Source organism: Oryzias latipes, chromosome 21, assembly GCF_053564925.1.
Source record: "Oryzias latipes strain Hd-rR chromosome 21, Olatipes_Hd-rR_3.1".
Classification (NCBI taxonomy): domain Eukaryota; kingdom Metazoa; phylum Chordata; class Actinopteri; order Beloniformes; family Adrianichthyidae; genus Oryzias; species Oryzias latipes.
The window spans coordinates 25,053,245-25,123,909 of record NC_136257.1 but is presented as its reverse complement, the minus strand read 5'-3'; the positions used below and the strand labels follow the sequence as shown (position 1 = coordinate 25,123,909).

General features: G+C 38.4%; 7 protein-coding genes and 1 non-coding gene across 15 annotated transcripts; 1 reads left to right on the top strand and 7 right to left on the bottom strand.

The window, feature by feature from the left end:
* Positions 1 to 12,124: 12,124 nt before the first annotated feature.
* Positions 12,125 to 29,400, bottom strand: hoxd3a (homeobox D3a). 7 transcript variants are annotated; one of them, XM_011489800.4, is made up of 4 exons: positions 29,192 to 29,400; positions 15,829 to 15,888; positions 13,879 to 14,428; positions 12,125 to 13,789 (listed from the first exon to the last, which is right to left on the bottom strand). In XM_011489800.4, the coding sequence occupies exons 3-4, from the start codon at positions 14,324 to 14,326 to the stop codon at positions 13,038 to 13,040; spliced, it is 1,200 nt and encodes a 399-aa protein (XP_011488102.1). In that variant the 5' UTR covers positions 14,327 to 14,428; positions 15,829 to 15,888; positions 29,192 to 29,400; the 3' UTR covers positions 12,125 to 13,037. The 7 variants fall into 7 exon arrangements, with proteins under 7 accessions (XP_011488102.1, XP_078795764.1, XP_011488104.1 ...); XM_078939638.1 differs by lacking the exon at positions 29,192 to 29,400 and adding an exon at positions 26,528 to 29,121; XM_011489802.4 differs by lacking the exon at positions 29,192 to 29,400 and adding an exon at positions 19,344 to 19,928.
* On the bottom strand, positions 20,927 to 26,516 carry hoxd4a (homeobox D4a). Its single transcript, XM_078939639.1, has 2 exons — positions 23,072 to 26,516; positions 20,927 to 22,698 (listed from the first exon to the last, which is right to left on the bottom strand). The coding sequence occupies exons 1-2, from the start codon at positions 23,538 to 23,540 to the stop codon at positions 22,397 to 22,399; spliced, it is 771 nt and encodes a 256-aa protein (XP_078795765.1). The 5' UTR covers positions 23,541 to 26,516; the 3' UTR covers positions 20,927 to 22,396.
* On the bottom strand, positions 24,368 to 24,475 carry mir10b (microRNA mir-10b). Its single transcript, NR_107199.1, has one exon. It is a non-coding gene; the product is annotated as a microRNA mir-10b (primary transcript).
* A 4,532-nt stretch (positions 29,401 to 33,932) lies between the features above and the next one.
* hoxd9a (homeobox D9a) lies at positions 33,933 to 35,230 on the bottom strand (the record flags this gene model as incomplete). Its single annotated transcript, NM_001201491.1, is given in 2 exon segments — positions 33,933 to 34,239; positions 34,638 to 35,230. Coding segments are annotated over 2 exon segments (816 nt in total). The 5' UTR covers positions 35,209 to 35,230.
* A 1,319-nt stretch (positions 35,231 to 36,549) lies between these two features.
* On the bottom strand, positions 36,550 to 38,574 carry hoxd10a (homeobox D10a). Its single transcript, XM_004081767.5, has 2 exons — positions 37,749 to 38,574; positions 36,550 to 37,188 (listed from the first exon to the last, which is right to left on the bottom strand). The coding sequence occupies exons 1-2, from the start codon at positions 38,482 to 38,484 to the stop codon at positions 36,914 to 36,916; spliced, it is 1,011 nt and encodes a 336-aa protein (XP_004081815.1). The 5' UTR covers positions 38,485 to 38,574; the 3' UTR covers positions 36,550 to 36,913.
* Positions 38,575 to 39,741: 1,167 nt separating this feature from the next.
* Positions 39,742 to 43,241, bottom strand: hoxd11a (homeobox D11a). The gene is made up of 2 exons (XM_011489797.4): positions 42,311 to 43,241; positions 39,742 to 41,757 (listed from the first exon to the last, which is right to left on the bottom strand). Exons 1-2 carry the CDS (start codon positions 42,900 to 42,902, stop codon positions 41,522 to 41,524), a joined length of 828 nt encoding a protein of 275 aa, XP_011488099.2. The 5' UTR covers positions 42,903 to 43,241; the 3' UTR covers positions 39,742 to 41,521.
* evx2 (even-skipped homeobox 2) lies at positions 39,747 to 61,291 on the top strand. 2 transcript variants are annotated; one of them, XM_078939633.1, is made up of 6 exons: positions 39,747 to 41,262; positions 52,035 to 52,105; positions 56,574 to 56,656; positions 56,740 to 58,372; positions 58,621 to 58,859; positions 59,238 to 61,291. In XM_078939633.1, the coding sequence occupies exons 4-6, from the start codon at positions 57,979 to 57,981 to the stop codon at positions 59,850 to 59,852; spliced, it is 1,248 nt and encodes a 415-aa protein (XP_078795759.1). In that variant the 5' UTR covers positions 39,747 to 41,262; positions 52,035 to 52,105; positions 56,574 to 56,656; positions 56,740 to 57,978; the 3' UTR covers positions 59,853 to 61,291. The 2 variants fall into 2 exon arrangements, with proteins under 2 accessions (XP_078795759.1, XP_023806912.1); XM_023951144.2 differs by lacking the exon at positions 56,574 to 56,656.
* hoxd12a (homeobox D12a) lies at positions 45,828 to 48,375 on the bottom strand. Its single transcript, XM_004081928.5, has 2 exons — positions 47,475 to 48,375; positions 45,828 to 47,146 (listed from the first exon to the last, which is right to left on the bottom strand). Exons 1-2 carry the CDS (start codon positions 48,001 to 48,003, stop codon positions 46,905 to 46,907), a joined length of 771 nt encoding a protein of 256 aa, XP_004081976.1. The 5' UTR covers positions 48,004 to 48,375; the 3' UTR covers positions 45,828 to 46,904.
* Positions 61,292 to 70,665: the final 9,374 nt, after the last annotated feature.

The following is a 70,665-nucleotide window of genomic DNA, read 5'->3' as shown; positions in this document are numbered from 1 at the left end:
TGTTGCAGTTTACCCCTCTTTGTTTTGCTCCTTTATTCATTCTTTGACATTTATCGTTACACATACATTTTGATCAAAATTTCCTCCTAAAACTCTTGACTTGCTCCTGTCGTTTTTTCTCAGACAAAAACAATGCTCACACAAGCATCAGATGGTCAGATTGATAAATAAGGATGACAATTGTGTTGATAGTAGCAATCTGTATGAAACACAGGCCAGAGCAACAAGGAAACCTTTTTTATTTGATGCATGGACCCCGCTGCTGTGCCTAGTTCACAGAAAGTTCATCTGCGGAGCAGGCTCTGTCGAGGTCCTTTTGAATAGATTCCCTCTGCTATCTCTCTGGCATGCTGGGTATAATGGATGAGGTGCAAGACTGCAACAAAAAGCACATCTGCATCCACACGATAAAGTGTTTCACAAAGGAGACACAGGGCTTCTTTGAACCTTCTCTCCAACACATGGTGCTCATAAACAACTGCAGACCACAAGTTACCAAAATGTTATTCTTACAGACAACTGGAAATGTTTGCAGTTAACAAACTAGGACAAATTTGTCCAGCTGAACGATTCTCATAAAGACCAAACATTATTTTTTTTCAACTGACCACAATTCTGTCTCATTAGAGGCTATACCAATAATAATATTTCACCACAGCAATAAAATAATGGTTTGCCCATCAGTATAAACCGTTCCGAGGTCTGTCTTCCTTTTGTCTATTATTGAGCACATGTCATTGCTCTAGGTAGGCAGTATTGTGTAATTGACTTGCTGGCCCTGAGGCAACTGGAGATGTTAGGCATCTCAGCGGTCACACCTCAGTGCCTCACAGTTGGCAAGGCTAGGCTTGCAACAAATCACCTTCCCCTGACAGCAATGCTCACTTCTGCTGTTTGCTACTCAATGGAACTGCAACAAAAAAAGGAAACTGTGTTCAGAATCAAAGGTCATTGCATCTAAAAAATGAACGTGTGTCAAAATTTAGGCTAAATCTCTTTATAAATACAGGAACAAGTTGGTTCTAATCCAAGAGCATGCAATGTATGGAAGCATTTTTTAACCTTAACAGTTGCTTGGAATGCTCAGCACCACCAAATGGGAAGGTCTGACAGAGGGAAATGTATTGTGTGAGCAATTGAAAGCGTGAGAAACACAGGAGGACTCACACAGGCAAAAGCAAAATGATTGCAGAACCTAAGCCTTGTTGCCTCCAGCCTGTTCATCAAAATCACAGCTGCCTGTGCATGAACATATACGTTTACTCAGTCTTTACAACCTGTAAACCAGCTAAAATTGCAACAATTGTCAAGGGACTGCATATTAATCATCATTTAAAAAAAAGAACTCGGAGTGATTCATTCAAAATCAGACTGGGACAGATAAATACTGGGAATACAGCAAAATTACAGTTGCATCCTTCCTGGGAACACATGTATTCAGATTATGCTTGTGGTCAGAGTGCATCCCAAAATCCTCCTGTCTGATTTTTCCCCATCTATCATTATTCACTTTGGCAAACACAATGCCATTGGTTCCCAGAAGAATTATGTGGCTGCACTGCAGAAGACAAACAATTTACTGGCACTTTGCCTCACTGAACAGCACTGTCAGCCTGCCAGCTACCATCCATTTAAAACAATACAAGCTTTAGTCACTAAGCTGCACATTTCTTGGACACACAATAACTCATGATATTCAAGGAACGATTTAATTTATGCCAGACACTTAAAATAACAGATGCAATCAAACATGGGAAATGTTTACTCTCATCATGTAGGCATTTGATTTTATTTTGATAATTGATAAGCATAGATAAACAGTTCACAAATCAAATGAGTATGTGTAGGCGGGGTTTGGAAGCAAATAATCTCCTCCTGAACCACTGCAATAAAATACTTTGTAAAAAGGGAGAGTGGCAAAGATTCTTCTTTTTTGCAATAACTTGCTCTCCTGCCAAAGTGTAAATTAAGTGGGGAGCTAGTGCAGTGTGCCAAAGCAGGAATGTGGGCCTGAGGCAGAGCGGAGCAGCGGGGAAAGCTCCAGGGGAGCGGAAGGCCACATTATGCTTGAGCAGGGCCAGAGAGCTCTGTCTGACAGCCCTGCGCCCTCAGCGGACACTCCAGGACCACTGCCACCTTATTCTCTGGACATTTACATTATTCAAAGATAAATGCATTGTCAATTTTGTCTCCCAACACTAGATATGTGTGCCGCTTCACTCCTCCAGCAGCCAAAGGTGGGCTCACCTCCGCCCGCTGGAAGACACACAACAAATGAAATCAAATGTCTTTCTGGATGGTGCCGAATTACTTAACCCTGCAAGCTGCCACTGTGCTCCAGGACCCTTGATTGTAATACAGAGGCACAGACAAAGAGAAAAACACAGAAGAAAAAAGGCATTTTTCCGTTGAGATCCTTTAAAATGCAACTTGGTTTGAAAAACTAATAGTTGTAAAAGTGAGAATTACATAGTATAAAAATATAATTTTCCCCAAGGCCACTAAAATCAAATATATGTGATTTATTTTTTCTTTAACAGAGTTCAGCGCACATGTGTTGCAGCTGGAGAATGTTCTACACTTGCTTTTGTATGAAAATGGCTCCTATTCACTTGAAGCAGATGCAGGTCACAAAACAAATCCACAAACGTATTTATTTTTGGACAAATGTCCATTTTCACGTATGTTTAGCATTGGTAACCTACAAAAAAAAGTTTATGCAAATCAAGATATGTTTCATGAGCATAAATCAGTTTTTCAGGGTCTGCATTTCCCATGATTTAGTCCAGACAAATTGTTTTAACGTGTTTAAGTTAAATTTCATTTGACATCATTTAAATTTCATTTAACATCAAAAAATCCAGTTGAAGCATTAAGCCGAACCAGAAACCTTTCTTCATGAATAGTACAGAATTCTGATATTTTTTCTAAAGAAAGATGATGAAGCTGCTAACATAAGCCATTATTCTGATCTTATTCTAAGCTCACAAGTAATACACATAGTCCCTTGTCTGATTCACTTCACCAGAACTAAGTCACATGGATTTAGTACATAGTGGATTTTGCATCGACTAAACAACTCCCAGATGTTTAGTCCTGGGTCTGTTTGTGAGCCTAAATAAATATCCAAAATGAAGGACAGTGTACATTTCCAACAAACACCTCCACTTTGGTCTCATCTCTTCATTGTTTCTTTATTTTTGTGGTCCGTTCAAGTAAAGTTGAGAGAATCTTCATTGCTCTCTGTTCCTGTGGCCACCCATCCAAAAAGGCCACACGCGTTTAGCATCATTTCAACTGTCCTGTCAAAAAGGGTCTCAGATGTGGCTCTTGAATTGCACAGGTTTTCCCATGGTTAGTTTCCTGGAGTTTTCCCTTTCAGAAATGCTGAATACAGTTTTGAATGTGTTCCAGTTTCAAAATATTTCTACTTTGAGGTGATTACTCTGCATTTTGCAACTTTTCATGCATTGTTGCTGAGCAACAACTTGATCTCTGTTAATTTGTTCGAATTTGCTTTTGGTTAAATGACTTCCCCTCTTAAATTCTAACTTGTGGTTAATCTAAACTTGTTTTGAAAAAAAAAAACATAAAATGAAAAGAAACAGCAACTTTGCAAACACCTATGAGTAAACGGAAAAGGGCCACGAATTCCAGTCTTAAAATAGTTGAAATCTGTGACAGATCATTCTAAAACCACCAATCTGTGATTCATTACTTATAGGCATGGATTATGATGGTGATGAACTAAAACGCAAACTAAATACATATGAAAATAAGCAAAATTGAGAGTGATAAGCAAGGCAGACTGGACAAGTGGTAATCCAAATTACAAAATCTGACAAAGAGCAATTTGGACCATGGAGTAATATATACATGGGTGCAATCAAGAAACAGGAAGCAGTTCTGTTGATTGCAGTTGCACACATGAGCAAGAGGGCAGGTCAGGCCCATGGCACCAAACTAAATCCAGAAACTTACACTGTACAAACACAATCATGATTAATAATACTTAAAATACTTTTTTTAATGTAAGAAAGTCAACTTAAAGACCCACAACAATTAAAAAAATGTTTTTTCATGTTTTTAATATAGTCTAGTTGTTCCTTTCTGGTGGAAAACATGTATAAAGAAAAATCAGCTTGAAATTGCACCTATGAGTGTTTCTGTATTCAAATTGTTGTCAGTTGGTAGCAGACGAAAACATGCAGTTGGAAAAAGAGCTTATTTGTTACACAGAAAATAGGCCACAAGCTTCCTGCTCCGCTCCATTCTGACATTCACTTGCAAAATATTTAATCTCTGTACGCCTTTGTTTTCCTCATCTGAGCTGACATCTGGCTCAAAGATACGGCTGGATTGTTCCAAAATTTCTAACCATTTTTTATGTTAGCTTGGAGTTGTGAGGGGCTGTAATCTTGTAGGAGAGCATATTAACAGAGAGCTGTCAGCAAAGGGGGATGGAGTTGCTCTGCCCCGACGGCCCGCATCCCACAACTCAGAGGCAAATTTCAAATGAACTACTTCAGCTCTGCAGAAACTGTCCATATTTTTGGCAAAAAATGTCACAATGATTACAAGACCATTGAAAGGCTTAAAATAGATCAAAGAATGATTGAAGTGGGTCCTGAAAGTACTGATCATTTTACGCTCTGCGATGTGATGGAAAAATATATATTTTACATTGCTTGAAATTAAAGCACAGAGATAAAAAAATTGGTGAATAACCTATACAGTGGGGGCAAAAGTATTTGGTCAGTTCTCCCACTTAAAAAGATGAGGGAAGCTTGTAATTTTTATTATAGGTATACCTCAACTGTGAGAGACAAAATGAGAAAAGAAAATCCAGAAAATCACATTGTCTGATTTTTAAAGAATTCATTTGTAGCTAATCTTCTCCAGCTTTTCTAACTTCTTCTGTAAGAGGATCCTCTGTCCTCCACTCGTAACCTGTATTATTGGCACTTGTTTGGACTTGTTATCTATATAAAAGACACCTGTTCACAACCTCAAACAGTCACACTCCAAACTCCACTATGACCAAGACCAAAGAGCTGTCTAAGGACACCAGAAACAAAATTGTTGACCTGCACCAGGTTGGGAAGAGTGAATCTGCAATAGGTAAGCAGCTTGGTGTGAAGACATCAACTGTGGGAGCAAATATTAGGAAATGGGAGACATACAAGACCACTGAAAATTTCCCTCCATCTGGGGCTCCCCATAAGATCTCCCCACGTGGGATCAAAACGATCACCAGATCGGTGATCAGTTCGGTGAACCACCATAATTTATTTGTAAATTATGTTGCATAATTTCCAAATAAATTCTTTAAAATTCAGACCCTGCGATTTTCTGTATTTTTTATTTTTACTTTGTCTCTTTTAGATGAGGTATACATATGATAAAAATTACAGGCGTCTCTCATCTTTTTAAGAGGGAGACTTTGCACAGTTGGTGACTGACTAAATACTTTTTTGCCCCACTGTATTTGACCTTATGAGATCAAAGATTAATTGTCATGGAGGTTTTGTTTTTTAAAACCAAATAGTTTGTATTAATGTGCATTTTCTTAGTATAGGTAAAAACTTATCACAAAAGTAAAGTGATTTTTGTACACATTTTGTTTTAGGAACTATTTCCGTAACTGTGAGGCTTTCCAAATGATCTTTTTTCCTTTTTTTTCTTTTCTTGGTTCTGTCTTAGGCCATTGTTACATCATGTTCCATTTGATAATTTAGTTCTTGCCACAAGCTGGATCTTTTGTGTTTTGGATCCTTCTCCACCCATTGATGACAGTGACAGCACATATAGAGAAAGGCAGAGCTGTAGTTGTTTGCACAATTATCACAAAATAGGTTGATTTTTCGACTCACATCTCCACAGATGTTCATGGTGTTTAAATGTACAGAACCATTTTGCCACTATCATTGGCTTTTGTTGGACAGGGCTGTCCCTAATGAGCACAAATTTGAGAATTGTAGATAAAATATAGCAAAAAAATGTATATTATGTGCTATCAGCTTTAAGTGTGTAAACCCTGAGGCGATGTTGTCACAGTAGGTCAGAATTGCCCAACTCTTATTATTGAGATTTACCACACTCCTTGTTTCCCAGTTGGTTCAGGATGAGTTGTGTAGCCATTCAAAACTTGCAATTATCCTCCGCTTTTAGGGCAGGAATAGCAATGAAAACATCTGATTAAAGCAAACCGATACCAGTCAATTTGTACTGTGCTCAAGTAACTTTGATCACCGGAGTCGAGCTGCAGCTGGCATGAAGGGTGCAACTTAGAGGGTTCTGTTGCATAAAAGAATCTGGTGTGATGAGACCCTGCAGCCAGCTGTTCCTCCTGTGCTTCCAGCCAATGATCTAAAATCTGTGGTCCAGCATCACGGTGATCTGATGGTTCAATAATGGGCAGCAGTATGTCCTGATCATCTGTACAAAAAAAAGACTGCAGTTATTTGACTGACTGACTGCAACAACAGAACTCACATACACAGACAGAGCAGAGGGCAGCCCTCTGACTGGAGGAAATCCATGGGTTGAACCTAATCCTTTTGAATATAGGATTCTTATAAATAAACGCAAATTGGGGCACACTACTGATTTGACTATCAGGAACCTCTGCTGCAGAACTTCACCAATGAATAGTCCAAACATTTCTCAGCATTATCAGTTTTTTAAAGAGACTTCTTTGCAATGTATAATATTTGTTGCATGAAATATGAGTAAAAGTCACACAATTTTTATAAAAGAGAATTTACAAATACTCTAAGATTACTGTGTTGTAACATCCTTTTCACACATATTATAGAATGCTTGAATAGGTATACCTCAACCTATTAAAGATGCCCCGTGATGGAGGACATGCATATAAAGAAAACTAAGCTTGGAATTACATTTGAGTACTTCTTTATTCAAATCGTTGTGAATCAGGAGCAGACGAAAAAAAATATCTTTGGAAAAAGATCATACTTGTGATGTCAAAAATGGCTCCAATATTGCTCGCCATTTTTGCTGCACTGGTAATACTAGATTGGGATTGTGAGGGCGGGAGATAGTGGGAGAACACATAAACAGATAGATGATTGGAAGGGGGCAGGTTTACTTTGCTGCTACAGTTTCACCAAAAACTTGGAGGTAAACGTCTGCCAATCTGTAGAAACTGTCCTAGAAGATGTAACTTTTTTTATTTTTTATTTTGCCTAAAACTGCTTAATCATAATTAAAAGACTACTGAGAACGCTTTTACAACATGTCAAAAGATGATTGGTATGGAAATTTACATCGGGATCATCGTTAGTCACTGTCAAAATCCTAATTCAAACTTTCTGTCAAAATCACTGGTAAGTATTGTCACATCTGTGGGAACAGGAGGACCTCCAACAGAGCAAAACTGTTTCACTAGGTGTGAAGTGTACTGTTGTGTGTGGAGTGCTGAAACTTTCTTGGCTGAATTTGTTAACTTTAATACTGAAACTTATGAATACAGTTATTCATTCAATAATGCATCTCTCATATCTAAAAGTTGCAGACTATTCTGCTGAAATAATGTGTCTGGCATTACAAATGAAAACCACACAGGATCATTCTTTATCCAGCAGACAGATTAAATTCCAAACCCTGTTACTGTAATAGGCACACTTGTAGCTTGCCATGAATTAGACCTTTAATTATATTAGGTACTATTTTAAACAAAATAACACATTTCTTATGATCCATAGGTGTAATTTATAGCAAAGCCAAGTTCATTTTCTTGGGCAATCAATTTCGTGGTGTAGCAGAGGGCTAATACAATTACGTAAAGCGATGAGACCTGAGTATCACAGTCAGCACAGAAGGTTTTTTTTCCGAGATAAATGAAGATGCAATTTATTCACTCATAATTTCATTCAGAAAATACGGTGGAGGAAATCCATATGAGCATCAGAAAAGAGCTGGAGCACTGATACTTTCTGATATAGACTAGCAGAGCATTGAAGTCAAAGCTTGAGTAATGTATGAATTACCTCAGGTTTCCTCACATCACTGAGTCATCTTTCAAACAAGGAAGGAGGAGAGGAGCCTTTTGGCCAAGCCCTCTAAATCATACCCAGAGGAGTGAGTCATTTATTATAGTTATAATTATATCAATATTACTAACACATAAGAGCTGCGATAAATCCTTGCACACCAGTTACCGTGACAACACATGTGATCCCTGCAGGAGGATTCCTAAGCTGCTGCTGTTCTTACCAGAGTGGTTGTACACTTCTCTCATTTAATGTGTTTTATGAATCAACAAGAAAAACACATTCAAGAGACTGGAGAGGAAAACCCACACATTCAGACTCGTGATTTTCTAATCACTTTTGATCTCGAGCATGCTTCTAGAGAACTCTAAACGTCTTTTGTTTTTTGAAATTTGTTTGAGTTACCTTTACCAGCGAAAGGAAATATGTGTTTTCTTGATTCTTTTTGTTGCTTTTGGGACCTTCATGTGTGGCAGAGTGAGAACAAACTCTTCAGTCTTACATCACCAATGTCATCCTCATCAGGTCATTTTGTGCCATGATGAAGAATGTATAATGTACTGCAAGAAGATCAACCTTCACTGTGTCATACAACCTCTGAACAGAAAGACTTAAAATCTCTCAAAATGCCTCAAAGAAGGGAGAAAGGATAAAAAATGAACAAGAGAAGAGAAAAACTCATAAAGCCAAACTACAATTAGAAAAAAATGCAAATAATTATAAAATTGGCTAAAATATAAAATAAGATGGATAAAAGGAAAAAAATTCAGTTATATAGTTTGTATTAAATGTTGGAAATACTTACTCGTGTTTGTATAAAAAAAATCTAATTTGAAGTGTAAAAATGACAAAGTACCATCATGAGATGCAAAGCAATCTCTATTGTTAAAATACTTATGAAAAACAGACTAGAATGAGATTTAAGGAATATTATTTTTAAAGTGTAAACTGAAATGAAAGGTTTGAGAGTATTGGGTGCTTTGGTACTTTTGTGTCTGTTTCAGTGATTTGGTTTTCAGCAGAACAAATTGGGTCACAGTTGTGAACATGAGCATTTAAGATGTACTGTAATCTGGTTGCTTAGGATCAAATGGGATGTAGATGTCATGTGTCCTGCAGTAGTTTTCAAGTCAAAATAGCAGCACTGGTTTCAAATGGACACAGATGCCTTCCTTATTGACAAAGTTCCTGCTGGCCATTCGGCCACACACAGCATGGTGAATGCCTAATGATAACACAGGCGGGGGAATGAAGAATGCGTGGCAGTGGTGTGGTCTGACAGTCTCATCCTCTGTCACTGTTAATGGATGCTCAGGGGGTGTAAAATCAGTTTCAGAGCCAAAGAAATCAAATGTGTTATCAAAATAATGCTTTTCTTTATTTACATATTTTATGTAATAATTCACAAGTGCAGTATGTTAAAAAAATAATCACATGAAATGAAATATAACACTTTGAGGGGAAAAAAAAATAATTTTATTAACACACGTTTGCTTAAAACACAAATCAATCAGTTAAAGTCACTGGCATGTTTTATGTTGTAACATAGAAAGTTCAGCAGTAAATCATTGTGCTTTTCTTACATAAAACAAATAGAAAAATGTGCTCATGAAAAAAAACAAATTTTTCTGTGGTTAGAGCAAGCATTTTGAACAAAGAAAAACAAGAAATGAAATTCATTTAGGAACAAACTTTAAGACTTCTCTTAACATGCTGTGAACAACAGTAATGAATCTTCTAACACTCCCAGTCTTCATTTTCTGCATCCAACATCAAAATTAAATTGTACAAAACATATACATTTATAAAATAGTCTTTGCTAAAGAGTTTTTTGAAAATAACTTTTTAGATGGAAGTCCTCATATGTCCAGTCAGTTTCTTAGGCTCCTTCTCCAGAACTTCATAATCCACTTGTGTAACAATTGAAAAAGGCGAAATTTGGCTGTTTCTGTCGGGTTTTCTAATGTAAAAAAATAAATAAAAAAGACTGATGCGTCCAAACGCGTCCCCCTCCCATCGTGATAAGTTCCCCCAGCGCCGACGTCCAACCTTCCTCGAGAGCTGACCTGAAATGACCGACATCTGTGGCGTGAAAATCCAACCATCATGAGAGACGGCATTTCTGAGTTTCACGTTCAAAAATGACAACAACGTAAGTCTCCTGCCGCGGGGCTCTGCGTCCGTCACTAACATTTATTCAAGCAACGTGCATTAAAAGATGTAAATAAAATAAATTGAAAGAGAAAGGAGAACCGAAGTGTAAGGCTGTTTGCAGTCAGGAAAGTTAAAAGCCATCTTATTAATAGGTGGACGTCAGCAGGACTTCTTCTCCACATGTAAATATTACCCTCCACGGAGGGGGCGTGGTCTGATGGGTTGTATCCAACCAGGAAGGCTGCAGCGTCTGTGATGTCATGACTAGGCTTTTATATCTCACTTTTTTTTCTTTATTCATTTTTATGTGATGTATTGACCAAACAACAAAAATAATCAGTCCTGGGTTTGTAAGCAGTAAGTGGAAAACCAAAAAAGTAGCACTACAGAAAGCTGACCTTTCCCTTTTCTGTTGACCAAACCCTCTAGGTTTTTTGCGCATATCTGTCATGTTAAACACTACATCTTGAAATACATTTTTTTTTCTTTTTTTATCGTCTTTTCGGGTTTAAATCTTCAGTTATTTGTGCATTTTTATTGTTTACAGTCTTCTTTTCTTTAGACAAATCTAAGTTCTGAATTAGCTTTGTAAATAAATACCACTTTTACTATAGTAAGACCTATTTGTGCATCCGCTTTCATTGTTAATACTGAGTATAGGCTTTAATTTTGAAAGGGTTTTCACATTCATTTTATCATTATTTTTTTACTTTTTATCATTAAATTCTTTTTGCTGCACCGAGGCTTGATCGTTTCAGTGCAAAAACCCAATGAAGTAGTCAAAGAAAAGTTAAAAATAAAATAAAACTTGTTGTCTACCAGAACTGTTAAAAATGCTCACATGCACTGAACACAATTTTTGTATCCTATTACAAAATCCTAATATATATATATATATATATATATATATATATATATATATATATATATATATATATATATATATATATATATATATATATATATATATATATATATATATATATATATATATATATATATATATATATATATATATATAAATTAACATTCTTATAAATAAAAGCTTTCACAAGAGCCGGACTTCATGTGCAGCTTTCTGAACAGAGGCTCTTGAGAGATCACTCTGAATTTGATGCTGCGAGGATTTAAAGCCAAACATAATTCCTCTGACAACAGTTTCATTTGGCTTCATCCTCTCTTAAATTCGGGGATCTATCATCTGGCAAAATGCGACTATGGAAGCCTCGAGTTTTCTTTCTTTCTTTCTTTCAGCTCTGCCCCCCACCATTAAAGATTGGCCTGCGCGCGGTTAGAAATGTGTTTCTTGGATTTGGAATGCAAATGCTTTGTTCACGAGGAGGAGGGATCAGCGAGGAGCCTGAAAGCGACGAGTTTTTGATTAATGAGCTTTGAAATGGCTCTCCAGGAGCAATAAAAGATGAACTGCTCTTTCTCCCCCCTTTTTCTCTCGCAAGCAAAGAAACGCACACACATCTTTGCATCTTTTCCAAAGTCAAACGTTTATTCTTTAATATTTTTTGGACTATGTTTTTTGGCATTTTGGCACATCTTTAGGGTCAATATTGAAAATGTTATCTTTTAATATAAATATTTTCCTGTCCGTGTGTGCTAATGATGTGGCCAATAAACAAACACATGTCAAATATAGACTCCCTTCCGTCATACAAATAAAACATCAATACAATCCAGAGCCTTTTATTCCCCTGAACTGCACTTTGCATTGGAAGCATAGAGCCGTCTGATGAGTTTTAGATATCTTGGTGTCTAATTATTGATCGCCTGTGCCTGTTTGGACAGTACAGTAAGGCTGCGAGTCAATAAGCTTCTGCTTGACCAAACAGATGCAGCAGCAGCTGAACAAGGAAGCATAATAACGAGAAGCTGCAGGCTGAGCAGAGGAAACGGGAGGAAGCAAACCTCCTCTTGCTTTCTAAAAAAATGCAACAAAAATACAAGTTTGAGCACTTTATTTACAAAATGTTATACACAATAAAATATAACATTTCGATATTATTAGAGTTTCATAATTTATAGAACTGAATAAAAATGATGGAAGACCAATAAAAAAAATAGCAATGGATACACAAGAATGACATGCTGGTGTGTACAATATTTGATACTTGGATAGTCTACGTTTCGCCTAGGGGTTGACATAAGTGGACATCCAGTGAGGTTTATACACTATAATATGCCCCGTTGGTACCAGACTTACTTTTTTTTCAATTAATCATTGCGACTCGTAGCATTTTTCCAAAACCCTGTTTTGCCAACATTTGGAAGTGCAGTGCCCCGTCCGGATTTACAAACTCCCCACTTATAAATACTCGCGATAAATAATGTGCAATACAAAAGCATTTAAATAATAAATAGACTGTGTGCTGTAGTGCGAAAGGTTATGCAAAAAAATTGAGAGGAAAAAATTATAAAGCAATAAATAGGGTGACTAAAACGAGATTCAAACAGACAAAATTTTGCCCTAAAAGTCCTTCTCTCTAAGGATGAGCTTCTACCTTCATGATCTACAAGACTTGCCTTCAAGTAACGGCGTGAAATATTCAGTCCAACATTGCGCATTGCACTTTAGCATTTTTAAAAAATGAACTATGGACAACCAGGCTAGTGTGCGTCTGCGCATCTCCAAATTTTCAAGAAGAATTGACAAAAGCTGCATCATTTAGAAAATAATCACACAATAGCATTAATAGTAATATCAGTAATACTGTAATTATACACACGATTCGCTTGGAGTGTATTATTAGACTAGTGAGGTAATAGAAAAGAGCGCAACATAATTTTGGCACACACACACACACACACACACACGCACACACACACACACACACACCACACACACGGAACCATATATTACAAATGCGTCAGTTTAGGCGCTTCCTGAATCCTTCCCTGAGACGCTTGGTGAGAGGTGAGGTCTGTGTATGTGGGGTGGGGATCACAGGGTCCATGGTGGTGGTTTCCTGGGATCTGGGCGGCGCAGCTGTAGTCCACGCTGGTGGATGAGGGGTGGGGAAGATGGCCAAGGTTGAACATGGGGCCCGAGGCTGGCATGGAATCCACAAAGTTCCCTCCCACATAAACGGGGCTGCCTTGCAAATTGGCGTTGGCAAACCCTCCGTTGCTCTGCATGCCGTGGTGTTCGTACTCGGAGCCTGGGTACCTCTTCTGTTGCGGGATGCAGCCTCCCAATGGCGCAGTGTACGCTGCCAAGCCGTACATGTTTTGCTGTGGCTTGGCAAATGACGGGGGCGAGGGCGCGTCATAGCTGAGGCTGTTCACATTCTGGAGCTGGCCAGAGTATCCAACGTGATTTGGGCCACTCAGTGGCGGGCTCCGGTCTGGGGAGTGTCCCAGGGGGGAGTGCGCGAGCCCTTTAGACTTCTGGTCCTTTTTGTATTTCATCCTCCGGTTCTGAAACCAGATCTTTATTTGGCGCTCCGTGAGATTCAACAGATTCGCCATTTCCACTCTCCGAGGACGACAAAGGTAGCGGTTAAAGTGAAACTCCTTCTCCAGCTCCACCAGTTGTGCACTTGTATAAGCAGTTCTGACCCGTTTGGAGGCCGGTCCCGGTGGGCTTTTCTCGTCGCTCACCTCCCCACCTGTAAAGAAGCACAGCGTCATCTTATTGTGATCAACTGATAAAGTGCAAACACGTTTGGCCCCTCAAACACACAATCAGGATCACTACCTGCCGCAACACAGTTGTTGCTTTTCTGCTTTGAGTTCTGTCGGGTCTCCTTCATCCAGGGGAAGATCTGTTTTGTGAGGGCTGGTGTGGCGGCCCCGGAGGCTCCACCGGAGGGGGACTTCTTCTTTTGGGACGCAGAGCTGTTGGAGCTCGGCGGGGATGCGGACAGAGGAGGTGCCTGCTGCTCTGAAATGCTTCCAGCTTGCGTGCCGCTGTTGCTACTTTGACTGCTGCTTTGGCGCATGCAGTCACCGTTCAGATCCGTGTCTTTGAGGGCCGGGGGCCGAACTGCTGGGGTCTGAATGGGACACACCGGGCCTTGATAGTCACTCTCAATATTAGCAGTGGGGTAGGACTGGTGCGCGGGGCCGTAGCTGTAAGAGTCGGGCTTGGGGTAGCTGTAACCTCCAAACAGTCCAGAGTTGTCGTAATAGGTTGCTTTCTGCATTTTGTGGGTTCAAAGCCAATAAGCCAGAAAAGCTCTATCCAATCGCATGGGTGTTGTGAATTCACGTGATTGGCGTTTCCCACCGTTGCTCTGGTCTTTGAGCTGTAAAAACGAAACAAATTACTCATGAGATCTTTTATTTTTCACACTGATGTTTCAAATGAAATCAGGAAAATAATCGTGAGTGCATCTCTTCGGCCACAGCTCAGGTTGCTATTGGTTACCAGAGTTATTAAATTAGAAGTCACCAACCGTCTGCACGGTCTTCAATGCTTCACGTCAGACTCGAAACTGCTCATTTTCTTTTTTGGCACAAAGCAGTTAAAGTTTAACTTTTTCCTCAAAGAACCCTCCGGGAGGCTTTACGAGTCTGAGACAAATACGCTGAATCAGCATCTGTCACGCGCACACACAATGCCCTTTTGACTAATAACAAGGCCACACAAAGCCATGGTGCACGTATTGTTCGCGCGCGCATGCATTTGGATGGCATGTTTACGCACGTCAGTGGCTGACGACAAACCGACTATATTGGTTATTATTATTATTTCCATTTATTATCTTTACATGTCCTATGCAGTACTGAGTTTTTAAAACGCACAAAGGAATTTCCAAGCGTGCACAAAGAAGCGTGCGTGCGTGGGAGAGTTTTGATGCGTGGGTGGCAATTACATTTTTCATTCTTTGTCTTGTTTTGACAAATTATCAGCTCAAAATAGGACGTTTACGATTAAAAAAATAAAGGGGATGAAAGGCTGTCAAGTTTAAAAGTTCTCAAAATAAAAATATAAAAAGCGCGCGCCAACTTTAACAAAAATATCAAAGGGGCCACGCCACTGTTAGTGGCTTAGGAGCTGCAGACTGCGCCTGCATAACAATCGCACCTGTCAGTGTGGACCGTGGCAAAATTTATGACCGCAAATGTTATGCTTGTAAACGACCTGAAAGAGGACTGAGGAGCAAAATACTCGTGGAGACTCTCAGCCATAGGAATTGTAAAACTAAGCGTAGGAGGAAGGCAGGGGAAAGAATTCCATCCACGGCGTCTTATGCGCGCACAGGCTCGGCGTATAAAGGCCGCTTCCAGTCTGTTTGAGCCCGAGTCTGCAGCGTTACGCACACAAAGAACGCCAGAGCACTTTTTGCACAAATAAGGCAGCGGAAGATCTGAAGGGCGCAGCTTTATAGGATAAAACGGTGACGTTTTTATTTTTAATTCCAATTTTTAATCAATTCCAGACTATTTCATTATTTTTCTGAATTTAATTTTGGGGATGCTGTTCCAAATATAGAAAGCGGGGGAGTGTTTTAATGCTGGACTTCGTAAATAATTGCTCGCGCAGAGCAAGTTGAAGCCATTTCTCATGGTCTCCCTTCGTGATTTAAGCCTCCTTTGAATCGCTGTGAGAGTAAATATGCAGTCGCGAGTTACAAATCACCCTTTCGCCTTGTTAGCAGTTGGCCCTGTTGTGCATTTCCCTTATTAAAGGAGTGTTACTCACCGAAATCTGCGAAGATCTCTTTAATATCCCTCACGCATTCATCACTGCTTCCATCTCGACCTAGAGTACACACAACATTAAATGAAACGTCTTCCTGATATGGTGCCAGTTTTTTCATCCCTGACTTGACTAGCAACAAAGATGACACATTCAGCTTGATATTTCATAAAAATAAACACATTTCCTGTTTGCTTTCAATGATTTTATTGAAGAATAAACCATTGCAGCGGTCACATAATTTTTTCTTTTTTTTCTTCTCTTTTTTTTTTTGCTTTTAAGTTGCTTGAGAAAGAAAAGTCTTACACATGCACTTTTATACAAAGAGCGCAGGCCAAACTTATCGCAACCCTAAGCGGTTTTAGGTGACCTTCTGGGTCAGTCATCTTTAAGCCAAAGTTTAATGAACAACGAGCAGTTTGCTTTTAGCTATAAGCGAGTCTCCAACAAATGTAAAGCTGTGTCTGAGCGCTGCCACATGTAAGGAGAGCTTCTTCACCGGCAGCAGCAGAAGCAAAAACCAATTGGTTGAATTTTGCGTTTAGACGAAAAATGTCGCCCCCAAATTGGTGGATGTGTGCTTCAACAAATTAAGGATTGAATTTGGGGAATATTCTTCTTTTTTTGATGGGGGATTTTTTATGTGGGTGAGCAGTTCTTCAATTCGAGCCCCGAGCTGCTTTTTAAACACCCTGATTTACTAGTAGCAGACATGCTTCCCTTTCACACGGCTGTGTTTTTCGCCTACGCGCTGTTACGGTAAGTTTGCTCCACACAATGGCTGGGACTCAAACTGGAGAGTTATTATCTCAGGCAGTCATTTTTCCCATACCTTTTTTTTTCTTCTATTTGTATTTCCAATTGAACGGCCAACATTGTTTTACTTCTTAAAAACATTAAGTTATATGCTTTTGTCCAAAAATGAAACACGCCAACAATTGGATGCCATGGATAATCGAGGGATTTTTCTGTTCAGAAACTTGGTGTAATTTGGAAAATTATGCAGTAAATGTGACATTAAAAATCGTGGCAAATTGTAGTTTTGTTTCTCAACCAGAAAAAGGGCCTGACGATGCTGATTTTATTCCAAAAACTGTTAAAGTGACTGGAAAAACAGTAGCAAAAATTAGTAAAATGATCCTAAATTGGCCTAAATGATTACATTTTTTATAACTACTGCTACTTGGATAAAGAAAAAAGTCACATTTGTATTCACTGAAGAGAAATAAGGCAAAAATATTCATCCTTACAGGCAAAAATAGAGGCATATGCCTTCCTTATCATTCACTCCTCAGCTTGGTAATCCTTCCAAAGCGTCCATTATGCAATTGTGTATAATATAACTTGGAGGTTAACAAAGCCATACAGCTGAAACCACATAAATCACAGTAAAAGCCAGTGTGACGATAAGACAACAAATTAATGTGATTTACGATCCAGGAGTCAAAAAGAAAAGTTCCTCTCCTACTTCTTCCTCCTCCGAGCCGGCTGTTTGCACGGGCGCAAAAAACAGCTGAAAAGCGCAGAGCGGCTCTGGCTCAATCTGTCGATAATGTTTGAAAGGAAAAATATGAATCTGCTTTCAAAGAGACAGCCGTGGAGCTCCATATCCCCGCTGCTAACCAACATTAACAAGCATCGCCTCCATGCACGGAATGGATTATAATATATTTCCTTGCAACATATTAACCCGTGGTTAAAGGTTGCTTTCCGCCGTGCAGTTTCTTACCTGGGAATCAATTCATCATATAAAGCAAGTTTCCTCTGAGCATGGGTTCCTTTCCACGCAGTCTCTAGAATAAATCCTTCACCCTTTGTCTGCAGACAGAGTTGTCCTAAACCTGATCTTGCTGTTTTTCAGACATTTCCATACACCAGTGGAGACAGTATTCCCGAAAGAATGGAAGGACTTGCATTCAACTACCAATAAAAAGCGAACAAGGTATCCTTATTCCAGAAAAAAAAAATCACTGGCAATCAATCACCCCGGTGAAATTTACAGGGTATAGGCCTGTGCAAATTTGCAGCTTACATTGAGATTTTTTGGTGTTTCGGAAGCTTTATGATGACAAATAAAGGCGCTGCCTTTAGATACAAGCATATTTGTTCACGTGATTGTTCTCTTCTTCAAGCAGGCTCTTACCTCACCAGTCCATTTTGATAAAGGGTGGCGTTTATTTCCTCGTCTCGGCTGTGTGATTGTGAAAATGTTCCTCTCTCTACTTCTTTTTTTATCTTCCCATTTTGAGGATTGCAACTCGCCCTTACTCCACCATTCAAAGGCAAGCTCATGTGCACTTTGGAAGGACTTTAATTATATATTTTTAAAAATACAGCTTCTATAGCAACCATCCCTGCACTTTTGCTGCTTTTGTGTCTGCAGAAAGGATCTCAAATAAAGAAATTTGAAGGATTTCAAGTAATGTTTTGCGTAAATTCACAACAAACGCACATCTTTCAAATCATTTTGGACATTTTTTATTTTTTGTGCTTATGCCAATGGGCCTACCAGAGCGTTTTAAAGAATGATTTATGGGGAAAATGACATGTGAGTTTTTCATGCAGATGGGCATGGATTGTATTCAAATAAAGCGCATCATCTCCTCGCGTTTGTTGTGTCTGTCTTCACACCCTGCTGCAACACAAAGAGCCATGGCTTCTCCTGCATTGTCTCCAGCCACAACCACAAACTCCATGGAATCCCTACAGTGTTTATAAATAAAGGGATGCACAAAAAGACCAAAAATAAATTCGATGGGTATAGTTGCATTTTTAGAGCCCGTGGTCCAGTTCGAGCGATGGGAATCCGAGAAGAAGAAAAGGGATGCAAGACTCGCAGCGTCGAAGCATATGTTCGGAGGGTAATAAAAGTGAAAGATTTACAGTTTTCGCCCGGCCCCCAACAGCCTCGCACACTTAAGGATTACTTACACTGATTTACAAGGAGGCAGATCTGTCAAGCTGACTAAACATCCACCACTTCGAAGAAATCAGAATCAAATCATCCCATATCTCTCTTTAACAAGAAAAGCAGAATTCGGATCAAGTCTGAAGCAAAAAGCAAATGTTTGACAGAAAATGATTATATGTTCTCAGAACTCGTGGTAATTTGTTGCTTTACCATCGTCTTTTCAAGGAAAACTCTTCAGAATGTATTTCAAAAATTAAAATGGACTCTGATTATGGAATGAATGGACCAGGTGATGGGGCCAATCTGAGCTCTAAGAGCAGTTCCTCAAAGCGAGCTATACATGCAGTGCCATCAAGTTTTTTTTTTGTCTTTACGATTACTCCTGTCCATACATTTCAAGATAAATGTCTAAAAATAAAAAATTTCAAATAAGCTCTGTCAAGAAAATATTCCAAATAAAAAAGCATGGGCATGCGGGAAAGAAAGCCACAGCGCAAATTCGCACAGAGCGCACACATCGAATGGAGCAATTGATCAAATATCACGACATTTGATATCGTCATTTACCTGTTCTGCCAACATGAAAAATGCGGAAACATTTACCTACCCGAACATCCATCGGCTCAGATGCGCAGCTACAATGCGGGGCTACAGTTGCGCCGAGAATCGGATATTATTTTCTTGGGGGATCTCTTCAGTTTTCAAGTCTGATAGAGTCCTTGCGATTAATGACGACGCCGTGTTTCTAGGGGGACGTGCTGCATTAATTATTTAGACAATCACGTGGTCGAGAATAGAGAGCGGAGTGGCATAGTCTCTGGATTATATCTCTGAATGCAGACAGCGCACTTTAATATATCTTAGGGGGTTGTCTGGCTCGGAGAGGTTTCTGCGAAAAAACAGCTGGAAATCAAACATGGCCGGATGGAGAGCAAGGCTGTTGTGTTCATGCACTGGGTGCAGTGTCATTGAAAATGGCACTGCCTTTGGCTCTCATTTATTGCTGTTCAGACATGTAGGTCAGTGTGGCTGCACGCTCCACGTTATAGTAGACTGCTCTGACCTGACATCACTCAGTGTTGATAGAACAATCTTTTTATTTATTTTAAGTAAACATGATGAGATTAGAAGCTCTGGGCTTCCATGTTTTATATGGAAAAGCTAAATAAAATTTTAAAAAATAAAAGACAATGCCTAACAATCGCGTGTAAAGACAAAGTCCAAAGGTAAGTTTGTGCCCCTCCCCCTCGACATATTGTCTTCAGCATCAATATCCGGATCACTTTTGACAGGACGCTGAACTGGAAGCATCACTTTGTCTTTGGTTCTTCCCAACTCTGATCCAATTTATAAGTAACCTAAAAGCATTTATGGGCACGCGCAATGGTCTGCATGTGCGCGACATGGACTGTGGTCACCGGAAATGGGTGACAACAAAAATACCTTTCCACATTTCTGATTAAAATTTGTTCATATCAGAGATTATTTTATGGCGTTAAAGTGGCTCATTCTCTGAAGTATGAGCCGCAAAAGGATCTAATAAACGCCCACGCGTTACAATTGACCAAAATAGAAATGCACAGTCAATCACATAGGGAAGGTTCCACGCATTTTGTTTAGCTGTATGAAAATCCAATGTTGTTTCTGACGGGAATCAACAATTATAATGAGTTTTGCATTTGCTTTGTCCTTTATTTTCTTAATCGTTGTTCTTTTAAACGATCCAACAAAAGAGGGTTTTTTTCCTTTTTTTGGAGTGTTTCAAATAGATATACAAATAATTCATGTACGTTTTTGCGCATGGCGAGGCGCTCAAACAGATGAAAGCTAATTAATGATATGTACACGACTGTATAAAACTTGCGTTTCTTTTTTCCATTGTTTTTGTACATTTCCTGGTTTCTGGATCACAGTCTTAGGTCCTAAAATCTTTACAGTTTCAGGATAAATGTGACAGTGGTGCGGATGGTGCGCATTTGGTCAGTTTGCGTGCTTGGGTCCAATTTGCACAACCAAAGGACGGTTTTGTGGAGGAATAATTTAAAATTTACAGCTCAAACCACACTAATAAAATCAGTTAAAATATAATTGTTTAAAAAAATCTTTAAAAACGTTTTTGTTGAACATTTATTTATAGAACTTTACTTTGAATAATTCAAAATAAACATCCACAAAAAAACACAGCAGATATTTAAATGCATAATTATTAGAAATCTTTATTTTTCCAATATACTTTGCACATCTCAAAGCACCATACAAGATAAAAAACTGTACAAATATAAAGAACAAAACAACTGTTCATCTGACACGAGGAGACAAATGCACAAACAGATCCTCCTCGGGGGTTGCGCCTGATATAAATACAGCTCAAACACGTGTAAAATGTGGAATTAAGTGACTCTTTACTTTGAATGGGCTTTAGGTTTTTTAACAGCACAACAGTCTTCCAAACCAAAGCGAGTAGCGCCTGGGAGAGAAAATGCTGCCTGTCCGGCGGGTCAGGGGTGCTGGGGTCAGTCCTCGCGGCTGAAATGTGTCCCCGGGACGAACCTGCCTCAGCTGCCTTTGTCGACCTTCGGATGAAATACCTTTTCAACCCTCTCATCACTTTAGAGTAGAGACCTCCTTGTACTAAAAAAGCTTCTGGGCTTTTTCTATTCGTGCACAATGACCATATAAAACAAAAAATATATATTTATAAATTTGTCCTCAAACATGACCAGAAACTCCTGCTTTGCGCAGGTCAACTTGGTGTAAATAAAAGGAAACATTCAACTAAGACTATTAAATAAAGCCATGCTTATAATGCAAGAGTTGAAATAATCAGCGCTTAGGGAAGAGTTTTAATAAAATTGTGTGCTATGCAAAAAAAACAACTTTTTAACAAATAAATAACCACGTAACTTCGTAAAAATAAACCACTTTAATCCTAAATATTCGATTATGTCCGATGGGGGTAAAAACGGCCAAAATCAATTTGAGCCATGCAGGATCGAATGATCATTCATGTGAGTTTCATATAGAATAAGAGAGCCCACTGAAAATGTACACTGTTTACAGAGATGTCAGAGGAGATTTATAAGGGCGCTCAGACCAGAATGCGCGCAGGAATGTCTTCCGTGTGGGAATAGAAATTTGGGTTAAGGAGATTTCCAAGCTAGTTATTTTTGTACAAAATAAGTTAAAACAAACAAGTCACAGAAAAAAATCTTGCTGCTGAAACACTCAGCGGGAAATTTCGTAACTTACGAAATAAGGTTGAGGTGTGTTTGGCGTGATCTTCAAAAAATAATGCCTCCTTCAAGTATTTTTATTGTGCGTACGGCTAGAAAAGAAGTCTGATTTGATAAAACTGGTGTCATTTGAATACATTTGTCTAATCAAAGGTTAAAAATGGTCAAATGTAAAGACAAATCCACAATGTTGGCGTTTTTTTTTATTATTTAAAATAAATATAAAAATAATCCGATTTTTGTACGTTTTTTTAAACGTTTAAACCTCTTTGTTTTGAAAACTGTTTTATCTAACCCAGTCCGGAATCAGCCCTGTTGAATTCATTTTTGTTGAATAAAGAAATGCAAAAACCAACACCAGTTCATGCAATAGTGAGATGCAACATTTTTATGTACATTTCACTCTGAAAATACGTCCCCCTTTTGCTCATAACGCTGTAATGTCCGTTTGGTTATCCTTCTGAATGTTCTGCAGATGGCTGGAGGTTGGAGGAGCAGATCTGCCCTTGGTGTTTGGCAGTTTGTGGTCTTTCTTCCATTTCATTCGTCTGTTCTGAAACCAGATTTTGATTTGCCTCTCGGACAGACAAAGAGTGTGCGCGATCTCGATCCGCCGCCGCCTGGTCAGGTACCTGTTAAAATGAAACTCCTTTTCCAGCTCCAAAACCTGCTGCCGGGTGTAAGCCGTCCTGGACCGTTTGGGCTCTGATCCCGTGTAGTCGGGGTTCACTGGGACAAAGGACGGAAAAAACAACCACAACAACAACAAAGTCACCAAATGTGTCCACATGCAGCACGCAGGCAAAAGGCAAAACAAAACCTCCGTGCGCCAAAATGCGCCAAAAGTTTTAGGAAATCTTACGAATACATAATCTGTATAAATATAGTTTGTTATTTTAATCAAAGCGGATATGCAGCTTTAAGAGGCTTAACATCAGTCTATATGTGCTTCCAGGCGTTCACCCAGTGGCCTATTTCCTGAGCTATAAAAATTTATGACTTGTGTAATTGTCGAGGCCTCTCAAAGGCTCCTATAAATATTACACTGAACGGCTCCTTAACTACAAGGCGCAGGTAATCTAGAGAAGGAAAAGGATCTTACCGGTAGTAACGTGAACTTTCTTCATCCATGGATAAACTACTGCTGGCTGCTTGGCTTGTATCCCATTTTGGGTCTTTGTGCTTTGCTGTTGTCCACAAGTCCGAGGTCCGGCCGCTTGGACCGGGGGGCCTTGATCAGTCTGTGCCGCAAAATGGCTCGGATGGTTGGCTCTGTCGTGCACATGAGCTCGTGGCTGCACTGCAGGGTCCGGCACAGTGGTGCAGCTGAAGGGTTGCTCCGTGTAGTTTGACCGTGGGTAGATCCCTGGATGCTGAAACTCTGTGTCCTGCGATTGACTGTAGTAGTCCGAGCCCTGCTCAGGTATATAGTTATTCTGCGAATATTCCTCGCACGGAGGAAATTTGGGATCCACATACTTAGAGTTCACCATATACGAACTCATGGCCATTAATTTCTGAAGGTAGAAAATACTAATTTTTCTCGAGTTGTCTTTTTTTCCTCCCTCCATAAAGCCCTCCTACTTGGTGTCAACTGAATAAAGTTAGCGAACCATGTGACCAGATCGGCCAATGGAGGTGATGCATCTCTAAACACGAGTAAACATACAACAAAACGCATCAAACACAAATTAAAACAGAGATTACACCCTAGAGGAACATTAATAACAAAATATGCAATTTCCAAAAGCATCTGTGTGCCAAAAGGATAAAGAAATAAAATCCCTGAATAAATAAATTACTGTAATTTTATTGACTCTAGTTAACTTTCCAAATAAGACCCCATCTGACTATAAAATCATAATTTATAAACTTTAATTTTTGGTTTTTAAGAGTGATGGTTTTCTACTGTCTATCTTGGAGGTATAGTGTTCAACGGAGAAGGCAACAAAAGACACAAAAAGCCCTTTGGCATAAAAGCAGGGAAGAATGACTGAGGACAAGTGATGGACACTGTCTTTGTCAAGATGGGGTCATCCAAAAGTTACATGACTCTCATCTCTTCATCTGCCCCTGTCCCTTTGAAAAAAAGGAGAAGAAAAGTGTTTCGGGAGCCCATTGGTCAGTGGCAACAGCTTCTGGGAATCAATAACTTGGAGACAGAAACCATCCAGAGGAGCAGAAAGCCAGAGTTGGAGCATGCTGGGGGTGCTTTTGCTAAATCCTTTCCAGAGAAACTAAGTGAATAAAATGAAAAATGCAACTTTCCTCATATTTTTGCATCTGAAAATTTTTAATTTCTTGAGTCTCTGATCATTTAGATCGAATATATCTGTGATTTTCCATCACTGGGACAGCTGATGGTCTTTCAGATGTCACCTCAGTAAAGATGCATAAGTGAAGTTTTTTCATCGACCATATACTCCCCTAGAATCGAATCTGTGATTGAGCGTTCTTCACACAAATTCGGTTCTACAGGGTATATATAGACGACGGGAAGCCACGATGGCCACTTTTGGTCCCCTAGAAACTTCCTCAATAAGGCTCTCTTTTGAAAAAGCTCACAAAAGATTCAACCAATAAATTAATAAATAAAACTAAAACACAAATGTTGTAAAGGTTAGAATAAAACTGAAATGACAGGGTTTCACTTATTAATTATTATTTGGGTTTTTTTTGTCTGCAAATTTGCCAGTTTTTCTTTTTTTCTTTTTTAAATTCAGTTTTTTTTTGTCTCATTCACATTTCGTTACGTTTTAAAGCACAATCAATCTGTGGAGTGAGCATAACTTCTCAAGAAGCGCTGCTGTCAACTGAGGCAGTGATTGAGCAGCAGGAAAAAAAAGGTCTTCATCATTTCCGTGCAGCTCTTTCTGACTTTTTATTCAAATTCATAACAATGGCACACTAATAGTTCTTATTTTAAAATATATTATATTATTTATTTACTTATTTTAAAGATATAAGTCGATTGGTGTGATTAAATAATGAGTCTTAAAAATAATGAATGTATAAATTAACGGGATGCGTAAAAGTTGCACGTATAGACCCGGTGCGCTGAACGCCGGCTGGTTAACATTGAGATGCTTATCAGCACTGACCGAAAGATGAGGCCAGAGGCCACCGAGGTCAGGCAAAATCATTTACAAACTTCCAAAAAGTTTAATTATTTCTGCTGCTGCTGACAGCTCAAAGGGGGCAGAAGTTTGCCAAATCCTTGTCATCCATTTTCCAAGCAGCATGGCGGCAACTGCGAGGCCTGAAAGCCCGTCTCCATAAAATCTAATCTGATCAAAAGTGGCAGATGCGGACAGATACTTTGGGATGAACTAAACTTTGTAAAAATATATAGGTGTGTTTGAACATGAAGCCCATTGTTTCAGTTGCCTCATCATCTAAGATGAGAACATAAATATATTTTCCTGTTCAGAGTTTCCTATACTTTTTCGGGGGAACTGAAATAAATTTTGAATATGAAAAGAATACATTTATTTCATTACCACAGCGTAAAAACAAGCAAAAATTAGGGAAGTTTGGTGCGTCAATTTCACTCAGTTGGCCTAAATAACATATTTTTAGCCTATAAATAAGGGGTAAAATGCATTAAAATGTGTCATAATAAACTAAGAGCATTGGGAAAGCGAATCAGCTAACTATGCTGTTGAAAAACGAAATCCAGAAATGAGCCAAACTCCATTGTTTTTGAAAGGTTTACGCAAATACCGGACACTCATGATTTTCGTTGTAAAAAACATGGGCAATGATACAAAAAAGGTAAATAGTCCTTCCACGTTACATTTTGATATTTGTTAGACGCCCTGACCTGTCTTTCACCTTCCCCTGCCAGACCTTCAGACGGGTCAAAGCCGCCAGATTCCCAACAAAAGAACGATAAAGTCAGCGTTTCCTGAAAGCTCGTGGTGAAGGAAAGGCCAAACTATGTCGCCTGAAACTCTTTTCACTTCAAATATTTCTGTTCCCATTAATGGAAAAGTTGATGTTTTAAAAAACATCTATTATAATAAATGAAAAGAACTTTCCCTTAGTTCATCATAAAATAAATAATCATTTCATGAAAATCAAATCAAATATTTCATCATTAAATAGATTTTTTAAAACAATTTTATAAAACAAACGGGCCTCAAAACCACCAGGCCTATAACTGAGTAAACAAAAGGAAAACACAAGAATTTGCTCGAGTTTCAAAGCTATTTTACAAGACAAGTCACGAAAAGTAAAATGAAAAATTACTTAATTTAAGACAGAAAAACGAATTCTTAAATTTAGAAATCTCTCTATCCTAAAACAACAAATTCAGACGCCCATATCGAATTAGTCAGACCACATCCAAACGAGGAAAAGACATTAATCCAACCAAAATTAAGCAAACTGAACAAACAAACCTCCCAACATGCACACAAAACTTCGTGACAGCAACATGTGTTTATCCAGGGAACCGCTGCGTTTGAGTCTTTGCAGACAGGAAACAACATTACGCATGTGACATCACACGCCCAGAGCAAAAGCAAAAAAAAAAAAAAAAAAAAACGGGGCTTACCGAGGAGACCCAAACACGCGCAGCACCGAGCCCAAAAATGATCCATGGAGCAGCGCAGCCGAGTCCGGCGGAGCTCCCTGTCAAATGAAGCGATATTCCTGCCCATCTGGACCCTCTTTCTAATTCACAATGAGAATTATATTTTGGCTTGTCAAGTCCCAAGCCATAAAACAAACTTTAATGGCGTCACGTGTTTCCTCGCAGCCATTCACAACCCCGCACTGGCCCATAAATAATCCCCGAAGTTGCACTTATTCAATATTGCCGATATTTCTGGCGCGCACAGAGTAAAGGTGATGGAGAGGAAACTGAAATTTTCGTGATGTGAACAACAGGGGGAAAAAAACACGTTTGAATCTGTAGATATATAAATGTTTGAAGCGGCCATGTGATCTAATATCAGGTTAATTGAATCAACAAACAGACTTGAGTCATTAAATAGTGTGATTCCTTATTGGAAGCGGGTTTATAATTTCATTAAATTGCCAGTAAAGGAGTCTATCACCCTCTTAGACTCATGCTTTTCTCCTTATAGTGAACCTGCCACAGTTTTAGTGGTCTCATTCCTTCTTTTAGGCCAATCCCGGAGCGCAGCGCCCTTTTGCCCCTCCCTTCTTTTGCTTTTCAAAATGGGGAGAGGGTTTGTTCTGAGGTTTGGGTGGATGCCAGTATTGCACGCTGGATGGTGTCAAAGCCTCCTTTTTTGTGCAACTGTAATTGTTATAGATATGGATAGAGTTGAACTTAAATATAAGGCCTTAACACAGTAGTTGTTAATGATCATTGCGCTTTTGTTGTGTTATAATTGTTATAATTCTATTTTGCTTGAGTCTCTCTAAGTAAAAAAACAACACACGCACACACACGCTCACAACGTTTTTATATGAACAAATTTCCCAAAGATGTTAGTTTTTTTCAGTTTTTCCTGTTGCTAATAAACGTCTACTGATGCATGCATAAAAACAGACCAAAACCTAAATATTTACAAAATAAACAATAAGAATCGTGCTTTTAATGTCATGGAATAAACACAATACATTTAAGCATATTTAACCTGTGATGTGCAACGTTTAATTCCGGGCGTAAGGACAATTGCAGATGATGATTTATGATACCACAGGCGCACACACACACATACACCATCATCACACTCATGGATAAACTGGGTCACGTGACCTTCAAACTCTCAGCTTTTGTCTTTCTGCAGCAGAGCTCAGGGACTGAGCGCTGGACAACAGCGCCTTCTGCTGGTCTTTGAAACACCCTCCTCTGTTCCTCTGAACAAGACCCACCAGAGTCAACGGGTCAGTTCAAATGTTGTTGTTGGAGCAGAACAGAAAAAAGGAATAAAATGCGCTTTTAAGAGTGAGTGGCTCCTTTGTGTTATGTGTAGTAAAAATGGGCTTTAAAGGAACTGGAGGGCGAAGTTTTTATGAATGTTTTTTTATTTGCTCTAAAACATTTTATTTTAACTCCACCTTCACTGTTGCGTTACCCTAATCTTTATTTCATTATTTTTTATTATCTGTTTTTGAAAATAGAAAACAAGTGAAAGGAGGCAGTTTAAAAAAAAGAACAGTTGTTACTGACTGCAGGTCAAGCTGGAAAAGCTGCTGATGGTTTGAGACAACAAACTAAACGTGGATTAAATCTTGTTGTCCGAGTGCAAAAAGGCAAAGGTCGGAACCAGTCAAACAAAATTAATAGAATAAAATAAATGATGTAAAATTTGAATTGTCAATTGAGTCTTATAAAGTAGTAGAATTGGGCCGAAGTCTTTGGATCTATGAAAATAGCGCATGGATGAACTACAAGGAATGAGATTAAAAAGAGAAATTAACTGAGTTTGGGGAAAAACGTTTTTAAGGGCTGAATTTAGATGTTTTCCCACTCAATTGAATTCATTAAAAAGCTTATATCTGCCCTTTTAGAGAAGAATGGAATAGCTTGGAGCTGCGCCCCTCCTCTAAGGTCCATTTTGCCGCATTGCAGTTGGCTGTAAATACTTTCGCAGCTGCCTGTCAGGCACCAGTGAAATACTGTCTTTGTTCAGTTGTCCCCCATCTTAAAGCAACCAAAAACAACTACGAAACCTGCACTGCTTTGGCAAACGGAAATGCAACGATTGAAATTTTGAATATTTGACGATTTCAGTTAGGTAGCGATAATTTGAATCTGTCAGACTTTCTAATTCACCAAAAAGAGGGATAGTTATAGCTACTAATTTGCTGGATACACTTCTTACAAACAAAAACATACTAAGATTGTAAATAAAAGACTAAATTACGAATTTAAAAATATCCACGATAATATCGAAAATATTCTGATTCAGTCTTTCACGGAAACATCAACATAAATACATCAACATATTTTACCAAAAAGAGTAAAACAAGTCTTGCTTAAAAGAGCAATACATAATCCTATCGGATGCGTTGTTTTTCAATGCAAAATTAAAACTACAACAATTGTGTATTTAAAAAAATATATTCATGTGATACGGATAAAACAAAAACAAAAAAAATCATTCCAGCAGAACATGCAACACGTGAGAAGCCCAAATTGCCAGAGTGAGATTACCTCACTGCTAATTTACATGACTAATGAAACAGGAAGCTGTCAAACATGGCGAACTTGCGCGCACACACGCACAGGTGCAACACTTACCTTTATTCGGGAGAAAATCCTGGTTTAATCTTCGGGTTTTACGCATTTTGACAAAAGCTCCGAAGAGCCACTGCTGCTGTGTCCGCGACGGCATGGAGAAAGCTGAAACGCTCCTCCTGTCAGTCATCCGGGAGCGGGACTGCCGCAGAGCCGCAAATGTGCGCCTGTTCGATGAGACCTTAATGAAACGAATGAAGGTCGATTTTTTTTTTTTTTTTCAGAATAGCCAACCGTGGCGTTTTGGTTTTAACACCATAGACGCAGAATGCAGTGGGGGGAAATCGCCTGGGAAATCAGGAAAAGGGCCATGAAGACGTTTGCCTCTCACACATGACCAGTGGCATCCAATGACAGGCGATGGAGGCACATAAAAACCTCTATTGCCAAGTTGTAAATTGTCCTCTCAAAAAAAGTAATTTTGTCTGCAGCAGCTCTCTCCATCTCCCATTCTTCTCACACCACTTTTTTTCTCATGCGTAAAATACTGTTTTAAAAAACGGCACAGATTTGAAACAGAAAGTCCAAAAAACGCTTTCAGTGTTCCAAAACCGAACATTTAATAGTGTTATTCCAAATTTAAGACACAGACTTTTTATTTTAAAGTGAAAGCTCATAAAATGAAGAAAAACTCATATTTGCACATTTTGTCATTTGCAGCTCCAGAGTCCGGCTGCGAGAATTTCAACCACGCATGCAGCCAAAAGGAATTTCCTTTATTTCATTCTCGTGGCAGCCAATGTCAGCCCTGCGCAATTTATAGTGCATGTTTGGCTCTGGCTTCCCGTGTGTGTTCGTGTGTGTCAGTCTTTGACACGTTACACAATTGGCATTAGCTGGTCATGCCACGGGTGGGAAAAAATGCTTGTCTTTTCTCTCTGTGCCAAGACGCCGTTTGTGCAGTCGTAGCATTTTTTTCTGGCCTCGCTGTTGAGGGATACTGGTGTGGTTTATGAAGTCACCACGATGTTGTGGACACATAACCCTGATAGACAAGAGCCTGTAGGCCAGTGGTCGATGACTTCAGCCAAATCGAGCTATATTTAGTCATTTTAATGTGCTTCTTTCACTTTTCACCAACATTTGCAGAATTACAATAACAATTGTAATAAAATTGACATAATTTTGTATCTTTTTACATCTAGCAAGTTCCTTTAAAAAGATAAGTATCTTCCATTTGAATTAAATCTAAACCAAACTATTGATTATTTTGTTCCCGACCCAATGCTTGTTATCAAAGAAACAATAATAGCCTTTCAGCCTAAATCTGCAAAAACAAAAAGAAAACTCTTCACGCCTAAACTTTATTTTAGTTTCTAATGACAGTCTACTGTGCAAAAAAAAATGTTGCTCAGGAAGACGCAGAGCTGCTTTGTCAGGGTGTGAATGGGTGCAATTACGTTGTAGAGAAGTGCAGTAGAGTGCACAGCTGCACCGCTGTTAAAATGCTAAAACATGTCTGCCATGTCTCAAAAGAAGCCTTGTTTTTGTGTTACTGAAGCATCATAAGGCGCAAAAAAACCCCAACAACAACAAATTAAAACTTGGCTGCACGTGGCTGGTAAATGCCGTAGTATTACTGTCTCTATTGTTTCTTTTTCTTTTTTGAAATAAAAAAAAACGTCATCTAATCGAGACTGAATTGTCTAATAAATTTTAAGGGAAACACCTTTGCCAGTGAAACATCTCTGATCATCATCACTCTTTTGCAGTTTGAATGCAAACAGTTGACTTGAAAAAAAAATAGTTTTCCCCTGTTTTCCCAAGAACTATTGATTGTGGGCGCACATCATCGAGTGTTTTTTTTTAAATTACTATTATTTATTTATCTTGTTTTTAATTTTACTATTTAAAACATTAATTAGTATGTTGGGGAAGGCCAAACATATTTATCTCATAATTCTCGTCATTGAACATTTTTACGCACAGGTTGTACCAAGAAGCTGATAAAATCTATGTAATTTTGTACCATGTGAATTAAAAAAAAGGAAAATATAAAGAAAACGTCAGAAGTATGTTAACTCATCCTTGTGTTACTTTTTTTTCATTATTCGATTAAGTCTGGCCGATTTCTGTTGTGATAAAACACCACTTCCACAATAGTTTAATGTGTTTTCTAAAAGAAAATGCAAACATAGAAACCTTTCTAATTAGAAAGAACAAAATCAAACACGAATTCTAACAACAACTCAACAAGGTCGAGTAATACAGATGTTATTAGGACGAATATTTAAATGACTTGTTTAAGGAAGGACTGTGGCATTCAAACTAACATTTCATGGAAGTGAGTTACAAACTCTGGTGTGGCCTATATTCTTTTTCATGCACGTTGACAGCAGAGGTTCATTTTGCATCCACGTGCACAGCTCCCTCAGTTCTCTTTCCGTTCCTGCAGTGTATTAAAAACAGGGATTTCCACATAATTTGTCTCTTTTCACTCCAGAAAGTCTGCTGTTAAATTGCATTCTTTGAGCGTGTCCTCTTTCATGTTGACAATAAATGACTTATAAAATGGCTAACACTTGAAAAACGATCAAACACTGAACCTTTTGTCAGTTTTCATGTAATAATCGCTTATCCTGATGTTAATCTAGCACTTTCTCTGCTTTATAGATACTGAAGATTAATACAGAACTTATTATATTTGCTTTGCGGTTTTAGTTTTAGGGAAAAACATTAAAACAGGCCAAGTTTTAAGTATCTGTGACGTTAATCAACAACACATGGAGCAAATAGCGCAATAATAAAGGCTGCTGAGCTTGTGCGCAATTTCTGGTATGCACACATGAATTATTGGGTGTGTGTTTAGTAAAAGCAGATTTTGAACTGCTTTTCCAAAATGTTTCCTGTATCACTTTAGTGTCATGACCAGAAACACAGCGTTTCTGCACGTGCAAAAAGCCTGTTTACTGTGGGCAATGATGCTGCGCTTTTGCAGGACTGAACAATAACCTCGTGTTCCTCAAACTGGAGTTGCATGGTGCAGTTTTTTATGACTTACTGCTGGAAAGTTGTTTCCACGCGGGTTTTCTAAAGGCATGCCACTCATTATACGTAGAATGCTTTAATGTGATTTTGCATTTAAGAACAGTAAAATCATGGGGTCGTAATATGAAAAGAAGTGGATCAAACATCTGCAGCAGCCATGACTGTCACAAAGTGATCCTCTAGAGCTGCAGTCATCATGATGCACCCGTGAACGAAGACAGCGCATCATCGATTCAGCATGTACACTTTGTTACAGAGAGATTTAAAACACAATCTTTGTCCATTAGTGGGCCTTTTGAAAGTAGCTTTGAATGCGATATTGATTCTGATCTGGAAACAAGGAGATGCTTCAGACTCCGGTAGTTGTTTTCTTAAGTTTGTGTTTCTTAAATTTTAGGTTTGTTGTGATCTATATAAATGTTTACGTCCCCTAATTTCATAATATAGCAAAAAAGCCTTAGAGATAAATTCAAAAAAGTCAATAATCATTTTGGATAGGCCTACATCTTTTCATTCCCTCCACAATAAATAAAATCTTATAACCTGGGTTTGCGTGAGGATGCGATATTTTAGCGACCGTAACTACAAAACAATTGCTTCTGTTTTCGTTTTGACTGCAGTCTCAGGGCTACAAGGCTGACAAAGGTTCAATAAATCCAAACAACCACGTGTTTCTGCATGTCGTCAAGAATTGTTCTCATGTTTACAAAGTCAGACCAATATATATATTCTATCTTCAAATATTTAATTGTGCCATTTGAAACAGAGTATAAGGCCACGGCGAGGTTCATGTGTGGCGTCTTGTTTATAAATGGAAAAGATGCGTGGACACCTAAAGATCAAGAGCGCCCTCTAGCGCTCCCGAAATTGTCTTTGACAGCTTTGGAGACTAGACCTGAATCTTTCTGTAAAGTCATTCATTAGAGCTGAATAGAGTCATTAGAAGTGTTTAACTAGTAGCGCAAAACTATAGGGGGTTATTTAAGAACGCGTCCTAATAGTTTACACAATCAGAAATAAAGGCAGCGTCTTTATCTTTATCCCCATCTTCTTCTTAATGCTTACGTTTCCATTAACTTTAGAAGGATTTCCTTCTAAGGTAATTTATCGAGCAGATACCCAGTGGAGAAGTATCCAGGTTATGGACGCAAACGTCCAAATACTCCTTTTAAGAGAGTGTAATTACTGAAAGAGTCATAAACTAATTTAGACCAGACGTCTGGCCATTTCTTTAGCTTTATTGGACCACGCTCCTTCCTGTCTTCAATTGTTAGTGCAAGTTGAACAAAGACAAAGTAAAGACTTAAAAAAAGAACCGTTGTGCTTAAAAACGAAACTCTGACAAATACTCCAATAATTTTAAATAAGAATTTTCATATTTTTCCGCGCTGAGGAGCAGCTTTTAAGCAACACGCTCAAAAGCATCAAACAATAAAAAATAAAAAGAAACACAGCAAACGATCCAATATTTCAGATGTTTTTTTTCTCTATACATTAAATAATGTATAAAATGAGACTACTCAAAAGAAAACTCTCTGTTTGGCCTCTGGACCTTGAAGAAAACACTCATCGTGTGGAGTGGAAATTGGGTTAATTCAGGTCTCAGATCCCAGATACGCATCTGCGTAAACCCCAGTGAAGGTGGCTGATATGACATGTAACGAGGAAAGTTTTTTGACGTGGAGTATTCCTGGCCATCTGATCAGAAGTTGTCCTTGCTCACATGGACAATTCCTTTCATGTGATACATGAACAAAGTCCTATCAAAGCAAGTTGGAAAACAAGATTTTCCAGACACAAACCAGAAAAAGAGTAAACCTATAGCTGGTCCTTTCCGCCTTTTTCTCTATTCATCTTTTTCATTTTCATCCGCCTGTTCTGGAACCAGATCTTCACTTGTCTCTCCGTTAGACTCAGTATGCGCGCAACTTCAAAGCGCCGGTCTCTGGTCAAATACATGTTGTAGAGGAACTCCTTCTCCAGCTCCAAAGTTTGGTATTTGGTGTAAGGACACCTCTTTTTCCTCGTGGAGCGCGCGTGGATCCAGTTGGCAGCAGGGTTGTCTGAAAAATAGATATAATTGGTTTATTGTTTGCTTATTTGCTTTCTGACGGGAGTGGTGGTTCGTTGGTTTGATTTGCGGTGACCAAAATCCAAAAAGCAATCAGTTTGGAAGGACAAAAGTGAATCAAAGATTCAATTTGGATTTATTTCTGAGTACTACTGTTTACAATGGGAAAGAAATAATGCAGTGGACTAAAGTATGGTTGTATTGTGACATAATAAAATAAACTCATCGGCGTTCCTGAATGCACTAACCTTTGTAGGGCGGGTTTCCCCCTTTCGCAGCCTCGGTATAGTACGAGACACTTTTATAGGTTAGTAAAACATTCAGTTTTACACACCCAGCTCTTACAGTCCTAAAGGTTGTAAATCAGGACGGGCTATTCCATTTACTTACTTGGGTCAAGTTGTTGTTTCTCGTCTTTTGGCTCTCCGTGACTCGAAATCTCGCTTCCTCTGCGCGGCTCTTTCGTTACCTTCTCTGCGCTCAGCGCGCCTCCGCAGGAGAATTCAGCAGGGACCGGTCGCGCCTCCGGCTCCAGGGTATCGCATTCTGCAACTTTGGCAGGCAGGACGTCTGGCTTCGCCCCGTACGGTCGAGTGTTGCTGGGGTGGAAGCCGGCGAATGAGACGTGGTTGGAAATGGGCTCCATCCAGGGGCGGACTCCGACATATCTCCCGTCCGTTGCGGGCAGATGCGGCTGGTGGTGATGGTGCACATATGGATGATAAATCCCCTGAGGATGAACAGAGGACCAGGACGAGGAGAAAACTCCGGGTTTAGGAGCGAAATTACAAGAAGAGAAGTCTGCGTTGTCCCCGGCACCTGACGGCCTCGGGGTCACCGTATGAGGAGCCTGAACAAGCCGAGGCGCGTAAACATCCTCCGGCTCCTGAGCCATCACGGCGTCCACATAATAGTTACTGATAGTGCCACTGGAAGACATTTTTGATCTCTTCCTACTCATAAAATACAGGCACTCGTACGGGAAGCTTCCCTCTGTGAACAATCATAGTATTTTTGCTGGCCTGCATCTACAGGGATTGGTTACGTGGATCACGTGATCATATTTACCAATACAGCCAGTGAATCAATCCTTCCTTTGCCCTCCGCCCCCCTCCTTTTTTGTCAGTTATGACTTAGGATTTTTATTCTTCACAAACAACTAAAGGAACCCCAAAAAGGAAGTGACTCCAGATTAATCCAACAACAAAGCGGAATGTGCGTAAAAACATGGAATTACGCACGGGTTCTTTGATATTTTCATGTCTGAAAAAGCTCCTATAATAATCCTATCATCCTGATACCCCTAATGCTAGTAAAAGGGGGTTTATAGACTTGGAGAGTCCTCGTAAATGAGATGTAATAACATGCTGTAAAGTAGCAAACGCCATTTCCGTTCAGTCTGTGAATATGAGGCAAGGAGACATCTACGGTTTCCTTTTGCTGAAATGATCATGTTCAATCAAAGGGAAGAAATAAATTATTCATCATTTGTATGGACAACTGTGAAGTTATTTCAAAATATTCAAATGCTGTTGAAATGTTTGATGTTTTAAAACAGTTATTATATATCATTTTATTCATGCGTAAAAGTTAAGGGCACAAGGGTCATTCAAGGGTAAATCGCAAATTTTTATAACATTTTCCGAATTTTTCACACTAACATTTAAGTATTTTACTGTTAGATCCAAGGTTTTGTGGGATACAAGGAGTGAGAAAGGCCTGGAAAGCAAAAGGAGCGACGCACGCTCCTTCTGACTTTGTGTTTGAATCTTTCGCCGTCATGGAGGCAATACTTAATAATATAGTTCAAAAAACAACTCCAAGAATCACAGGTTTTTTTGTTTTGTTTTGTTTTGTATTTTTGGGGGGTTACACAAGTAAACTCCGCCTCCTTAAAATTCCCTGCTGCTTCTATGAAGAGTTTTTATTTAACTACGTATTAAAGTAATCAACCCGTTATGCGAAAACAAAGTCAATAATATTGTTCTTAACCCCTTCATATTACATATGTTTATTTCTCAATTGCTCTTTTGTTCAGTTTGTATTTTGAAAAGCGTTTCACTTGCGTAAAATAGAAAAAACGGAGCTAAAAGGTCACTCCCAGATATTAATGTATTTAAGAGTTTATGTGTTTGCAAAAGCATGGAATTTGGGTCATTTTTTTAGAATACCAGTCAAGTTATCAGACAACATTTTTAGGTCAAAACTTATCCCTCAAAATTATTCACAAGGAAACTATTTTTAAATCAAACTCGCACAAATCTCCAAAAGCGCACAGCATTCTTGTGAAAAAGAAACTATATCTTCAACAATATTTTTATTGCATTATATACATGCAACAAACATGCAATAAATCCGCAGCTTAACATTGTTTGCCAGCACGAAAAAGCCCACAGACACAAACATTTTTTGCACCAAACACGATAAGTGTGTTCTCATGACTGCAGTGGAGCAACCCTCTGCACTCCCACATGTCTGCTGGCAGAGAGAAGAAATGTTTCACCAATAATTTAAGACCAAAAAAGTGTTACCCTGTGATAAAAGGAAACGAAAACACCACGCCAAATAGCTTCAAATAGTCACAGCTTTGTTGAAATTCGGATAAACGTCTGGCGCCACCAGGAGCTTTGAGAAATAATGGTGGCTAACCGCTGGCGCACGGCAGCTCAAGAGAAGGTGAGGGTTGAGGTCAGTTCTCGGATGCGGTTTTCCCGGTTCATTTTTTTGAGTTTCATCCTGCGGTTCTGGAACCAGATCTTGACCTGCCTGTCGGTCAGGTTGACGCTCCTGCTGATCTCTAGGCGGCGCTCCCGGGTCAGGTACATATTAAAGAGAAACTCCTTTTCCAACTCCAAGGTCTGGTGCTTTGTGTACGGGCACCGTTTCTTTCTCCCACTTTTCGCCGTTAGCCAGTTGTTTGTGAGGGAGTCACTCCTGCAGTCTGCAAAAAATCCAAAAGCGGAAAGAAAGTGAGCTGCAACAAACTTACACAACCCACAATCCCACGCGCTGCTTTGGATTTTACCTCTGGGAAATAAAACACAATGAAGGCTCCATGTTTTTTCCTGAAACAACTTAATGAAGGGGAATTTCTTGTCATACACCAAAATAAATAAAGGGAAAGCGTAGAGGGAATCCCAGATGATAGGTTTTTAACACGTTTGACATGTTTTAACAAATACAAAAACATAAAACACATTATGTATGACTTATTCAGTATATAGGCTGCCTGCCACACTTACAGGAACATCATGCACTAACACCATTGAGGTGATATTTTTAACGATTCGTCATTTTAGTTACGCGTTATTCAAAAATTCCCTGCACTACAAGGGTTTCGTGCTGCAGAACAAAACCATGCTGTTGCCCATTACTGCAACCCGAGGAAGACTATCATTAAACATTACGACTTTAGGGTTGTTTGTGTTTTATACATGGGTTTTATGATGCTGGAGTCTTCTCAGTGCCACATGATAAAGGCGTCCTCTGTAGCCAACCCACCTTTCCCTTCCTTCTGTGGTTCAGGGCTGGACACTGGGGCTTCTCCCGAGCAGTTCTTTTCCTCCGAACTGGACTTCGGGTCGGGACTCTCAGCAGGGACCGGCGTTCTTGTGCTCTCCGTGTGTTGTGTGACGTCTTGGCTTTTCTTCTCCGCCTCTGCAAAGCCTGAAGAGGACTGCTGCAGCTTAGGGGTGACCCGGCTAAGCTGCAGGAGATTCGGGCTCGGTGGGGCTTGGCAGAAGTTTTCCGGTTGCTTTCCGTTCGCATATGTTTGGCTCAGTCTGAAATAGCCCGGAACCGGGACTTCTGGGCCCTCGACTGGGCAGGGTTCGGCAACAACAACGTTCGAATACGCGGGGATCTCTGGGGAGCTGACTTTTTGGATTCTTTTATCAGAATACATGCAGCAGTTCCCCTCTTCCTTTATGCTCTGTGGAAATGTGCAGTTTGACATCTGACCGGGCGCCTCTATCCTGCAGGTTCTGCTCGGATCAGACCAGTTATCTATCTGAGGTATGAAGGAGTGGACGTTCATGCCCGTGTTTTGGTGGCTGACCTCCCCCCTTTTGCCGAAAGACGACAGGAGTCCACAGGTTTGCATTCCGTAGCTTCCCATGTCTGAGCCGGGCGGCATGTACATGTTGCTGTTGGAGTAGAAGTTGTCCGTCCTGCACGCACCGATTAAAGAGTCCACTAAAAACGGGTTTGCCGCAGGCGAGCTGCTGGAGAAGGACATTTTAGCGGTTAAGTTCTAAAGAGGAGAGAGATGTCCTTTGTAAGCTGACATATCTAGAAAAAACAATCTGTAAGTCAGGATGCCTCCAGACCACATGACAAACCCACCAATGAGATTTGAAAATGGCCTTGAGACGCAGCCTCCTCGCCACGCACGCGTTCCCACTGCGGATGCAGACGTGGTCAACAGCGACACCTACAACACGGACTTGAAATTGGTTTTGCACGACTGAGAAGCAGAGAGCTGAAGAGAAAACATAAAAATGCGATTGATGCTTTTATTTATTTGCACATTAGGGTGGAAAAACCGCTCAGGAAGAATTGTTAAATTGTGCAAAACATGAAAACGTGACATTTTTCTTCTGTGTGGAGGATGAAGATGAAGGCTGCGTTTTTATGCAGTCTATGACGCATACAGCTGCAGAGTATTGACAGGAATGCCACGAGCTCCACCTTTTAATTAGTTTTTTTTATTCACATCAAGTATTCATAATCACGAAGCTCCTCCAACAACAACAACAAAACAAACAACAAAACAAACGTTTAATTCAGAAATAAAACCAAATGAATAAAGATTTGACACACAAACACACGTTTGCTCTGTTTATTTTTCACTAATTCGGGATTTGAGGCTCATTTCTTTTATCGCCTTTTTATGGGAGACATTTATTGTTGGCCAATTGTCATAATTAAGCAGCATCATTTGGACAAAGCAGCCGTGTGAGCACTGCGCTTTGACGCATTTACGCACGTCACAATAAGCAATTATTGTATGTTTAAAAAATTAAAATACTTTGTTAATAAAAACGCTTAAATGTAGTTAAAAATTCAGAAAATGTAAAATTACTAAGAGCTAAAATTGTATTTTGCGCCTTTGGGCTTAAAGGCCTGTTTTACGCACACGTTAAAATAACCTAAAATAGAGAAATTTTGTCTTTTTTTCCCTTTACGTGCTCCATTGTTTCAGTCTTCAGATGAAACAAAGGCTGCACAGATTTCTTCCAAAATATACGACCATCTTTCAGGAACACGAAAAGCTGACTCACCTGGCTTCAGTATTACGAGGAAATGAAACACATTAATTTTGCTGCGATTATTGAATTAATAAATATTTCGAAATATTTGAATTAATCTTAAATGGTTCCAAGTCCCTTAAGTCTCCATTTGAAGTTCAAACAGCTGAAGAGCAAATTATTTCAATGATAAAAAACTTTTCAATTAATCTTAATTATTAGGGGGAAAATACCACTATCACCACTGACGACTGAAAATGTTTAATGGCCTCGTCTTTACAAAGAGAACATTACATTTTTATTATACTGTGAAAACACAAGCCTTAATGCAGCATACAGTCGACTGTACAAGTCATGGAAACGTGACAAATCATACATTCAAAATAATATGGCTTGAAAGACAGAAACGTTGAAATTCTCACACGTTATTGCTGTAATAACATTATTTTGAATTTCAATTATTAAGAATAATGAACAATTATTCAAACAAATATAACAATTATAGCATATAACAACATACACAAAATGGTACCTTTTTGGTTTAAGTAAATAAACTTTTGTTTCAGTTTGTAGCAGCTTATTTAAAATAACAACAATGTTTTTTTTTGTTTTTTTCATCCCGCAGGGATTTCCAGCTTTGAGACAAAGAGAAGATATAATCCAATTTGTATTAATCCTTTTCTAGTAGAAGGTCCATAAGGCTATTGCAATTTAGAAGACAATAAATCATAAATTGAATTGCAGTCAATATGTGCGTGTTTTATGTTTTTCAGTGGAAATGAAGCCTGAAATGCTATATTTTTATATTGCATTATTTCTAACAGGTGAAAATGAAAAAGTAAAAACAAAAAAAATTAAATAATCTATTTTAATGTTGTGATTAAGGAAAATAGATGTGAAGATTAATCATTTTATTGTTTCTCAGATTATCGTTTGGTTCATCTCGATTGCTCACAGTTTAAATTGAAAGACCGCCCCCGTGTGGACACGATGGGAATGGTCACTGAGGCTGTTTTGATCCAGGGCGAGATGACAACCAAACGTCTTCTGACAGCTCAGTGATTTGATTTTTGACAAACAAGTGAATGTGTTCCACTGCAAAAGACTTTCATAAACGCCTCTACAGAGCTTCCAAACACTTTAAAACGCAAATATAACTTGGAAATTTGGAAAACCTGAAATCTGACATCCGATATCAACCGAATTACTGCAAGACTAACTAGCAGATTTTGCAGGATGAGAGATAAATAATAATTAAAAAAAACACTTATTTTAGTAAGCATGAAATTTGACTTTCAGAAACAGTTTCAGCTGCAATTACACATATTTAGGTTTTTTTCTTTTACTTATTTTTGCGCTGGACTTGAATTTTGAAAAGAAGATAAACTTGATCAATTTCATTTTTTTTTTCCAGATTGGGATTAATTTTTTGGAATATCTTAAAGTGTGAAACAGTAAAAACGGTGCACGAACAAATCTCAAAAAATGAATTTTAAAACAGGACCGGTTCAGTATTGAAGTTAAGGCCGTTTAAGACAGGAAGGAGATCGGCTCCTCATGTGGTCTTGGGGGTTGTCACACCAAAGTCCAATAGCCCCTATATAGACGTTTACAGCACTTTTATTGTACTGTCTAGACGGTTCAAGGTTTAGTAAACAATTCCGTGTTACAAAGCAAAGGAAACAACAGGACCAAACAAGGCTCCGAGCGCCAACATTTTGCCATTTCTGAAGGAAAAAATGTCTGGGTGGTTTTCGCACAATAAGGTACAGTAACGCGTATTACAAATGCACAAGAAATGAGCGTAAATGAGTCACATAAATATTTTGAAAGCACAAATGCTGAAATATTTGCTAAAATGCACGATTAACGAAATGCAGGGATTATTGAAAAAACTCAGATTTGATTTAGTATATTTTCTTAAAACTAAATGCACCAATACGTTTCACCTCCGTCCGTGTGTGTGTGTGTGTGTGGGGGGGGGGGGGGGGGGGGGGGGTTTGGGGGGTTTGTGTAAATCAGATTTCAGAATAAAGGATTTCCAGTGAAATACTGCAGCCGGTCGCGGTTCAGCTTTTTCTCCTTCATCCTTCTGTTCTGAAACCAAATCTTGACTTGGCGATCAGTCAGGTTCAACATCCTGGAGAGCTGAAGCCGCTTCTCTCTGTTAATGTACACGTTGAAGAAAAACTCTCGTTCAAGTTCTCGGATTTGGTATTTGGAATAAGGACACCTCTTCTTCCTGGACTTGGTTGATGAACCTGCAGGAAAAGAAAAACAAACGAAAAAGAGACGAGAATTACTTGAAACAATCTCTTAAAATTAAGATAGTAAATAACATTTAATGCAAGAAAAACATTTTAGTTTTCCAATATAAAAACGTGTATCTTTTTATAGGCCTTTTAAAAAGCGCGCGCACACACAGAGTGTATGAGGTAATGTGCCCTCAAAAAAGGGGAAAAAACCTCATCAACAGTCAAACATTTGTAGGAACTTGAAGTCCCGAGGCTTTTCTAAAATATATATTTACTGTTTTTCTTCAGTTTCCTCACATTTAAATTAGTTCAAATGAGCATGTCCGTATAGTTTTTGGGTCACAGGGAGACATTTACGGACAAATCCTTTACTGCTTCCCATTGTAAATACCGTTACCACCATAAAGCAAATCTTATTGGGATATAAAAGCTTTTGCATGCTTATAAAAAGGTGCATAACTGTGGCCTGTAGCGGCTGAGGGCGTCGTGCAGCTCAGACACTCCAAGACAGAAACAAAAAGAGCTTTTTACACATGAAATTAAGGAAAAACCCACTCACTCTGTTTGCTGCTGTTGCAGTTGGATGATGAGTCCTCGTCGACACTGCCGCTCGCCTCTGTGTTCTCTATCTTGGTTAAATCCTGGCTGTTGTTCGCAGCATCACCGGAAGAAGAAGCAGAGTCAGTCTTTTGTTTGGCGAGCTCCGCGCCTGTTTTGTCTGAGTTTGTGGCTTCAAAAAATTGGTCGAAGCCTTGGGGGAGAACCCCGTTTCGCCCGACGTTTGTGAAGAAATTACAAGGCGAGCTCGTCCCCCCGTGGTGTCCATACAAGGACTCGTTTTTGAAGATCACATCCGCCCTGCCGCTCGAGGACTGAATCAGGTCACGGTGCATAATCTCGTCCGTTGAATAGTAGGACGCGTAATTGCTCCTGTAGCGCCATTTGGGATGCTCCAATCCATAATCCCTGAAACCGACCTCTCGAACCGGCTGGACTTGAGCTATGTTGGGAGAATACGGGAAATTAATCTGACACGAAGTAGTCTGTGGTAAAAAAGAGGAGACGGATGTAAAATCGGGCGTCGAAACGTAATAAGTGCAGCTGGGTAGGAACATATTTGACGCACAGCTGCGATCATCGTATTCCGTCATATCTCTTCTCCCCCTTTTCCTCTTTGCAAGAGAGGAATTGGCAGCTCTACGGTGTTAAACTTTGTCCATCTATAGCACGGCGCGCGTGTGGAAAGACCCAGCGAGGGAGAAAAAAATAGGAAACGCAGGCAGACCTGCAATACATCTTGATCGATTCTTGAGGTAATTGTGTCATGTGATCGAGCTAAGGAATTACCATACATCAATATCAGTCATTAAAAACTGTCCGGAGAAACTCATGTGAGCTCATAGGAGAGACTCCATTGGCTCCCTGGCTGAAGCGGAAACTCCTCTCCAGCCTACTTGCCCTGAAGCACACAGAAAAAAAGGAAGAAAATTGAGAACCATCACTGGAATATTTAATTGAAAGCTTTGCAGCAACACCATTCTCTTCGGGAAACATAATGGAAACCGCTCTGTGCGTCAAAAAGAAACGTGGAGTTCAGAGAAATCCACAATTTCCCACAAAGCAAAGAATAATCTTGTTAAAGTACATGTTGACCTGATATTGTGAAGCTAAAAGCTGATGATTGTGCAGCATAAACCGGAGGAATCACGTCAGAAAACCATCTGGTTGAATGCAAATAAATTATAGGCGTCATTGCGCATAATTATAGTGCGCCATGATGGTTGGATCACTTCTAATCACACATAAACAACGACCAATGTAAACTATATGCGTGTTTTGCTTTGTTTGGATTAAACAAATCTTCTTGGAAGAAAATCTCATTTAAAAATATAGAAAAATAGAAAAACAAAAAAAGTCTACATCTGTCAATTCTTTTTGTAAACCAGGAAACTTGTCTACACATGGGCTAAAAGAATTTTACCGAAAGGTCAGCCTTCAACACTGAACACAGATTTTTTTTTTAAAGTGAAAGCTGCATTATTTCAAAACAGGAATGTCCAAGCGTCGCCAAATCCAAACAGCTGCTTTCACCGTATGTGGTTTTAGGCGATGTCCACCAAGCTTTCAGTCACAGCCTCTGCAGCCAAATCACTTCTCTGCATTAAGGCAACCATGCCTGAAGAGCTTGTCTCCTCCGCGGTTGGAAAAACCAAGATGAAACACATGGGGAGCAGAAAACTCATCACTCAAGCCTCGATCAATATTTTTGTTTGACTCTGCGTGAGTATGTATTTTATGTTTCCTTTCCCGCACATTTTTCTTTAAGCGCCAGCAGAAGTTTAACAGCAGCTCATCCGTTTTGAGTGTTGCTATGATTCTAAAATAAATAAAAACACAGGGGAATTGTGGTTGTTTTTAATGTCTTTCAAATTAAGTTATCGAGTAAAGAACAATTAAAAATTTAGTGTCTGCAAGTTATGTTAAAATAAAAAAACAAAACAATACAGGTATAGACGCCCTACTGTTTTCACGCTTAGTGACAGCAGAGTTTATTGCTGCTGTTGTCAAGCTGTTTGTTTGGGCTCCTGATATTTAAAATGACAAGAGATCCCATCAGAAAGTAACCGACCAGGACAATAAACGGTGAGATCCAAACGAAGCGCGTCAAAAAGAAAAAAATGGCCCTCATGAGCAAACCACAAAAACAAATGATTAATTTTAAATATATTCAAAAAGTTATACAACTTGTTGCTTAATAGTGTCTGTAAAATAAAACAACAAAGGGTTGTTTTATTACTGAGATTGTCTTGTACTTTAACCACGACAAGCGCAACTCCCATACTTTTTAAACAATTATTTCACTAAGTCCTATTATAAAATATAACTTTGGAAAAGTGTTCAAACTGGGTTTATTTAACTCATGAAGGACTATCACAATGAATGGAATGATGGAATAGTGGTCGCAGGGGAAAAAACAACAATATTAGCAATACCTGTGAATGCTTCTATCGAAGCTTTGTATTGCTGCAAGACGCAGTCTGCTAACTTGACCTTAACTTTGTTTGGGCTCCACCACTATCAAGTTGTTTATATGGCGCTGTCTGCGTTCAAAAAGCATCATATCTTTCAAACAGAGAGGAAACCTAAAGTAGTTTTGGGGCAATCACAGTTTGAACCCAAAAACAGGTTTCAAACAAAGACATTGAAAGGAAGCGAAGAAGGCCTTGAAGACACATTTAGAAGTCTATACTCGGTTTTGAAGATGTGGTAAGATTTTCTGTGTGCAAAGGAGAAGAAGCTCTCTGTTTACAGAAGGAAAAGTCACAGTTTATTACAGTTTTATTATAAATCAGCTGCTTTTATGCACTGCTTTGACTCCCTAATATAACCGCGGTGTAAATATGGGAGCTGCAGTGGCTGTGAGGGCGTGGTCACGTGATAATGATGCAGGGACAGAGACCATGGACCCACTGCATTGTGGGTGTAGATACAGCTTTTTTTCTTTCTTTTTTTTTTTAGCTCTAATCTATTCTTGTTTTTTTCTTAACCTGCAGTTTGTGAAACTGAGCACAGGAAATATATCCAAGCAAGACAGGTGGAATCAGATTCACAATTAAAAAAGCAAACTTTTTTTTTTCCCAGTAAAGGGTTAGCTGAGCCTATCGGAGAAATTGGAGAAATATATGTCTTCTGAAATGACAGCAGACACGTTTGGTTGCGGTTACAGGAACTTCCTACTGAGGGTGAAGGCTGCTGTTGTGGCACACACGGTGAGGAAGAATTGCGCAGATAAATAACAGATGGATGAGGGAGTTTCATACTGAACTGAAAAAAATGATTATTCATGAGAGAAATATGACTAAACTATCTGCGTTAAAGAAATGAAAAACATCTATATACCGCTGGTGTGGGTGCGTTAACGCGTTGTCTATTTCGTAAAAGGTTTAATAACCAACAATTTCCCCCAAAAAACCTCTTATTAAAACTTTTTTAATCCCCCCATATTTAAGATTGTTTTTAGATCAGCTGGGATTTGTTCTCTAAATTGCGCAACTCGTGAAATCAAAGAGGTCAAGTCGCTTTAAAAGCCTCTTTATTTGCCGAACGCAACCTTTCCAAACTTGCAACACGTTTCAGACACAAACCTTTTCGTCCGTTTACACAATTTTTCCAACAACACAATGCTTTTAATACATATTTATCCTTTTCAAATCGGCGGAATCCAAGCTTAACCAGGTTTTCGTGTCTTATCACAAAAAGCTGATTTTGAATTTGGCGATTTTTTAGGACTTTTTGTTGCAGTAAAATGTAATAACACACGCCTTCTTTGCAACAAAACGAACACAATCAGTTTTCACATTCACTTATTTTACTGGTTGCAGGTAGGGCAGTCATGTCAGAACCGTAAAAAGACTCGACAGTAACCCAACAATGCAAATTAGTTTAACTGCAACACAATCAGACAAGTAAATTTCATAAGAACATTTAATAAACATGCAAACATCTTATATTCTTACAATAACTTTTAAAAAGATTTGATTTATCTGTGAGCATGAGATTCCACTTTCACACAAGCAGCAAAAATGTAACAACATACTGATTCCACAATCCCGTTAAAATCGGCCGTCATGTTGGAGCTTTAATTTAAAAAAAACACTAAATTATAACAGTGACATTCTATTCCACCAGTATCTTTACATTTGAGCTATGAGCTTTGAATGCCTTTTTATCTGAAATTCAAATCCATCTCCAACTTAAAAATAATAATAATAAAAATAAAAAAACGGGGAGGGTTTTTTATGATTGAAAAAAAAACGCATTCTGATTTATGACACACATTTCAAGAGATTTTTTTAAACTTGGAAACATGTAACTAATCATAACCAATGAAAGTGCTGATGCAAACCAAAGTCGGGAGTGTGGAAAATATGTACATGTAATCTATCATGTGACAATCATGCGCTTTGCATCCCTGCACCTCCGGGTCATAAACGCTGCTCTGCGTCTCTCAAAGGCCCTTCCTCCAAAAGGAATCACTGCTGCTCTTACAATGTATGTAAAAAAAGAGCTTGATAAGTTTTCTGAAGCTTTGGGTGAGAGGATGGATCCACGCTGGTCGTACAGTCAGCTGAAGTCAGGATCAAGTCCAAAGGTCAGCAGTAAGCAGAGAAAGCCTGCTCTCGCATCATCAGCCGTTTCTTCTTCATCCTGCGATTCTGAAACCAGATTTTCACCTGCTGGTCGCTCAGGTCAAGTTTGTCCGACAGTTCTTTTCGTTTCTGTCGGTTGATGAATTCATTCATGAGAAATTCATTCTCAAGTTCAGCCAACTGGGGCTTGGAGTAAGGCTTCCTCTTCTTTCGAGACCTCACTTGTGATGAGCACCACGGGGTTCCTGGAACGAGGAGGCGTGAAAGAGTTTAGATTTCAATAAAAAAAAAGTTTTAAAAAGTCAAGAAAAAAATGACGAATAAATCTGGAAGAACAGCAGGAAATGAGCTCCATCACTGTCATTTTGGCGCAAACTTCTTCTGAAATATAAATTTAAAAACACTTGTGTAAGAAAACACACAACTGAATAAAATGAAACACAAATTAAAACACAATACTTAGTTGGATGATCATAAAAATTGATTAAGCTATTTCATGTAAGGACCCCCGATCAGACCCGCTCAGTCGTTTCATATTCGAACAGCTAAAAATTGTAACTGCATAACCCCAACCTTGCCCAAAAGTGGTCCTGGAGCATGCGTCATGTGAGGATGGAGGGTCCTGCTCCTGCTTGGTTCCGTTCACATCATGTGGAGATTCCGAATCCGGATCAGGTTGTCCCGCAGACCTGTGCCCGCTGTCCAGATCCGAGTACGCACGCACGCCGTGCTCCGAGATGTAAAGTTCCTCGTGCACGCCAGCCTCTTCAGTTTTGAGGTCACGAAAGCATCGCGCCGCGCACTCATCCACATGCGTCTTGGAGGACCCGGCGTTTGCGGACAAAGCGCTGGACAGAAAAGGCGGACAGTAACCTTCAAAGGCGCGGCTCTGTGCTGGTGGGACTGCAGGTCCAGAACACGAACTCGAGGGAGTCCACGGGAGCGTGCACACATCTCTTCTGTTGTACTGCAGCTGATGCAGCGCCGGGATGTGGGTTCCATTCCCGCGCAAGTTGGTGAAATACAGCGACTCAGGGGGAGCGAAATTTAAGAGGGAACCAACATAGCCGGGATTTAGAGAATTCCGCTCACACATTTCCATGTAGCCGTTACTCAAACGCGTCTTGAAAGCCTTTTAGCGACTCCTGAAGAGTAAAGAGAAGGCACTTGGTGATTTGTTAATACGTCGTCACGTGATATGCAAAATATGTAATCTGCCCCACCCTTGCTCGCAAAAGGAAAATACCAAAGGTGACTGTTTTGTTATTAAACTCTCGACACTAAAACAATGTGCAATAAGCTCTGTAAATGGACCAGAGATCTATTCAGAATTTAAAGGTATTGCATCATGATGGAGCTGGACTGACCCACAGAACACAGAACAGCACGTGCATAACCTTCAACGCATCAGTGTGGAAAGCAATCCTGTTTCATGTGAAAACAGACAATCAGTTCTGTCATATTTGTGTTAAGTCCCCCCCCCCCCCCCCCCACAGCTTTATTCTGAAAGTAAACACCCTCATCTGAACTCTCACAGGAACTAACCCATTTGAAAAACCAACCAGCTTTATTTTTTCTCAACCCGTCGCTCTTTTCTGTCTAACTGTGGACAGAATTTAATAATCATGCATCCTATAAATGCTCGCTTTATTTAAAATGCACTTTTAAAAAAAGTGTTGGATCATCCCACGCCTCTTTTTTCCCCCATTTTCTCGTCGTTTGTTCTCTCTTCCAGCCTCAATAAAGCTGCAGCTTCCGAGTTTTCAGGCCAATAAATGTATGGTTTACCACAAATTGGTGTTCACAGTTTTCTTTAAAAGAAAGAAACTGCAGAACGCCATTGGTTTAGTTCAGATTACGACCTTCAGTTCTTGTCCGCTTGGGGCACTTTTTGGTAAGAAATTCAGCATAACTGAAAAATGAAAATGGCAAAAACGTAGCCACAACATATGTAAACATAATGACGTTTATTCTCAGCACAATCCAGTAGATGACAGTTTGTGTTTATATGCAGCAACTCAATCTTTGTCACATTGATCCAGTTTTGTGTGCATTGTATTCATTATGACACCAAACAGCTTTTTCTTTCATTTGACGTTAAACTTCTTGCTCATTATAGCATAATCTTTTAGACGGACTCAAAACATTTTACGCATTCTTTTTTCTTCCTGTAGAAACCAGCAAAAGAAAAAAGTCCCAATTTTGTAAATATTTTTAAATAATCTCTCCCAATGGTCCCCCGTCCATTTAAAATTCCGAGGAGCAGATGAAATAGATTACATTTTAAAAATGTTTCCCTGATTTAAAAAAAAAATCCTCTGAACTTTAAGTTATCCGCTATACAAATAGACGCAGCGTTTTCTGCATGCACATCTGAATTAAAGGTGATAAAAGGCAACAGAACATAAAATATCTTGAAAATAAAAAGGTGGGCGCAGTGGAAAGTGAAGCGCAAGCAGCCAATTTATTTAAACATGTTTCTTGACTTTTTGTGCACAAATATATGTTTAGAACACTTTTTTTTCAGCAAAAAAGGTTAACTTGCGCAACAAGAGAGGGGAATTCAGGAAAACTATTTTTTTTTTTGCATTGTGTCTTAAAATTCAAAACCCTCGTTTCTCTTTGTTCAACTGTTGGGCAACAATGCCAGCTTTTTGGGTTTTTTTTTCTTCTCGTGTGCTCAGGCTGAAAACCACAGCCTCTTCTCACACAAGCAGATCGCTTTCTACAATAACAAATAAAGGAAAAGTTTTAGGGCCATTTACTGCCCTTCGTCCTTCACGTTTAGGGTGCCGAGGGCCAAATTGAGGAGCCGCAGTCTGGCTGCTTTCCACGCCCTTTGAAGGAAACTATTCGCCGTCTATTGTCCTTGGTAATAAACTTGCTGCTTCCCTCGTTCAAGTTCTCTGAGCTGAGATTTTTTTTTTTTTTGTCTGTTGGATCAACAGGATTTAGAGTAAAAAAATGTGTTTCGACACTTAATTTATTTGCACACAGTTATTCGAATTTAGCATAAACTTAATAAAAAAACAACGATTTAAAATCAAGACTAGTAAAGCTCTTTAAAAATAGTTTGTCTCTTTTTGTTTAAAATCATTCAGCAGGATATTCTGAAAGAAACCAAACTTCCACTTTTACGAACTTTTTTCCTTGACATTTAGCCGTGCGCATTTTAAAGGGACTGACTAAAACTGTCATTCATCCTGACTGCAAAAAAGGAAATATTAACTCAAAACATTTTTTTTCGACTCATGATTATTTGTGTTTTTTATTCACCAGATTTTGTTTTTAATTACTTTGAAGATGTTACTTATTTACAAAAAATCCCAAAACGTTAACGTTTTAATAAAATAAAATAATGATTTAATGGTGTACCTATAAAAAAACGAGGAAAGTTTAATTTAACTGAATTTTTGCAACAATATTTGTTTAAATGTTTTTTTATTTCTATAATCAAGCTTTACTTGACTTAGTCAATGATCCCTGTATTTAATTAAGTAAAATGTGATTTAAGTGACTTTTTTGTTTTGTTTTATTTTCTGTCTTCTTAAACTATGCATTTCAATATTTATGTAATGACTTTGATAAACATATGTAAATTATTTATTGTTTTGACTACAATGCTTGAAATAAATCAATAAATCAAATCAAATCCCATAAAATTGATTGTGTTGGCGTTATTAGTGCCAAAAAGTTGTATTGGAATCTAATTAAGATAATGCGAGTTAATTATTACAAATAAAAGGCCTTACACAAATGATCAACCATATGATTGGACTAGAGGGGCAACTCTAACTATATTTTTCTCTGGAAACACACTAAAAATAATCTTACAACACATCATCGCCTCTGTTTGCCTGCAATCATACCCCCTTGTTGTACACCTGAGAGCCTCACATCATGAGTTACTTTAAAAATGCACGTGGAGCTGTAGCCAAATTATTAATTCTATCAACAGAATGTACAAAGTAAAAGACCACAATTCGCATCCAAACAAAATTTCCCAGACAGAGGGTTGTTGGGAAAAAAATTAGAAAGACAATATGGATTTTTGCATTTACATAAAATTACCTCTAGATGGCATTCTCACTTAAGGAAAGACGAGGCAAGCGGTTTGAACAGAGCAGATGTAAAAATAAATTCCCTCTTCTTTCAGCTTTTCTCCATAAATTTGACTTAAGCAGATTTCTCTCAGGTGCAAAGTCACATAACTGAGGTTTTGACTCTTCTGCAGATTAAAGCAAAACTAATGTGATAATTTAATATGATAAGGATCAGATTATTCTGCAGAAATATATAAAAAGACATTGATGATGAGATTATACTTTTACTTCTTTCCACTCCCTTTTGAGCATCAAATCCAACTCAATTTGTCTTTAATTGATAATCATTATATTTAAACCAATGTGACTTGTTTGTGTAATGCATTACTGCAAATATGTCTAATTGTGATTATGTGTAATTAGTCAAGATGATGGCATCATCTCCTAAACTTTTTGCAAATTTTTCTTTAAATTCTAATAAATGGATTAATTGATATCTGTCATTTTTATTTTTCACTTATTTTTAATGCTTTAAATCAATCAACTCAAATAATAGTTTTATGAATAATTTCATTCTGCACTTAAAAATAATCTCACCAACACTTTTTAGTGGTTAACACAATGGGATTCTAGAAAATTATCAACCAAACTCACTTGATCTCGGATAAATAAATAAAAATGTCTACAGATCTCACTTTAAAGATGCTTTTATTTTTCAGATTTATTTCTGTGTTCTTTAGAGAAAATGGTTAATTTGCAGTTTTGTGATGCAAAAGACAGGAAGCAGAGCTAGCAGAGAGAAAGATGCTGAGCTTCTCTTCAGGAGTGACGAGGATGGATAGGATCTGGAATGAGTACATCAGAGGGACAGCACATGTTAATAGTTCTGGAAATAACGCAAGGGAGGCCAGACTGAGATGGTTCGAACATGTCCAGAAAAGAGACGGTACATATTTTAGAAGGATGCTGAGTCTAGAGCTGCCAGAGTTCTAAAGGAAAACCAAAGGTTTATGAATGAAGAAAGACATGAAGCTGTTGTTGGAGTAGAGCAAGTATATATAAATCCTCTATCATCCTTCATCTAACTTAGATGAAGATTCACTGTGGCGACCCCTGAAGGAAAAAGTCGAATGGAAAAGAAGTTTGTGATGCACTGCCTTGGTAAATGTTTTCTTTTTTTGGCACCTGACCCCTAAATCCCACTAAAAGTCTTGTTTTCTACAAACACACCTTTCATTCTTTTCATTTGTTTTATAATATTTATAGTCATGATGTAAATAAAGTACAGTGTCCATGTTGTATTTTATTGGTAGCTGTATCCCTCATTATATCTGTCCTTTGTGTGCTGCAATAACACCCACATTTGCTATGTCCTTCCAGCTCTCCATATCAGAAATTTCTCTCCTCTTCTCCTTCTTTTCTCTTTTTCTTTGTTTTTTTGGTTCAACTGCTCATTGAATGACAAATTTTACCCATCTAAGATTGTCTGTGATGTTATCTGAGTAATCTCCATTTAAGATTAATAGAACTCAAAGGTACCGAGCTGTGAGTGAACTCTTTTTTCTGATACTTTAAAAGAATTCAAGGAAAGGTTAACAAGAACCCACAATTGAAGTCAAATATTTAACCAAGACATGTTCATCAGTCACAAAAACTACATTATGAAAGACCCACAAACAAAAAAACAATGATTGCAACTTTCAAATTTTACAAACAAGATTAAATTATCATTCTAGTGTTCGCAAAAAGTAATGTTTCCCAGAATACATTTCTTAGTTCTCCATATCCAGAAAGCAACATCTTTAGGTATCAACATAGTTCATATTTTCAGAGGAATAGTTGATGCATTCAATATGAATTTCTCAAGAATTTAATGATAAAACCTGGACTGCCCTGACACCAGTACAATATCTAATGAACACAGACAAAAATGGCAATGCACCTGAACTTATGAACTTAATGAACTTAAAATCCATATTTTTCCAGAGTAAAAACAAACACAAGTTATGACTAAATATAAAATGAAACCAGAGGCACCACAATGTCTGCAATAACTTGATAAAGAAAAAAAACAAGATCTTGTTGCATATTTTACTGTATTCCTTAAAAAAAGTTAGAATTTGTTTAATTTAAACTGCATTATTGTCCAGCTGCAAGGGGCCCTGCATGGCAAGTCCAGATTGTTTTTTTTTTATTATTGATAAATCCTTCATACTGTTTAAAACTGTTCCACAATGAACCCATAACTCTGGACTCATAAATTCTAAATTTTCTGTCCTGCTGTAAAACATGAAGATTTAACATTACCCTGTAGACAATCATGAATAAAATTACATTGAATAAAATGTTTTTTAAATCACTTTTCTGATTACGTTTTTAAATACCCTCCATTGTTCGTGTCCATGGCACAACTACATGGAAAACAAGTTATTCTTTCGTTTTTTGGATTTTAGATCTGAAGGTTTGCCTTTAAAGCATAACCAATTGCTTTAAATCACAATTGCTGTTAAAACACAATATCCTATCTTGCCTCTTAAAACTTCTGTATTAAGTTTTTCTTTTCTTTTGTTATTGTGTTTAACTAAATAAAGATATAAAATTGTGTTTCTTATGTTTGCAAATGTAATTTTTTTTGTTTGAAATGGTTTATTTCAAGCAATTAAATAGAAATAATACACAAAAACAATACAATCATCAGTTATACATTCATACAGTAACTAATCAAAATTAGGATAATTAGACATATTAATAAATATTGCTTGAAAGGGAGTGGAAGGAATAATTGAGAACTTAGAGCTTTTTGTTCCGGTTCCTTTTTAATAATAATGACAGATGTAATAATGAAATATGTTATTTTTTTTAATCATTTGAGAAGGCAGCAGACAGAAAATAATGACATAGGTATTACAGTTCTGTTACATTTGCATTACACAAAGTTGTTCATTTAAGATATTGATTTTTTAAAATGTGTTCATGAATGGATGTTTTTCATTCCAGTTCAAATTAAATAATTTAGAAAAAAACTCTTGAAGGAGTTTCCTAGCTCAGGTGAAGTTTTTAGGGATTCCTATACTGGCTCATTTGTAAAGCTAAGATCCATCAGTCGAGTGTTAAATTGAAGTAACTGATCCTGCAGTTCCTCTACTGACCACTAGAGGAACACAGTGTCCACAAACAGAGTGGATGCACACACATATTTATATATATATATATATATATATATATATATATATATATATATATATATATATATATATATATATATATATATATATATATATGTATATATATACATAAATACATTTTCCTATGATATATGCTACAGCAACACCTGTTTTTTCAAATGCCCTTTATTGATAAATTTGACGGTTTGCAATACCGTTAAATTAATCATATTAGATGATTCTAACATGAACAAAAACTAAACAGTGGGAGATTCCTCTACTAATAAACTATTTTACGTAACATTGTCCGTTTTGTCATTTTTTACTTAACCCTTGCGCTATCCTAGGCACTTTAACATTGGGAGTGGGGTCATCTGGACCCCACAACCTTTTTTCCTTAATGATTTGTGATCTTCACTGGTGTCCACGGATTATGAAATCCTCTTCAACTTGATCCACCTTTGTCATGGTAGGGAGAACACGCCAATGTAAGGGTGGGGTCATAGGATAGCACAAGGGTTAAACAGCCTGTTTACTTTAAACCCCCAGAGCATGTTGTGAGACTCATTTTCCTCACTCTAGTTAATTTTGATTGTATTTAAACTACTTGTAGCCTATTAACCTAGAGCCTGACTCACTTGAAAATTGTTGCTTTAGTGTGGTTTTGTCGTCTTAGATTAGCCTACATTCTGACACCAACTATTGTTTATCCCTTGTGCTATCCCAGGCACTTTAACGTTGGGAGTGGGGTCATCTGGACCCCACAACCTTTTTTCTTTAATGATTAGTGATCCTCACTGGTGTCCATGGATTACATGAAATCCTCTTCACCTTTATCCACCTTTGTCATGGTAGGGATAACACGTCAATATAAGGGTGGGGTCATAAGATAGCACAAGGGTTAACACAACTTAGTTGATGCAGTTGTGAGTCCCTCTTTAAAAGTTTTCACTCAAATTTAGAGAAAAGTGGGATTAAGAGTTTATATGCAACAAAATACAACTATGAAGAGGACATATAAATCACATGATAATGTGACTCGAAAATTCACTTCACTTCAGACTTTGGGTAGGATCCAGGAAACTTTGCACATGTGACTCAAAATAGTGTAACATTTTTCACCAGTTGCTCTCTGTAAAATTTAGGTTAGAGCTGTCAAAACTGCAGGCTTGTGTCTAAATATTTCCAGCACACAGTTTACAGTCAAGACCTTAACATATACATCCGTGAGTTACTCTCTGGAGAACAGCAAGCTGATTTTTTCCCCCCGCCCACAGGAAACTTTTCCCTTTTAAAGCAATGGAGCAGATGAATCTGTGAAATCTATTTTCTGAACAGGAAAAAAAGGCCATAATTTTAAATTAAAGCCACTAAAATGCTTCAGTATTCATACTAGAAGCCCAATGTTGTTATAGTTATCTTAGTTTATTGCTAATATGTCATAAGAAGACAAAATGACAAACTTTTCGCATTATGTTTTCGTTTGCGCAACATACAAACTATATTCATTCAGTGCTTCAAGAGTTATAAGCAGCTACTGTCTAGTCTTTGTTTTCTACATGGTGCTAGTCTTTCATTGTCCTTGTTCTCTGTAGGAGCTCCAAATAATACAAATGATCGAATTTAATTGTAACTATTATGTTTTGTTGATATTAAATTTACTCTAAAATAGAATAGAATAGGCCTTTATTGTCATTGTGATATGTAACATACACATAAAACAGCTATTTATTGACATTCATATGCAGATTGCATTTCAAAACAAGGTAATTTATCTAACAAATATATGTTTTTATCTATTAATATTAAATCTCAGAGGTTTAAATCATGAAAATAAGGCATGTTCAGTAATATCTAAGAGCATCAGACACCAGGGGCTATTCTGAGTGTGTTGAGAGTTTGGGGTGTCAGATTCATCCGAGCACCAAAACTGCAAAATAAATGTTTCATCATCATATCATTTCTTCTATTCGCATATCCATGTCTGATATGTTTTATGTTTAATGCTCTTTCTGAAACCATCCTCTGCATTTACCAGGCTTGGGTCAGAAACAAGCAGGACACTGGTTTATGCCCTGTTGAGACATTGACCTTTTTTTTAATTTGTTTTTCCTTTGTCTATTTTTCCATGTATGTCCGTAAATCCTTTTTTTTTGTCTTTTATTTTATCTTCACTTTTTTGCTTTTACTGTGTCTTTTAGTTGAATTTTTAATGGTTGTTTGCTGTTGTTTTGCATAATTTTTTTTTTATTTTTAACTATTTTTTCTTTAGTTAATTGTGGATTTTTGCAGGCCATCAAATTTGGTGAGATAGCCCCTCCCCATGCTTTTATCCGGCCATGTTAATCATTAAAATGTTTTGTACCGTATTTAATGCCTCATTTTATCTTATAAATGGAAAAAAAATGTATATTTGCATCAAACTGATCTTTTAAATGTGAAACAGACTGCGTGTTTGTTTGCAGATAAGAAATGTTGATCATACTTTTAGCTTAAAAAAGCAGATTTGATCATGCAGACAAAGTAAAAGGGGTAAAAACTCTCAAAGGTCAGTACAGAGACCAGTCAAGAGGTTAAACAATCTGCCACCTGTGTCCTCTCACTTCTCACAACTATTATTGACGCCTGCAGGGGGCGCCAGAGGACGTGCAGAGGACATAGACGGAGCTTCTGTGGTCATCTCACGTCAAGAAAATATCAGTACGTGGATGGATCTTATCGTCACATAGCAAGTATGCTGAAGACAGCCACTGTAATCTGTTGACAAAAATGTTTTAAGTTTATGTTTATTTTAATAAAAAAAAAAATATGCTGCAAAACGTTGTCTTATGAAAAGTCCTAAAAGATCTTTAAAAGTAATTTAAAATGTGGATATAGATTTAGAAGAACAATAAAGATGATTAAAACAAATAAGAAAAACAAAAAGAATTGATTCTATTAAATTCAAATGTATTTTAAGAGCTATTAAATCCTGAACATTACTAAAATATTTATTTATCACATGAATTGCAGACCTGTAAACTGTTTTTTTGTCTCATACAATCGGTAAAGACATTTATTTTTTTCGTATATAAATTGTGACATGTCTTGTGTTTATTGTTTTCAAACAACCTTTCAAGATTTACTTGAAAGAGAAACATAATAAAATATAAAAACAATAACAGAAGAAGAATGTAGTTTTTCCCTCAAAGTGTTTGATCTAAATCTTGGAGCGCGTGAGCTGCGGAAATTTGACAGAAATGTGCATAAAGATAAGAAGAAGGAAAAACTAAAAAATAAAAGCATAACGATTAGAGAGAAAGGGGGAGGGCAGAGGGAAGAGGCAAACAAAAGAGAATCAAAGCATGATAATATTCCTAAATGAAGAGGGAAATGCTGCCGCGCTCGTTTTATTAATCAGACTGTCAATTTCGCCCATGAGGCCAAACCCAAGAGCAATCTAAAACAGACTCAGATATCAACTCAGGGACGAGCAGCGCGCTCCTCACTCCTCTCCTCCTCTCCACTTGGATAATATTCGTCTGACCGAAGGCCGCCTCCATCATCAAGTGACAGCCCTCTCCTATTTATTTGCTTATAAACCTGTTACAATAAATGATCATTGGAGCAACGTCAGCCTGCGTTTTACCAGCGAAGCGCCGGCACTTTTGATGAATGCTGCTGTGGGGATGATGCTGGGCACCTTTTTGAGCTCGTCGATTGCATTCAGATTCTTTCATTTTTTTGCGCGCTGCTTATAAAAAGACAGTTATTTAGAATCAGTTGCTGAGTTGCATGCGGATTTAACTCTGACACAACTCCAGCTTCACCGGACAAGCGCTGCGTGTCCTCCCCCTCCCTCTTTCTCTCTCTTTTTTTTCTTTTTTCTTGATGATGGAGAGGATAAGAAAAGAGATGATATTGATGGAGAGGGGTCTGCACAGTCCTGTCGCGGGGAAGAGGCTCGCAGACGTGCCGGGAAATTCCGTCCTGGAGGCCCTGGAAAACTCTCAGCATGGCGGACGACTGAGCCCGAGAATAACTTCGGCTTCTCTGCACGGAAATCTTGGGGACATCCCGACTAAAAGCAAATTTGAAATTGACAGCCTTTTTGGCACACACCATAACAGCGAGAACAGCGCGTCGGTGGAGATCTCCTCGTCGGAAAGCAGGAAGAAAATGAGCCTTTACTCCGAAGTTTCGCAAGAATCCGACATTAACAGCGATGTGGAGGTGGGATGCCCTGCGCATCGCTCCCCCAGCCAGCACAAGGAAAACAACAAAGGTGGGGTTTTATTTCGTTTTAAAAATTATTACTTTTTTATTATAGTTTCTTTTTAATTTCTTATTGTGAGCAATTTCACAGAAATGTACCACTAACCTTTATTTTAATTAATTTTGAGCATCAATATTACAATAATACAAAACATTATTTTACTAATAATTTCCAACTCACATTTTCAAATATTAGTTGTAAAATAGAAGCAAACCTGACGCAACTGAGCTTTTTATTTTTTGTATGATCTTTCTCAGGTTTTTCAGACAGTAACTCTGCGTCGTCCAACACGAGCTCAAACTCCCTCCAGAGCATGAACGGCTCCACGGGGGGATCAAACAATTCAAACAGCGACCAGGTCAGGAGGTATCGGACTGCTTTCACCCGAGAACAAATAGGCAGACTGGAAAAGGAGTTTTACCGGGAGAATTACGTATCGAGGCCGAGGAGGTGTGAACTGGCCGCTGCGCTAAACCTGCCCGAAACGACGATTAAGGTGAGCTGCAATGAGGGGTGTCCTAAAAACCAAAAGTATGAATGTCATTTTGTTTCATTAGTTTTTTTTCTTTAAAAAAAAATATTTACATATATGTAAATATTATTTTTTATTACAAATTAAAAGCGTCTACAGGTGACAGAAAACATTTGGTTACACTATTTTTAAAATATTATAAATAGTAATAAATTTAATATAATAGGTTCAAAAATTTAGATGTTTTTATTTTTCATTTTTAGATATTTTGCTGAAATATTTTGTTAACATGTAAAATGAGAATACCATTGCGCATACGCTCCACTCTCCTGAGGCATAAATGGGGTGCAGAAAAACAACATGGCAGCTTCAATATGGGCCTTGTTTCTACTCCATGTGCAGGTGTGGTTCCAGAACAGGCGGATGAAGGACAAACGGCAGCGCTTGGCCATGTCTTGGCCCCATCCGGCAGACCCCAGCTTCTACACCTACATGATGACGCACGCTGCAGCCACAGGAAGTCTGCCTTATCCTTTCCACTCGCACATGCCTCTACATTACTACCCTCACGTCGGTGTCACGGCAGCAGCAGCGGCCGCCGCAGCCTCCGGCGCAGCCTCGTCACCTTTCGCCACTTCCATCCGCCCCCTCGACACCTTCAGAGCGCTGTCCCATCCATACTCCCGACCAGAGCTCCTGTGCAGCTTCAGACACCCGGGACTGTACCAGTCACCAGCTGGCCTCAACAGCTCCGCGGCGGCATCTGCGGCAGCGGCGGCTGCAGCGGCGGCGGCGGCGGTTAGCGCGCCGTCGGCCACGGGGCCCTGCTCCTGCCTGAGCTGCCACAGCAGCCAGGCGACGAGCGCGCTGGGCTCCAGGAGCGCAAGCGCTGACTTTACGTGCACAGCCTCCGCGCAAAGATCCGAGAGTGGATTTCTGCCGTACTCTGCTGCGGTTCTCAGCAAGACCTCAGTCCCATCACCAGACCAACGGGAGGAAACTTCACTTAACAGATAGGCCAAACCTTACAAATACTAGCCAACACGACCATTTCATATTTTTCTTATGGGCCTATTTTGAAAACAATGCGTCCGGGTAAAGCATTACAACCTATTTTACTTTTTGCAACTTTCAAATTTTTTTATAAATGCCCCCCTCCCACTCCCCTCGTTGTACAAATAGACCCACTGTAATTCATTCTGACCCCATGCCTCAAAATTGTCATTTCAAATGAATGCGTAAAAACGCACAAATGAACTGTTTCATTCAAATTTAAACTATCCAACGGCATTCCTCTGTAAAGCACAAACATGGTCTAATTTTGCTATCAACATTAGACAGAAATGTCCACTTTTCGTTCAGCAGCATATCTTTCTTCACTAAGTCTAATAAACTGAGGTTTTTTTGGCAGCAATAGCTTCTCCAGCACCCACTCTCTGCTCTGTGGGGACACCCCTAACCAGCAAGAAGGTGCATATAATTTTGCGCTGTGTCTTTTTTTCTGACAATTTTTATGTTAATAATGAGAGGATCATGACAAAAATTGCCAATCATGTACCTAGATGGAGCTTCTTTGAATACATGACTGTAAGAAAGTTCCTCGTTTTGAGACCCGCTGTCAAGTGCTAACAACCCGCGGAGGGAAGTCATTAGACATACAAAAGACCTGGAACAAAGCGACAGTCCTGGCGCACAGAACGCACGCTGTAACCATACTGTCTGACACTTGGAGGGTTTCAGGCACGAACGAATCCTTCGGAGAGGCCCGAAATATTTTTATTCTGATAATGGGGATTATTTCGGCACACACAGCAGCCTTCGTTTGGTGAACCTCTTTATATCAATCTGGATTTTTTCGCAGGTCTGTAGTCCCTGAAGGCGAAAGTTCAGCCTGACTTTACCGTCTGTCTGCGCCTGTAAAAATGGCAATGTGTGTTTTCTGATGGGATTTCACCAGAAGGCATGCACAATTAAAATATAAAATATTTTGGAAATACGACCCTGTTTACCCGGGTTTCATCAATTGAAAACGCAGCAACTGTAAATGGGCAATTTTTCAAATATTTATTTTCCTTTCTTTTTTGTGACTTGCTGAATGTTTTTATGCGTAAACACTGGATTCACGCTAAAAGAGCCTATCAAATCGGCTTGTAAATTTACCAAGATTTCCCAACAGGTTTTTTTCTTATTATTAAAATAAAAAAATCTAAAAAATTAAGGATTTTTTTAAGGTTTACACTGAAGAGGCTTAAAAAGGCTAACAAACGGCCACTGAAATTAAACGCCTTTTCCCCTTAGGTCTATGTTTTAACTCTATATCTCTGTATTAAAAAATATCCGTGGCTGTATGAATTTAAATAATTTAACTTGGAAAAAAATGTGCAATATGAAATGTAAATCATGTTATTTATTGATCGTGTTTGTTCTTGGAAAATAAATAAAAAAATGTCTTTACAGATTTCGATTTTTTTTACACAATTAGATATTTTTTGAAACAAATGAGTCATGTTGCTATAATTAAAGTGACATTTTTAGATTCCCTGAAAGACTGGGTGTACCCTGCAGTCTAACATTAATTAAAAATACATGGGAAGCTATAGGGAATATCATTTCTACCATCACGGGTCATTCCGGCCCTATAATTTACCATCATTTCAACATTACCTCTAAATGATACAAGCTGATGCTGTCGTTGATTGCGCCTGGTTAAAATATAACCCACACCAGAACGCCCCCCAGGGACTTTCAAGATAAGCTGGCTTTTTTTCTGAACGTCCCCATTAAAGAACTAGGATTAGGAGAGCAAATATGGGCGTGATGTATCACCAGGTTTCTTTGCTCTTTACTAAGGAGAGGGCTGCTGTATACAACAAAGCCATTGAGATAGATGAAAGTGTGAAAGGGAAAAGACAGAGGCCAGAAAAACACAGGGCACAACAACACCATAAGTTTTTTTTGGTATGGGACCAAAAGAAAGTTATAATGCAGAAGACTGTCTGTCACCTTCAGTGAACAGTTTTTGACAAGAAAATTAATCTTTGGGTTGTTTAATATATTTTATATTTTCCTTTATTTGGGTGCTAATAGAAAAAACAAATTAAATGTCCACCGGCGAGATAGAAATGCAGAGATCGATGATGCTGGCTCTACTGTCCAATCACCTCTATTTAATTGACTGAATTTTCAGGGTAATTGAACTGCTTGTTGTAAATTGGAGATTTTATAGAAACGACATGAAAAGCACATTTACTGACATTCATCGCATCTTTGACATTGATTATCTGATCAGCGCCGTGTCATGGTAACCTCCAATTCTTCATTACACACTGTTTATGAGCTGTTACAGAACAACTTGCTTGTTCCAGAGTGATTGATTGCCTTATTAACGCGTGTTCTTGTAAGTGTGACCGGACTGATTACGATGCATATGTTTAGAATAATGTTTCATTTAGCTGACTGCGAGTAATGCAGGGTGACAGCTGCTGCGGGAGGACAAGAAAAAATTAAAAAAAATAAAAAGAACTCAAACTACAGGGAGCACGCGTAGCCAAAACGAATTTAAGGTGGAACGAAAACGCCGCGCACAGCTCTGCACGGTCAAACGCGCGTCGATTCACAGCAGATGAAGGACTGGCAGCTCAGTTTGCTCCTCAATAAGCCAAGCAGACACAGAAAAGGAACCATTTCCCTCTTTTTGTTTTTTTCTCTGCTATTTTATAATCCAGGTGCTTTTTTCCTTTAAAAAAGACAGAATTTGTTCATCAAAGCCTGATTTTATCATTAAAACAAAACTTTATAACAACAACAACAACTACAAAAATCAAAGTTTTGCATATTTATTTTGAAATTGTAAGAAAACGGCCCACCATTATGAGATTTATGCCACCATTATGCTTCTAAAGCAGTCCCTGCTCTGTTTGTCTCATATCATTGCCTCTGTTCAAATGTTACTTTCATACATTACATGACATTAATTCAACTATAGCTCATTAGGACAGAATGAAATGGTTAAATTAACTTATCAGCTCATAATGATGATGAATGAGGTATTAATTCTGAAACAAGCTGGGCAATTTGCAATTTTGTGTGTTTTGATGGTTCTCAAATAACATTTAATATAGCGGGTCATCCCCTCAATCAATTTCATGAGCACAGGAGCCGTTGGTTTGGAAAATGCCTTTTTCATGCATATGTATTGAAACATGTTCTCAATTACTTTGGAAATTGCTTTTTATTGGTTTGAAAATAACGCCTTATAGTGGCCCCTCGCTCTGGATATTAAGGTAGAACTATAAATTGCTGCTCTAGCTGTGCTATTCAATAATTTTTTTTCAGCAGTCTGGTACATCTGTTTTTATTGTGTATTTGTTTACTTATTCAGGTTTAAATGATCAATAGTCCCATAAATCCCACTATTGAAATTTAACACGTCACATACAGTTTTCAATCTAATTAATCTGCAGAACAAATTAAAATTCTTAGTTATTCCTTTAGTTTATATAAAAGCAAGTGGGCCACACATAGAAATGAATCCGGCTTCATTCCAACTGTTGTCTTATCTTGAAAAACTGCTACTTTTTGATTAATTGTCCTCAAGTTGCTCTCAAACCGTGTTTTTCAAAAGCCTTCAAACCACTTTTTACTTCTTTGAGGAAGGTTCATTTCTTCAATGTGTGTCCCAAGGGGATTTTACAGCAGTACATTTTAGACCGACTAAATACGACAAAGTCAATGTCTGCACACCACTATGATTGCTTCTGTAGCAGCACGAAGAACCTCTGAGATTCAAACAAGTGAGCATTATCCTGTTCATTTTTTTCCTACAACAAATAGGAAATACTCTCCACAGAGACGATCTCTCTCTTGGGAATTACCTGAAAATGTTAGAGCTAAAATAGAGTGAGTAAAGATTATACATGGCCATCCATGCAGAAACATTCCATACCTCTCCCATTTGATGATGGTTTCTATTATTAGCTCACATAAGAAAAGACAAAACGCGAAAAATAAATTTACAAATAAAACAACCTACATGCGAGGATAGAAAAAGAATCTAATATATTTTTCCAGATATAACATTGCTTTAGACTTACTTTTTTCAACCAAATGGACCTTTGTTTGATAAAAAATTAAGAAATAACATTTGTAATAAACCCTGTCTTTGTTACAAAAGTGGGAAAAGGTCACTTATAATTTTTGCCCAATATTATAATTTTGATTTGGTCAATTTTATTGCGAAAAACAAAAATATAATTCATCAAGCCAGTTTTAAATGCTCTTCCTTTTGTCAGGATGGTCAGGGAATGCAAAGCAGGAGCATATTCTGGAAAAAAAGATGTTTGAACTAAATTACAATTTGCCATTCCAATTTAAAAAAACTATAAAAAAACAATTTTAGAAGTATATTAGCTAGTGACATTTTGATTTATTTATATCCAAAATATCAATTATGATTTATTTAAAGTTTTGTCCTGTTTGTCAAAGTCAAAATATTTCGGGGACAACAGGAGAAAGACTTTTGGAAAGATACGCCAGCCCAAATATTTAAAAACAAAAGCTTGTTTTGATAGGGTGGACAAAGGGGTCAATGCTTCATGAAGCTTCAAAAATGTAAGCTACAACCCAATTATAGGGTTAGCACACATAGATGGATGAATGTTACTTCATGACTATTGTGATTGTCCCTGCTAGCAGTATGGCTCACATTTTTGGCAACAGTAATCCAATGTGTCTGTTTTGTTCCTATGCTGGCACATTTTGTCCCAATATGTGATAATATGTGCAAATATAGGGCTATTCGTGTCTTCCATTCCTCTTTTTTAACTATGCATTTAGTTAGTTGTGGTCCCAAAGTCTGATCCTTTTGGTTTATCAACATTTAATCTTGTGTTTGATGACATCTGAAAAATTAGAAACGTCATGCTGCATTTCCCTCAATATACAATCCTGGTTGGTCTTTGTACGTTGACATCAAATGAGAAATACACAAAACACATGTTAATCTGTATAGAAAAAAAAAGGAATATTTACATTGCATCAACTGAAACCTAAAGGTTAGGATTGATGGATGGATGAAAATCTTACTTAAAGGTAATTATTATCAAAGTGTAACAATAAATTGTAATTTTTATTTATTTGTTACATGATTTACATTTATAACAATACATTTTTGGTTCCTTACAACTTTTCATGAAGAGTTTTCAGATGTCTTCTTGCCAGGTCAGCATTGTGATAAATCTTTCTCAACATATCCTAAAATAAAGGTAAAAAAAAAAAAAAAACAATAATGAACACTTAAATAATGCTATCTCATTTTAGGAAAATTCTAAAATTTGTTTTATTTATTTAGTTTTGTGAAATTCATTTGCCATGCAATTGATTATGCTAGATACTTTCTTTTACTGAGACTTTTTATATGCTTTTGTTCCAAAGTCAAAGTGACTTTTTAATTTCGCAAATATGCCAAGATTTGTATTTTGAACAATGTTCATAAATGAACATAGTGCAGTAAGACAAATATATCTCTTAGCTTTAACCAACTGGCTTCCAAAAAAACGCAAACACAAAAATTTGAGGACAAAATTCTGAATTCACACACAGTGGAGCTCTAGCAAGTTTAAAACAAATTGAAAGTATTTACACAACATTTTAATCGACTCAAACTTAACGCAAGCAATATAGGCTAATGGTTCCTCATAAACATATTTTTAAATGATGTACTAACTTTTTAATCACACTGAACCTGTGTGGTGTTTTTTTGTTTATTGTTTCTTTTCTTTAATCTTTGGTGTATTCTTTACAATAGTATATGTATTAAATTTAAGTTGGTAGGTTAACTATAAGTCAAATATGTACCTGAAAGCAAATTAGATCTGGGAAAACCTATATTAAAAATTAAACAGAAACTAAAATGACAATAAACTGCTATGGCGGAAATAATTCTCATAGTCTTCTCTAATCTTAAATAAGTGCTAATTTAGGAATTTAACTCTTACGAATTCAGATTTTCTCTGCAATGTTTTTAGCTCACATTCATGATTTTTTGCCTCTTTTTGCCTCCAGTAAAACCAGCAGGCTGTATGACATCATCATATCATAATATATATATATATATATATATATATATATATATATATATATATATTACACATATACACTGACCAAAAATATAAACGCAACACTTTTGTTATTGCTCCCATTTTTTATGGTATGAACTCAAAGATTTGAAACATTTTCCACATACACAAAATAACCAGTTCTCTGAAATATTGTTCACAAATCTGTCTAAATCTGTGATAGTGAGCACTTCTCCTTTGGCAAGACAATCCATCCCACCTCCCAGGTGTGCCATATCAAGATGCTGATTAGACAGCATGATTATTGCACAGGTGTGCCTTAGACTGGCCACAAGAAAAGGCCACTCTGAAATCTTCAGTTTTGTTTTATTGAGGGGGTCAGGGGACCCAGACAACCAGTCAGTATCTGGTGTGACCACCATTTGCCTCATGAAGTGCAACACATCTCCTTCGCATAGAGTTGATCAGGTTGTCTATTTTGGCCTGTGTAATGTTGGTCCACTCTTCTTCAATGGCTGTGCGAAGTTGCTGGATATTGGCAGGAACTGGAACACGCTGTAGTATACGCCGATCCAGAGCATCCCAAACATGCTCAATGGGTGACATGTACGGTGAGTATGCTGGCCATGCAAGAACTGGGATGTTTTCAGCTTCCAAGAATTGTGTACAGATCCTTGCAACATGGGGCCGTGCATTATCTGCTGCAACATGAGGTGATGTTGTTGGATGTACGGCACAACAATGGGCCCCAGGATCTCGTCACGGTGTCTCTGTGCATTTAAAATGCCATCAATGAAATGCACCTGTGTTCGTCGCCCATAACATACAGTATGCCTGCCCATACCATAACCCCACCACCACCATGGGCTACTCGATCCACAACACTGACATCAAAAATCCGCTCACCCACACGATGCCACACACGCTGTCTGCCATCTGCCCTGAACAGTGTAAACTGGGATTCATCCGTGAAGAGAACACCTCTCCAACGTGCTAGACGCCATCGCATGTGAGCATTTGCCCACTCAAGTCGGTTACGACGACGAACTGAAGTGAGGTCGAGACCTCGATGAGGACGAGGAGCATTGCAAATGAGCTTCCCTGAGACGGTTTCTGACAGTTTGTGCAGAAATTCTGTGGTTATGCAAATCGATTGTTTCAGCAGCTGTCCGAGTGGCTGGTCTCAGATGATCTTGGAGGTGGACATGCTGGATGTGGAGGTCTTGGGCTGGTGTGGTTACACGTGGTCTGCGGTTGTGAGGCCGGTTGGATGTGCTGCCAAATTCTCGGAAACGCCTTTGGAGACGGCTTATGGTGGAGAAATGGACATTCAATTCCCTAGCAACAGCTCTGGTGGACATTCCTGCTATCAGCATGCCAATTGCACGCTCCCTCAAAACTTGCGACATCCGTGGCATTGTGCTGTGTGATACAACTGAAGATTTCAGAGTGGCCTTTTCTTGTGGCCAGTCTAAGGCACACCTGTGCAATAATCATGCTGTCTAATCAGCATCTTGATATGGCACACCTGTGAGGTGGGATGGATTGTCTTGGCAAAGGAAAAGTGTTCACTATCACAGATTTAGACAGATTTGTAAACAATATTTCAGAGAACTGGTTATTTTGTGTATGTGGAAAATGTTTCAAATCTTTGAGTTCATACCATAAAAAATGGGAGCAATAACAAAAGTGTTGCGTTTATATTTTTGGTCAGTGTATATATATATATAAATATATATATATATATTTTAAAACAAGATTAAATCAATTTTATTAAATTCAATTCAGTTATACTCATATAGCCCAATATTACCACACAGTTGTCTCAAAGGGCGTCACTAATACAAGACATAAAATCAGTAATAAAATACAATAGCTGATTGCTAAACTAAAGTAAACTAAACAGACTAAACTAAGCTGGTGACCCGTGGGGCCTACCTATGTTGTCCAACATACTATGTCCCCCAGCATTTGGCAGTGTTCCTTGGCAAAGAGCGCCTCAATCGCGGAGGCACCGGCTTTCCTTAACCTCGAGCCGGCCTCAGCAGCGTGTCTGCGTCTCGCCCACGACAACAACCAACATCTGAAATTTTGCAAAGATGGATGTGCATGTTGTGCATATACAAGGAAAGTATTTTATTGTATCACTGCTAGCTCCGCGAACAAATTGTGTGTGTTAGCCTGGGGCGATGTTGGCAGCGCAGACTGTTCCTGAAAGGGACTGTTCTCCCTAATCTACGTCACAATGTGAGAACCCGCTTATTATCATGAGTGGGAGAGGCTGGTGCTCATTTTTAGAGAAATACTTAGAAATAAGTGAACGGATCAAAAAAACGCTTTTCGGGATTTATTTTCCTGAGAAATTAACATTGTAATACACTTAAAAGCTAAATAAAAACCTGATTTTGCATGGCCCTTTAAAACCAGATAACTGCTATTACCTTATAATTTGATGTTTACACAGTCATTTGGATAGACAGAAAACTCAAAAACGCATATAATACTCAGACTTATGGTGTGCAGGTAAAGGGGCTGATTTTGTGTTTTTGCAAAATCTTTTAATGACAGGAGATCTTTGTACCCCATGACAATCAACATATCAATCATAAATTATTATTTTATAGTAGTAACAAAACCAATGGGGGAGATCCCGAGTCTTAGGCTGTATTCACAAATGCTTCTTTCATTTGGGTTTAAACGGGTCAGAGTTTGTTTCCTATGTTACTGACTACTATGAACCGAGTTTGCAAGTGTGACTCTATTCCGGAACAATCAAGTGGACCCGGATCTGTCTGACGAGGTGGTTTCTTTGGCTTTCTATAGTGACAATCAATTGGTCCTAATCTCCAAATGTCTTCAGACTTTTTGGAACAAACAAGCCATCATTGCCTGGTATTAAGTGAATAAACAGGTCTGAAGGCCACACTAAAGGAGGAGAGTTGCAAAATTAACCTAGAGCAACAATGACATAAAAAGCCTCTTAGAAATTTGGGAAGACGCATGATGTTGCTACTAGAGAAAAACAAACCTTAAGTTTTTTTTTCATGTTTAGCTAAATAAAATATGATGGAGCGGGCTTTGATCCCTCTGATTAGTTAACACAGGTGAAAGTTCTCCCGAAGAATATAATAAATGTCCATTCCGATTTAATAATATTTATAAAATACTTTGATCAGTGTCAGCTGTTTGTTCGATTGAACATAGGATTGATTGCACATGAGAACTGGACAGCGTGTGATATCCCTATAGAAAATGTCTTCTTCTGACTCCTTCAAATTGAAGTCAATTCAGTCACCCTTTTTCAGCAATATAGACACCGTCATGTTGGAGCCAGATGATGTCGGTTAGCATCGATTGGTCCAAGTCAACATTTCTGTTACAACCACTCAAGCCAATAAGGAGCAAGCTTGTTGGAAGTCCATACCCCTATCACTTAGAAGCAGACTTGAGAGAATCTGTCAATCAAACAAGTTCAACATGAAACCACCTATTTAAATGGAGGCCCCTGATTAGCAAGTTGATAAATTGAATAATTTGTACAACAGAAAAAATATGACAGAAACTCAGAGTGGCAAGAACGTGTTAAAAAAAAGGTAGCAGAGCAAGGATGGTTATTCTGATAAATACAATATCGGAGTATTAGTTGTTTATTTTTCATAGGAGTCAATGGGATTTTGGAAATGGGAAGTGGGTACTTCCTATTTGGAACGTCAGGGGGAAGGGTCACTCAGTCTAGTTCTCATACAGTAGAAACCTACAGATGAGATTATGTCATGTTGTCAAATTTGTAAATCAGCAGAATGTGTGAAATCTATTTGAAACAACTGTTCTTAATATTTTTAAATGATACTCAGAATTATCACTGTAAAAAGAAAAATCCAAACAAATGCAGGCTGCATTGTTTTCAATATTTACTTTGATTTCTGAGTAATGGGTGCATCAATCGTCACATGAATGCTGTGATTTTAAAGTTTTGTCCACTTGCAAAAGTGCAATAAAAACACAAATTGAAACAAATAAATAAACATGATGGCCAGACTTAATCTGATTTAAAGGACTTATATCCTGCTTTTCTTGAGCCTTTCAGAGTAAACTACATCCATATTTATGATGATACATTATCTTTAGCACACAATTTTTTTTTTTTCAATGAAATATGAGTTATTTTCACAGCTCATTTTCCTACCCGAAAGTAAGACGACTTGATCTCTGAAGCTCTGTCATTTCATGACATCAAACTAGAGCCGGCCTCGGAAGCATGTCTGCATTTCAGCCAAAAAAAAAAAAAAAACACTCGAACTTTTGCAATGATGGATGTGCATATTGTGCATGATGGAAAAGCGTTTTGCTCATCACTGCTAGCTCTGTGAAGAAAGTGGGTGTTTGTGCTAGCCTGGGGCGGCATTATTGACAGCCCAGACTCTTCCTGGAAGGGGCTGTTCCCACTTTCATATGTTTGAATGTAGGAACCCACTAATTTTCGTGGATTGGGAGGAGCTGGTGCTCAGAGTGCAGACTTTTAGAGGAATACTCAGAGATGCATGAATGGATCAAAACACTGCTTTGGAACAGTTCTTTGTGAGGAATTAACATCATAATATACTTAAAAGCTCAAAAAGTTGATTTTGGATTTTGATACAGGCCCTGAAACCCTTTTGCTATCCTAGGCACTTTAACATTGGGAGTTGGGTCATCTAGACCCACTAGACCACATGTGTCAAACTCAAGGCCCAGGGGCCAAATGCGGCCCTCCA

Coding starts and splice junctions, on each gene's coding strand:
- evx2 (XM_023951144.2), top strand. CDS start 57,979: ATGATGGAGAGGATAAGAAAAGAGATGATATTGATGGAGAGGGGTCTG. Junction 58,373..58,620: donor GCACAAGGAAAACAACAAAG/GTGGGGTTTTAT, acceptor GATCTTTCTCAG/GTTTTTCAGACAGTAACTCT. Junction 58,860..59,237: donor TGCCCGAAACGACGATTAAG/GTGAGCTGCAAT, acceptor CTCCATGTGCAG/GTGTGGTTCCAGAACAGGCG.
- hoxd12a (XM_004081928.5), bottom strand. CDS start 48,003: ATGGAAATGTGTGAGCGGAATTCTCTAAATCCCGGCTATGTTGGTTCC. Junction 47,147..47,474: donor CAGGACCACTTTTGGGCAAG/GTTGGGGTTATG, acceptor TCCTCGTTCCAG/GAACCCCGTGGTGCTCATCA.
- hoxd4a (XM_078939639.1), bottom strand. CDS start 23,540: ATGGAGGGAGGAAAAAAAGACAACTCGAGAAAAATTAGTATTTTCTAC. Junction 22,699..23,071: donor GAAAGTTCACGTTACTACCG/GTAAGATCCTTT, acceptor CCTTTGTCCCAG/TGAACCCCGACTACACGGGA.
- hoxd3a (XM_011489800.4), bottom strand. CDS start 14,326: ATGCAGAAAGCAACCTATTACGACAACTCTGGACTGTTTGGAGGTTAC. Junction 13,790..13,878: donor CAACAACTGTGTTGCGGCAG/GTAGTGATCCTG, acceptor GCTTCTTTACAG/GTGGGGAGGTGAGCGACGAG.
- hoxd10a (XM_004081767.5), bottom strand. CDS start 38,484: ATGTCCTTCTCCAGCAGCTCGCCTGCGGCAAACCCGTTTTTAGTGGAC. Junction 37,189..37,748: donor ACCACAGAAGGAAGGGAAAG/GTGGGTTGGCTA, acceptor GATTTTTTGCAG/ACTGCAGGAGTGACTCCCTC.
- hoxd11a (XM_011489797.4), bottom strand. CDS start 42,902: ATGACGGAATACGATGATCGCAGCTGTGCGTCAAATATGTTCCTACCC. Junction 41,758..42,310: donor CTGCAACAGCAGCAAACAGA/GTGAGTGGGTTT, acceptor CTTTTCCTGCAG/GTTCATCAACCAAGTCCAGG.